Raw genomic sequence first — 72,089 nt, forward strand, 5'->3', positions numbered from 1 at the left:
CGCGAGTGACGAAGAGGAATAGCGATCGGCGGGAAAGAGGCGCCAAGAAAGTGACTTTCTCCTCTCGCGGCTTCGCCCGTGGATTTCTCGCTCTCAGCTACGCCGAGCGCGTTTGTGCTCCAACGTGAGCCTGTTCACAGGCTACAAAGAATTATCGAAACATCTAAAGGCATTATTCGATTTCCCGATTTTAAAAGTTCTGCATTTTCTTCATGCAGCAATTTCTTGGCTTAAAATTTACCTGTTACCTCGGCCTTTGAGTAGTTGTTGTCGTTGTCGTTGTCGTTGTCGTTGTTCCTGTTGCAGTGTGAGCTGCCGAATTGTTGAGTGAATAAGAACTACATAATAGATATTTGAAGAGTGATTCTCGCTTAAACTCAATTAACCAAAATAGGGGGGGGGAGCCTCCCCTAGATCCGCCACTGCTGAATTTCAGGCTGCATACGTACCTGAGCAAGGGCAGCATTAACTGTCTCACTTATAGCGCGAGAAAAAGCCTCCGAAATCGATCGGGCAAGAGACGCTGGGTCAGTCATTCATACTTTTATTATTTCTAAATAATGAATTTACATACTCAGTGAAGTTCATTATTTCTAATTATTATATGGCTGCGTCTCACAAACACTAGGAACTACCGAATTCACGAATATTATTGGCTGAAATCGATATTGACCGCGGTCTAGATTTTCCCATCTAGACCGGCATCTAACTAGACCGGTTTCATTTTGCGTTGACAAAGTAGCAAACTAAAATACAAAAATGTTCACCATTTTCTTTTATTTTCTTCTCAATCATTTATGGCACTGCCAAAAAGCCTGATGACAAAACAAACAAGTAAGGAGAACGAGCAAATTTCGGCAGGTTTAAGTTAAGCTCATCGCCGTTCGCAAGCAAACTGTCGGCAAACCAGTTACATTAAACGAATTAAAGTTTTCTTCTTTGCCATATAATAAACATCTTATTAACCGAGCTAAGTCGGTCTGTATGGGAGAATCTTGACCTCGGTCGTGTGTACAGACCTCACTGCGTTCGGTCTGTACTCACGACCTCGGTCAAGATTCTCCCATACAGACCTCCAGCTCGGTTAATAAGAGCTAAGTAATAAATTTACATTCGGCGAGATGAAACTTCATTATTTCTAAATAATTAATTTCTAAATAATGAATTTACACACACGGTTAAATTCATTATTTCTAAATAATAAATTTACATTCGGCGAGATGAAACTTCATTATTTCTAAATAATGAATTTCTAAATAATGAATTTACACACACGGTTAAATTCATTATTTCTAAATAATAAATTTACAGTCGGCGAAATGAAACTTCATTATTTCTAAATAATGAATTTACACACTCAATGAAGTTCATTATTTATAAACAATAAATTTACACTCGGCGAGGAGAAATTCATCATTTCTAAATAATGAATTTACACACTCAGTGAAGTTCATTATTTATAAATAATAAATTTACACACTCAGTGAAGTTCATTATTTATAAATAATAAATTTACACTCGGTGTGGTGAAATTTATTATTTCTAAATAATGAGTTTACACCCCCGGCGAAGTAATTTATTTATAAATAATGGCATTTACAAACTTTATGATATGTAAATAACTATTTTAGAGATGACCTGATTTATAAATAATTGAAGTTGTTTAGTTTATTATTTATATATAATAACTCTATGGTAAAAGATTATTTATAAATCAGAACGTACCTAAAATAATTATTTACATATCAACGGACAAGTTCTTGTGTCTTATTTATAAACAAATTTTGTGGCACTTCCAATTATTTATAAATAAGGGGAAAATGGCATAAATTCGGTCTAAATAATAAATTTACAAACGGCGCCCCATACATCGCCTTGTTTGCATCTGAATTATTCGTGGAGTGAAGCACATATCACGGCTTCGACCCGATCGCCATAAAATGATTAGTGGCACTCGTGTATCCCCTGCACCCGCTTATCAGTTCGACTTTTTGTAAGATATGTTAAGTCTCAAGCTGTATTAACATTGCTATACTGCGACTATTGCTAGCACGTTTCATAATATTCGACGTTTATTCTTCGGCAGTTAGCCTAGATTACGGCTGTCTTCAGGGGATACACATATCACTGCGCCATATAATAATTAGTGATATGTGTATCCCCTGCATGCGGTCGGCGACGGTGTACAACCGAGGTCAGTGAAACTCCAGAAATCCCAAGCTATGAATAAATGCCGGGTGTGAATATTTCTAGCAAGCCAGTTTTGACAATGCAAATGTTATGGGCATTTTTCTTCTTGGGTAGAAAGCCAATATAACAGCTGTGTCCATGGGGATACACATATCACCAGTTCATGAAATAATCAGTGATATGTGTATCCCTTATTATCCCGTGCACGCCTGCACGCGTTTTTAGTGGAATTATCGAGTTTCAAACTTCAGTGAACCCAAGCCGTGTAAAAACGTCGGGTGCTAATATTGCCTGCAGTTTTGACAAGGTTGATGCGCTATATTATAACAGTTGTGTTTCTGGGGATACACATATCACTGCGCCATGAAATAATTAGTGATATGTGTATCCCCTGCACGCGATTTCAGTTTAGATATTTAGACATTCGAGTTGCAAACTCCGCAAATCTCAACCTGGGTATAAACGTCGTAGCGAGTAAGCAGCCAGCACGTTTCGGTAATAATTGGCCATTTTCTTCGATCAGGTAGATAGCCAATCTAACGGCTGTGTTTAGGGGATACACACTGAGATCACTGCGCCATGAAATAATTAGTGATATGCGTATCCGCTGTTCGAAGTTTTAGTCAGATATACAATCGAGTCGGTTAGAACTCAACCAAACTCAAGAAATCCTAATCTGCTCCGTTGGGCGCGAAATTCATTTCTGGTTTCTTCTACTCTTTGCAGCGCTCGTCGGAACCTCGCAACCGAGTCGCCATTTTGTTCGTTGAATGCCCAGGCGTCTATCAGTGTTTTGTGTATCCCCACAGGGGATACACATATCACAGTGATATGTGTGCGGGGATACACATATCACGGGGATACACATATCACTGTGACAACGGAAATGCTGAACTTGACGCATGCGCATACGTTTTGCCGCGGTGTTGATCAATCGTGTGATTGCAAATTACCTCACCGGTTGTTTGAATCCAAGTTTCTTCAGGTTTCTTTTCGTTACTTTTTGGTTAAAATGGATGTCGAAAAGTTAAGAAGAGACCTCAAAGAAAGCAATCAAGACCATTTGCTGCAGCACTGGGACTCACTAGATGAAGAAGAACAAGCAAAGTTCTTCAAAGATCTCAGAAACATCGACTATGCCAAAATCAACCGGTCGTTTGACAAGACGATGAACGAAGCTAAATCAAGTGAAAAGAAAGACGAAAACCTACAGCCGGTTCCTCCGGAGAAAGTGGGCAGCGTCATCGGAGCAGAAAACCAAAAGAAAGTCGACAGTTGGAGAGACAGAGGTCTGCAAGTGATCAGCGAAGGCAAAGTCGCCGTGTTGCTTCTTGCTGGTGGACAAGGCACCCGGTTAGGAGTTCCTTATCCGAAGGGAATGTACGATGTCGGTTTACCTTCAGGGAAAACCCTTTATCAACTACAGGCTGAGAGGATCTTAAAGTTACAAGAGCTGGCTTACAAACATGCTGGAAATAAGTCGACGATTCCCTGGTAAGTTGAGATAAATTGCACAAACTTGCTACACTGTGTACACTCCCGAAGCTGTCTATTTGTCATCTGTTCTAATCCAGCCAGGCAAAAACAATTCAATGAAATGGTTACATTGTTTCAAAACGTTCACCGTTTTCTTAGGTTGACGATAATATGTTGTTTTTATGTGCAAATGAATTTTGTCAACTTAAATGTTTGGAGGAAGTAGATTAAAAGCTTATCAAATAATTTTTTTGATAATAATTATAAAATTATCAAATAATTTTTCTTTTACCGGCATTTTAATACTTAGTTACGTAACAACGAGGCATTTTAGTGTTATTAACCTTGGATCAACGCTCAAATTCACTGATAGACGAAAACTCTTTATTATGGCTGTATCCAGGTCTAATAATGAATGTCTAGGCTAGTGAAAAGTTGCAGTTCTGTTCTGTTTATTTACTATCCTCGTGACGATCAAGTGTTTTCCGTTAACCCACAGGCAGCCAACGCTTCGTCTACGATCTGCGTGACATTTTTTCTGTGATAATTAATCTCCTAACTCAGAGAGGGTCAGAAAATATAAAATATTTTCCCAAATAACTCGTTAACTGGCTCCAGCAACACAGACATCTAAAATGTAACACAAGACAAATAAAATAGAAGATAAGTGGCTTATAAATTTCATACATTCTTGGCTGAAAATATATCATAGCACCTTTTGTCAGTAATCATGTATATTCTATACAGCCTGGGCTGCGTTCAGCGAACTTGTCATATTTCTGAGGTCACAAACACAATTATCTTAGTTGCTACCTACAGTGTATCTTACACTTTTTTTAATAATTTATTCTTATTTATAATGTGGATAGGACCCTGCGCATGCTCTGATTGGTCAAAAACCCATGTTTCATCAGAGTATAAAACATAGAAAAAGCGTGTTTTATTGTTTTTTGCTACATCACCTCTATATCATCATAAAGCAATTGAAGAAGCCTAAGCCGTGTATGACACTGTGATAAAACACTCTGGACGTTTGAGAACACTCGAGAAATGTAGAAAATACCCACCTGCAGCTCGTGTTTTCTACATTTCCTTCATGTTCTCAAATACCTGTCGTGTTTTATCACAGTGTAATATACGGCTTAGGCTTCTTTGTTTATTAATTAAAAAATAATACATGTAATACAAGTAGACTGTGTAGCAGACTTTATAATATATACATGTACATAATTCTGTTTTTGTTTGTGTGGCAAATCCAAAAAATGAAATAAAATTAAAAAAATACAGACCTTATTCTCACATGGCATCCTGCAATACCTTTTGTGTTTGGCTAAAAAAAGTCAGAGGTTTTATACAAAGTGATGATATCACATTAAAAAGCACCAGGTAATCTATTGTATTATCTTGAGAAGACTAATCATTTCTCACTGTCCCTGAGGCTTCATATTGTTATCTTCTTCTATTGTTTCTCTTTTTAAGGTACATTATGACCAGTGAGCACACAATGGATGAAACCAAAAGATTCTTTGAGAAACATAATTACTTTGGGTTACACAGAGATGACGTATTATTTTTTGAGCAGCACACCCTCCCATGTCTAACAATGGAGGGAAAAATTATTCTTGATCAACCAGGTAAAGTTGCTCGAGCGCCTGGAGGAAATGGTGGCTTGTACGAAGCTCTAGGTGATGACAACCTTGTTAACATTAGTACCATGAGGAAACGTGGAATTGAGTATGTTCATGTGTACTGTGTGGACAACATTCTGGTCAAGATGGCAGATCCTGTGTTTATAGGATTCTGTATTGATAAAGCAGCAGAATGTGGAGCTAAGGTTGGTAATTTGTTAATTTTTGAAACATAGATACATGTACAGGGGTGTATACATATATCTACAGCAAATATAATTGGCACATGTATACATTCTACAAGTCATGTACATGATGTACAAGTATATTCCCCAAAAACGAATTAAATATACTTTAGAAATCTCTAACTTTAAGATTTGTTAAAACGAATAATGATCATTCACATACATTTTAGTATTCTACTGTATGTCCATGTAGGGGTTTTCTTTCTTGGACAGAAAATACATGTATGGGTATATAATATTTGTCTGTCGATGTGAAAATTAAATTCAAGAGCTGTTGATTTACAGGAAACCCAGGTTACTCTCTTACTCAGTCATATATAACTACTGTAAAGTAAATAAGTGTTGAAAGACTTTCTGAAAGGTCCCAAAATCTGTTTCTGTGATTATATATATTTGTACCCTCTAGCTAGATTGTACAGCTGTAGCTAGACAGTTTGTATTTAAACAACTTTTAAAGTTGTTAACAAATTGCAAATGTATTGTGAAAAGTACTGGATACAACTGCATGTAACTGTGAATGCAGACTTCAAAAACCTCCATTGTCAGTGGATTTACTACTTACAGAAACAATCATTTCCAAGAAGAACATTGCCCGCATTATACTAGAGTTCCTCTCCAGACTGTAGAATTAATAATCATAAATGGTTCTTTGAGGTTATATTTAAAGCAAAGCTTGAAACAAATTGTCAGACTGATATCAACTTTTTGTTTCAGGTTGTAGAGAAAACCTTGCCAGAGGAGAAAGTTGGAGTTGTGGTTAAATGTGATGGCAAATACCAGGTGAGTTTCAATTGATTTATAGGAAGAAGTTATTTTATCCCAATTCATCACCTTCATCATTCTAAATTTTGCAAAACCAAACCTCAGCTGTAAGTCATCGCATGTATAACATGTTTTGTACATTTTACTTTATAATTCGTTGCACATAAGTATGCCTGCCAACACTTCAGATTTCTAAATTTCCCATTTTTCTAGATGGGCTGTCAATTGCTAATCAGCATGATCCAAAGTGTTGAATTTTGGGTGGTTTGGGATGTTTAAGTATAATGCCTTTTTGTGGTTGAATCTGTGACTTGAAATGTTCATACTGGGGTTTGGCAATAGGCACCTTTACATTTATGTTGGCATCTGCAGTTTCTAGTTGACCTCTTGGCATAATGTGTCATTTGTTTATATCTCTGAAGGACCACTTTGTACATGAAAATTTTCTTAATTTCTTAAATGCACTATTTTTATGACTTTTTAAAATTCATCAGCAAATGTCTGAATTTTTGCTTAGGTATAGAGGTTAATCCTTGGTTTTATTGACCAATCTTTACAATTTTGATGATTACCTGTAATCATGCAAAATGTTTTCACATTATCAATTAAGTTTGGTGATAAATCAAAATGTTTTTCCACCAAATCACTGTACCTATGTGCCAATGAAAAAAATAAATTTTTGTGCAGCTGTTCAGATGGAATCATTAAACAAACATGCATGTAATATTATTCATTCGCATGAAAAACAAGGTTCAATTTAGAAATTCAGTGGTGCAGATAACTGGACAAGATTATCTTTGTCACAGATCAGATAACACCCAGTCCAAACACTGCTCCACTCATGTGCCAAACCAAACTTGATTAAGTTCGACTTTAGAGTGACTTTGGAGCGACGGCTGAATCAGACAGTGTACTTGCGTCGAACTTAATTTGGGAAGCCGGTGGTAACAATTTTCGATGAGAAAATACGCATTCTGAATTCAAGAACTCTGTCCAAATAGAAAAGCTGTGACTAACATTTCGCTGTTATAGCAAATTTAGGGAAGCAAATTCAAACTCAAGGTTCAGTGTTTGTATTTAGACAGGTTTTCTCCTGGTTAATTCGACTTGTTAAAGGGAAATCGCATAACTTGGGCTATTATCACGAAGAAAAAACAAAAAATGAATTTGCGCGAAAGAAACTCGCTTGTACAGTCCCATTTCTCTTAAATCGAAGACATATTTAATTTCGTTGTGCTTATTTTTAGTGATGACTTCGAGCTTCATGCATGACTGGTCATGCCACTCAATTTTGAGCCAATCACGAGTCCCGTTACAGGGCTTGAAATTGCGACTCACTGGTTGCCAATGTGACCAAAAATTGAGCACTGGCGACTAAATTTTAAGAATAGGTCGCCAGCTGGCGACTCGCGTTTTGTCCGATAACTAAAGAAAACCACGACACAACTTAGGAAATCAATCTGATATGGTAGCTAGTATACAACTCACCTTTCCGTCCCCAGTAAAATAATGTCTGAATATTACAAGATAATCGAAAAAAATGTATTTCGTCGATACTACGTTCACGGCGTGCCATATTGTTTCAGCGGCTTCTTCCGAAATTGGGATCGCAGGCGCACTTCAACGCCACGTGCTTTTTATTTGCCGCGAAAATAAATAAAATGGCAGCAGATGGCAGATACCAATCAGTTGAAGGAATATACGTGAGTTTTTACATGCGGGGAATGAAGATTCAAGCATGGCGTTGTTTGTCGGCAGTGAAAGGCGGCGAGGAAAGCAAGTCGAAAATAAAGAACGGCATTTCGAAGAAGTAGCAAAGGGAAAATACGCAAGGACCCGTGTTTGTCTGACAATGAAAACCACGGACTTAAAACGTTTTATGCTTCGCTTCATTTAAAATGACTATGGAGACAACCATCACCTTCGGACCAGAGACATATCACCTGAGAACAACAGTAGCTTTATAACTTTTTTACTCGTGTTGTTTTTAATTGCTCTCGCTCTTCAATTGTGACTTTTCTTGCATGCAAAGTAACGTATAAAATCGTGTTCTTGTGTAAGTTATAATTATATAAAATAAGTTGGTGACCAAAATTTACGATCTGGCGACCAAAATTTTTCCGTTAGTTGCCAGCTGGTTCCCGAACGAAAAAGTTAATTTCGAGCCCTGCGTTATATGAAATATACATTACAGTAATTTATGCATTAGGTTCGACCCATGAGGAGAACGCCGTATGAATCAGCTGCCACTCCAATGTCACGTAGTGCGACAGACCCTGCCAAATTTAAATATAATTAAATAAAATTTAACATAGTTAACGACTAGGAGCTAGTCTGGTCAGTAGCGTTTTTATAGGAGGTTGTTAGTGTCTTGGCCATCTGTGAGTGTTTGGTTAGCGTTTGGTGTGTTCTGTAGCGTTTGATATAGTTCAATTAAATTTTACATAGTTTATGACCAGGAGCGAGTCTGGTCAGTAGCATTTTTGTAGGCGTTTGTTTATAGTGCCTTGGCCATCTGTTAGCGTTTGTTTAGTGTTTGGTGCATTCTGTAGCGTTTACAACAGTCATATGGTCATGAGAGCCCTGGGGCTGACATTGTCCAGCGGTATTTTTGGTTAGTACATGTGTTGTTGTCCCATGTGCTCGCAGTGTGTTCATGGCTCTGTTAGTGTGGTGTTGTGGATTGAATTATAGTTTAGCGGTTCTGGGCATTCTCTCCCTATCCCCCCCCCCCCCCTCTTTTCAGCATTTCTTTTTCTTTTTTTTTTTCCACCAATGCCATCTGGCTTGAGTGTGACGGGTGCCTGTAGGGGGCTTGGCGTGGGGGGCTCGTGGCTTGGTTGCGGGTTGGGCAGGCCAGTCGGGTGTTGTAGCGCCTTGGGGATGTGACTGCAGTTGTAGCTCCCGGGCTTCGTAGGCACCTTCCCTCCACTAGCGACTTGGGCATTAATATTGTTTGCCACGCCAAACCTAACCTGCCGAACCAAACTGATGCAAACGCGGCTCTTCTGCCGTACTTAACTCATCAGTTAGGTTTGGCGCATGAATAGAGCGGTGTTTGGAATGGGCCTAACTCTGTTCCTACAGTAAGTCTGGTAATAAATGCCACACAGTCTTTTTGAGAACTGCCTGATTGTACATATAACTGGGATTCTCAAGATTAGAATAGAGATCATGTGTGAGCAACAGCCAGTCGACCTCCATTAAGAAAGCCTAACTTGATATACAAAAACCATATGTTGATGACAAGAAATATTTCCACTTGGCAAAGGTCTAGTCAAGATGCAAAGAAGTTAATTCATGTGTAAACTTTTCACAGCTGCACATCTAACAAATTGAATTTTTGATTAATATTAAATTCTCAGCCTTGGCTGAATAATATTACATTTCTTGCACTCATTCATAGACTTGTCCAGTACATTCTCAACTTAATTTGTTTCTGATATAATACATGTAATTCTACAATTTTTGACAACTTACCAATACAGTATATTGCTCTTGTATAAATTTCTGAACAAAAAAAAACAATATGTATATGAGGTCAGACTCTGACTGCTCCCTTTATCATAATGAGATTTCTTTAAGCAGGCCTGTTAAATATTTTTTGACTAACATCTAGCTTAAATATTTTCCTTTGGTTGAAGTTAGCCTACACATAATTCAACACACAATCTTCTTCAGTCTGCTATGAATATTCCCATGAAAATGAAACTTGCTGAAACTTGCATGCACAGCACATCACATCATCTGCTGAAGCCGTAACTATTGGACAGGTGTGTTAGAAATCAGAGTCCCATTAACGCACAGGTGTGCATCTTATACGTGCAAAAAAATTAAATGGACACCCAGTTTTTTGGCAGAGTGCATCCTTGGGATGCAGGAAAAAAGTTCTGACATGTTAGGAAACTGGGTCTGGCGGGCCCTAATCAAAAATCTCTGTGATCATCATGGCACATCTTTTGAGCCACCATTTTGTCACTCGTTGGGTCTTGCCCACACAAAACCTTCAACATTGAGGAAACCTGAAAGTGACACAGATCGGGGGGATGATACCCAGATGAAGAAATGCAAATTTCGTTCTGAATGGCTGGAGGAGTTTCAATGGTTAAAATATGATTCGACCGATCGAAAAACAAATGAAGTGCAAAGTTTGTCTTGATGCACATGGCTGTAAACCTAAACCATTGCAAACAATAAAACTAAATTTTAGTAATAGGCAAATTAAAGGACCCCTGGAAAGCAAAAGAACTCCCAGCTCTCTTTATAACTGGGGGTCCCAAGCTAGGACCCTTTAGTTAACTATCAAAACTAGTGGGTACTCTGGAAATTCTCCAGTTGTGCTCCTTGTATGCAATTTAAGGTGTTAAATGTGTACAAACTTAAAGGAATTTCTGTAGAATCATGTACTGCAGATGCTGGCTGGCTGACCCAGATGTTTCCAGTCTACTTCAGACCAGATTGTACTCTATAACCATCAGTGAGAGCTTATTCTGGTTTGGTGGCCAGCCATAGCATTAGAACGAAATTGTATTTCTACATGCTACAGTCCCTTGCAAGGTTTCTGGCCAGCTTTAAAACTGCCGATACCCATTTATACACCTGCAGGTGTTGAAGAAAGGTGCTTTGAGAGCAAAACATCTTGCCTGAACTCACTTCACTCACTCAATCCACTTTGTGCCCTTGGGCACATAATTGAGACTATAAGCTCATCTTACATGGCAATGATCACACCGGCCAGGGTTCAGACCCAGACATTGTGATCCAAACTGCAGTATGTGCCTCAGCTCCCTAAGTAAACAAGATGGTGACTACATTTATGCAGTGAATAAGCAATGGTTTTGATGTGCAAAGCCCATTAGGGCAATGTTTGTAATATTAAATAAGTATTTTTAATCAGGTTGCTGAGTACAGTGAGGTATCAAAAGAACTTCAGGCGATGAAAGACCCACTCAGCAATGATAAGCTCTTATTTAGAGCTGGAAACATATGCAATCATTTCTTCACAGTGGACTTCTTGGAGAAAATTGTAACGTAAGTGGTAAATATGAATGCAAGATGGTGAGCTTGTTATAATCTCCTTTTTGTAATTCTCTTGATGCAATTATGGCAAATTATTTGCATGTACATGTAATAAGTAAGTTATTGTCAAACAGATAATATCATTGAAAAGAGAAAAAAATGACGTGTACATGTACGGTTAACAAATTGAAGGTTCTGGTCACTATTTGTCATCAGAGCTGAAATTGTTAAAAAATGTCAGTCAGCAGCATGTCTTAACATGTCTCTGCCATTTGGATGCTGGTTTGGACTTGCTCTACACAATTTTTCTTGCCACCAGCTTTATGCAATATTATTTTAACAAATATATTTGGCTATCAACTGATAAAGATAAGATAAGATGACTTTATTTATACACGGTTTTTCCATTGGTCAACAAAGTTACTGGACTATCAACCTAACTGCCTAACTACAATAAAAAAAAATCTTAAAAGACATCTCTAAGACTGCTTTGTAAGAAGTGCAGGTTTACTGATGTAAGCACCTTTCTCACTGGCAGCTGCCAATCTCTAGTTGCCTGTTTTTTCAAGTCCTGCTTCATCTCACCACTGCTCAGTTTAGTCCATACTCACCTCCTGAGGGATCATGCTGATACATGGGGAAGAAATCCTCAATAAACTACTAAAATGTTCTCAGAGTCAAGAAATATTTAATATTAGTAACTAGTTTGCCAGCTGGGCTGCAGATTAAAATACCGTACAGTGAGAGGCATACAGATCAGAACACTATTTGCTCTTAGAGAAGGTTTACTACCAGAAATTCCCAATTGAGCTATCTGCTCTGACTTAATTAGGACAGAACAGGACACAGTCATTGAAATAATTTCTTTCACTCCAAATGACAGAACCAGCTTGGAGGACCTAGATTTACTAAAACTGAAAACGGAGCCAGTTACATGTATCTGTTGATGAATGCATACACAAACCTTAGACTGCTCGCAGGCCTACACCTGTACTTGTATATGCCTTTCAGCTTTCTTTGATATGTTTGGAGCAGAATATGTTTCTGCTTTAAATAACACCAGCATGCTCTCTGTCGGATCAGGGCAAATTGATAAATCTGATCAGATTTACAGTATTTTGTTCTTTTCACCAGTTCGGGCCTTCTGGCTGAAGTTTAGCTATGTTGTATGGAGAACCTCTAAGGAGAGATTCACCTCAATTTCAAATACATGTTATACATATGTAGTAGTGTTTTTCTGTACTTATAAGTCTAATAATTTTATTTATGAACATGCCCAGTTGCCCATCATATTTTGCCACAATCAAACAAATCCATCTGGAATAATTTTACACCAAACAGTTTCTTTTTTTTGTAATTATTATTTTACAATAACTGCCTAATTTCTCACGCGCTGATTGACTCATTTTTATCATAAATAAGAGCACAGACGGATAAAATTTTAATTTATGCAAGCTTTCAAGTTCAACTTTCAGCTTTCAAACAGTCAATTTTTTAACCAATGAGATTTTATGGACTTTTTAAGTAGCCAATCAAAAAGCGAGAAAAGCTATTGACAATGTTCGCATCATTTTGAATAGAATTCACTTCTCTTTGTTTATGGCAAGTTTACGGCGTCTTTTGCCCTCATTTGCTCCCTGCATTTGACCATTTTGGGGTCTTGGTATAAAAAAAACAATTGACGTCAGATTTTCATGTGTCTGTCCTCTTATTGATGATAAATTTTGTCATTATATTGTCAAATTTTACTGTGGAACCACTTGCCTGCAGCTCATGGTTCCACAGCCACTTTGACAATGTTATGACACAATTTATCATCAGTACGAGGACAGACGCATAAAAAAACTGACGTCAATTTGTTAAATTGATTATTCTAGGGCCCACTCTGTATGTTCTGTGTTCTCTAAGATTTTGAGCCAGGGAGGCCATTTACTTGTAAAGTAATAGCGTTAAATCACATTGGCCATAGTACATAGAATGCCATTTTTTTTAAGTCTGATCTCACAAGAATGGCATATGAAATAGTTTGTGTATTTCTAAGTCACACCAGGGGTCAAATTTTCATGGCATCATCAGAGTACGGTCATGGTATTTGCTACTGTGTTTCACTGGGTACATATTTCTTTCCTCTTTCAAGGTTATAGATTCATTTTGTCCTCTTTGCTTCAATTTGAAGAAGAGTGTTATTCTTCTTGCTTAGCATTTGCTGGATTCAGAGTAATCTGTTATAATTCTCTGGTTGAGAATTATAATTATTTTTGCAGCTGGCAAGTCAACAAAGTAAATGTAAACAACCAATGAATTGCAGTCACTTTTATGGCTAAACTTACGTTTACATGTTACAAAAACACTTCATGCAAACATAGACCATTTTGTTGCTAACCTACATGAATGTGTGTGTTGTGGCCATTAAGAAAGATTTTTGTGGGTCCTTTATGCTGGAATGAATTTAAAAATAGAACTGTCCTGTTGACTTTTTGGTTTCTTTATTTTTCACTCTTTAATAGGGAGCATGAAAGTTCACTGAGGTTCCATATTGCCAAAAAGAAGATCCCATTTGTTGATGAAAGTGGGAAGAGGTGAGAACAAAATATCAGCTTTGCAAATTTGTCTTTCTACTAAGGTTCCTGATAGCAGAAGGTCTGCCATGAATGACTGCAAAACAAACACACAACAAGGTGTAAATCCTCAAAAGCACCTGTTGTGAACAATTTCAACTTTATTTGTTTCCCATCGGAATCTCACATATCTCATAAGTGGGATTCAGCTGTTCAATACAAAAAATTAATTAATCTAACAATGAAAGCACAAGCTCGCAGTGTTAACGAATGACACAACATTTTTTATCAAGGTTGCTTTCAATAATATATTGTAACAAATGATGAGCACTTTCTCAAAATGTGGGTTCACACAGTTGCCATTCCTACAATTAGATATGACAGCTGTGATGGAATATTGGAAAACATACTGACAAGTCAGCATAATTAATGAGCAAGTTAAGACCTGTAGTTTCCCATTTACTATTTGAGCATTCATGTTTGTTGTTCAGAATAGTTTGTTGTTCAGTGCTCAGAATACTCCTTGCCGAGAATGAATCTCGTGGCCCTTGCACTGAATTTTCATTTCAGAATCATCCCAACAGCACCCAATGGAATTACGTTGGAGAAGTTTGTCTTTGATGTGTTAAGATGTATTCTGTTTTAAGATGTCCTCAAATTCACTGGATTGACTTGTTCAATGTAATGTAATTTGGAATTTGGATTAAAGATTAAAAGAAAGATTAAAGATTCAGTCTTGGTATAGTGTGTCTATGCCCCGAGACAAAGCCCTTGAAAAAAGTTGGGTTATAATTTCATTCAGAAGGTATCTTAAACATGGAGGTCATTAAATAAGCCTACATGTAGTGTGAAACGTGTTAAGTCTTTATAATTATAGTGGTTTTGGATTCATTTTTAAGAGCACTAGGCATGTATCTTGTATTGAAGTCAACACCCCTACAGCCCACCTGCACAGAGCAGTTTAAATGGTTAATTTTCAGATTTTGGGGTCTATAAGAAGTCAGTACACTGTTATGTTATTGTTTCATTTCAGAATCATCCCAACAGCACCCAATGGAATTAAGTTGGAGAAGTTTGTCTTTGATGTGTTTGAGTTTTCAGAGTAAGTTCCCATTAATCTATAGTGTAACAGTTAAGATTGTGGCAGTTGCCTCATCTGAAATATACTAAAATTTATAATGAGAAAAAAAAAAAAATGTTGTTGCATTTTGAAGTATAATCCATGTTGTTACAGCCACCCTTCCCTCCCTGAATGAAAAAGGTTCATTGGAATATCTAAGATTAATTACTAACAACAATTTTAATATTTTGGGTGTTTCATATTCTATGGTTTGTATAATATAATAATTTTTATTAGTAAATTGGTACTCATTTCATCATTAAGTTGTGTTTACCTGTAAATAACTAGTTGTTATCATTTGTATTTTCGGTTGTATATAACCTTTAAACAGAAGCATGTGAATTCTTTGTATCTTTTTTATGGTCAATAAAAATGCAACTAAAAATTAAAATATAAATAAATTATTTATTTGCAATAAGTAAACATGTGCACGTCGTAATGTCTCATTGAATTTTCTGCCATGAATTCTACATTTAGAAAATTAGCTGTTTTGGAAGTTGCCCGAGAAGATGATTTTTCCCCACTCAAAAATGCCAGAGGTTCGCCATCTGAAAGTCCAGAAACAGCACAAAGGGATTTGATGAATTTACATTATAGATACATAATCAAAGCTGGTGGTAAATTCATAAACACCAATGGGTAAGTTCTTTGATTTCTACAAGGAAACAATTCTTAATTCAAATTTAAATTACACCTTGTGCATGTGAGCCCCCACCCCTCTTCCAAAAACCAAACCCTCCTGTAAGTAAGCCTCCCTCCCCCATCTCAGGGGCAAAGATACATGTATTAAGATGGATTCCACCCAAAGTTCAAGCAATAAGTAAAAGAATTGTTTACTAAAAATCTACTCATAGCAGGGTAACTTTTGGAATACTAACTAAAACAACTCAATTAAGTTCATTTCTTTAAGTGACCCCCGCAGTTAAATTCCACAGCATTCTTGAGAAACTTAATGTCAAACATCGTAAGAATGCTTGAAGTGTGTGTTATTGTGTTTTTAACTAAAGCGAAATGTCTGTTTTAAGTGAAATATGGATAACTTCAAGTTCAGTTTTCTCTTGCGGGGTCAGCTTGAGAGTTTAAGTCTCGATAAGTTCTTCTTAACTGTATTCAAAATAATACCATGCCATGAGGTTTTTTTTGGTAACTTAATTTTTGCCATTTGTCCCTTGCTGTGGAAGCTTAATTATCCCAGTTTCTGTAAGCGCAGCTTGGAGTAGTGGTTTGACTTCCCCCTTGATGGGATGCTAGACCAAACATTTAGAACAGATTTTAAATCCCAATATTCATAGTTTGTGGCTTATCAAAGACATTTTACAGTTCCTTGGTGTACTTGACATGTGCTACAGTTCAGTTGTACATGAATGTTGTAACACACAGATGAATCTGAGATTTGTCTGAAGATGGCTGCCAGTTCAACCATAAACACATGTTATTTCAAATTGCACTCTGACATTGACTGCATATATTAGTATTGTTTACTCCAACATCTTGTTATGCTTGTGAAAAACAGTGTTCTTAACAAAAAGAAAGCGTTTTATTTGCTGTGCTCTTATTAATTGAAATCCTCTAGATACACAGACCCAGTATGAGCTGTTGACGTAATGATTGCAAAAGCAAAAAGAATTAACATTTTGATATTCAAGAGATATTCCTTTCTCATTTACTTGCGAGAACTCTTAACAATTATGGAAACAATTGCCTGCAGCTCATGTTCACAAAGCATTTCTCATTTTCCCCAAACTTCCACTCAGTTTTCTGGTAAAAATTTAATTATTTTGATAGAAACATGGCAAAAGTTCTTTAATTCTTACTACTATTAATAAATGTTTAATTAATGTTTTGGTAGTAGCTAAGATTCATTGAATTAACTTTGTCTTTTTTGCCTTGCCCTCAGGAGGACCTCTGTAGTTTGTGAAATTTCCCCTCTACTTTCCTATGCTGGAGAGGTACGTATTTCGTACTTCACTTTTTATACACCAAGCCTAGTCAAATCGCGTTGAAACACATGCAAAAACGTACAAATGATTGTAACATTACTAGATACATGCAAAGTGTTTTGTTAACATTACGTGAGCAAGGATGGGGAGGGACAAAATGTGTGAAAAAGTAGTATTTCAACAAACATGACCTGAGGCTTGAAGCTTCAACCATTTGATTAAGGACGTTCGCGCGAAAATTTTCCAACATTGATTTTTTTTTTGTTTGAGACTTTTACCACTGAAAGATGATGAGTTAGTTATGTCAGAAATGTAAAAAAAATGGGGGGTCACCTACTTCATTTTGGAGAGAACATGCCCGGAAGAACGCCCTAAATCTGAAAAAAATCGGGCTTCGTTAGCTTTCGTTTTTTGTATTACTTGCAAACTGCCCTGATAGGATATTGCAAGTTAGGAATGTGGATATAGACGTAGCCTCAATTGCAAGCTAGTTCCAGTCCAAAAGCCAAGAAATACGAATATGGTCTTTTGAAGGTTATCAAAATGTCAGTTATTTGTTTTAGGGATTAGAAGATGAGGTCAAAGGCAAGGAGTTTTCAGCCACAGAGAAGATTTATCTTATGGCTGACGAAGAAGAGAAAAATACTGAACCAGCTCATAAGAAAAGCAGAGAGTGCTGATTGCAGTCTTGGTGATGAAGTAATTAGAGTCAGAATCTATTGATACAGACACTAGCTTATGCAAGTACATGATGATTAATCTATTTTGTATGTTGCACTCTCAAGCATGAAAATATAGGACGATACAAGAACTGAAAAAAAAATAATAATAAGCTGCTGGTGTGGGTTACTCAAAAGGTGGATAATGCTATCCAGCGGATAAATCACAATCCAGCAGATAGTGTGACCAATTAGAGCTCACTGTCCCAAAATGATCCCAGAGGACCTGGTGTTGTCAAGGCTAATGTTCAGAACCTAGAGTGTGGATTTTGAATTGTTTTCTCATTATTGTGTCATAATCAATTGCTTTAGGTAGTTCATGAGATTAAAGGTTTTGATCACTTGTTAGCGCAGTCAAAGTCTCTATGTAATACAAAATTATCCCAAAAGGTATTGAAAATTGTATGGAATGCAGTGGGGGAATTTTTGTGTTGCTTACGGGAACAAGATGCAACTCAGGTCTCTATACTGTACATGTAAAATTGCATTTGTTGATGAGAAAAACGTTTACTTGTGAACAGTCCAAGTTAGGTTTGTAGCCTCATACCTGTTTCCTGCCAACAATAGTTTGACTGTTCTTAATTAATCAAGTTTTGCTTTTCATTTTTTATAGTGATGTGATTAGTTAATTAATAAAGTAGATGTAGATAAGAAAGATTAAAAGTATTGTTAACCGGCGGTTATCAATACTTTTAATCTTTCTTGTCAAGTGCTTTAATAAGCATCTCATTATTCGATCTCTTAGATGTAGATAACCTTTGTAGCAGTCTTTTCCATCTCAAGCGTGCGAGAAACAAAAGGGAGGCAATTGTCCAATGCAAATAGGAAAGGGGGGGGCAAGGAAGGGCCCTCCCCTCCCCTTATGTCTTTTTTGTTACGCCTTTGCGTGCTTCTCAAGCTTTGGTTCACCTCGTGCGCTTGGGAAGGAAATCACTGGCATGCAGACTAAGATAAAGTTGAATTAAGTAGTGAAAGAACAAATATAGAGTAATAATGGAAAAGCTAAAAGCAAAGTGGATGAAAGTTTTATGATAGGAATGATAATTTACTAGGAATAGTAATAACACCATTTACTAGGAATGATAATGATAATGATTTGGCGAATGATACTGATAATATATCTTAAACAAATAACTTTCCTCAGCAAATGAATATACAGTCGTTACAAGGACGGTAAAGCGGTTTTCACATTGGTGTCCATTTGATGCTACGCTAAGAGATTGGGTTAAAAAGTCGTCACCATTTTGTCATCCAATTAGAAGGAAAACCAAAACCAATTGTGACTAATTTGCACATGTTTTCCCGAGCTGTGCGTCAGCTACATGCATTTGCTCGGAGTTTTGATCGGTTGAACAGGTTGTGTGTGTCCTTTGTGATTGGCAAGGACAATCGCTTTTGGTTTTGGTTTTGCGACACTCAGTTGAAAAGCCCTCTAATAGGCAAGGCAATTTCTCTGGGTTTGGTTTTGGCTTTACTGCAGTCTGAGATTGGCTGAGTATTCCAATTGGTAAGTAATTGGTTTGGTTTTGGTTTTACGCCACTCGATAGAAAAACGCTCTCGAGCTCGGTTTTCATTTGAGTGTCGAAAAGTAAGAGGTTTTTATTTACTACGCTACATGCTTGAAGTAAAAAAACTCACGCCACTTTTTCATCCAATCAGAAGTAAAACCAAAACCACTTATGACTTGCTCCTACTCGTTTTCACGCGTTTTGCGTCAGCTGCATTTATATTATCTCGAGTTTTGATTGCTTTATTATATTTTCTGTGTCTTTTGGTATTGGCAAGAGTGATTACTTTGGTTTTGGTTTTGCGACACTCAGTTGAAAACAGCTCTATCACCAAGCACTGGGAATCTAATTTAATTTAACTTAATTTAATGTATTCTTAGACTAATCATAGATATAGTTTTGAAACTCTCGACTCTCGCATGATTAGGTTTTACATTTGAACGAGTGATATTTTGTAAAGAATGAATGTTAGAAATTTCGATTAGATTAGTAATAGATATTAGTGACAAGCTTTTTTCAAATAAGGTAATTTATTGTTTGGATTGCTGTACGAATAGGATAGGTAGGTTTATCTTATTAGGACTCGAAATCCTGTTCGTTGCTTGTGCGAATAGACATTTGTGTTTTCTTACCGGTAATAAAAAGGCAAAATTTGGCTTTCTTCTTTTGTACTTCTTTTGTCTCCCTCTCTTGTCTTACCGGTGTCCGGACAAAAGTAATTTCGTAAAAAGACGTTTCAGACGGCCCAGGAAGTCGAAAAAACACCACACATGAGTCGATTAACATTTCATTTACATTACTTTTAATGGGATATTCAGACCGAGATGTAATTTAGATATGCAATTTTCAGAGCTTTATTCATAACTCTCATAGATTCATAGTCATTTATAACAACGAACACATAGAGTGGTCTGCCTGGGGCTTTATGCGTAGATGGATTATTTTGAGCAGGCTGTTCCCAGATATTTGCCGGTTGAGTTCAAAGACCTTCAAACACTACTTTCGAATAACTTTCTCTCGGGAAATCGGACCGTTCTTACATGTAACAGCCGAAACATACACTGCGTCATACAGCTGCGTAACTTTTGTTACTGCACATGAGTCCTAAGTTACGAGTCACTTGGTTGGACTTGGCTGTCACTTGGTTCAGCGGAACCAAGTGCCAGCTGGAAATACGTCTACAATCGCTGCAATGATAAGTGTTCTCCTCCATGTTGAACATGGAAAGTGGGTCGGAAAGGTCAAATAGAATGGTCCATTTCGATCAGACCGGTCTAACCGAAAGGTGGACCGGCTTTTTCGAAACTTCTCCGGTTGAACCGAGCCGATACATTCAGTGTTTAGCCTGCAGTACACGCGGATTAGCGGGTTCTAGCGCGATACACGAGCGCGCGCGAAGCGCAAGGCGAGAAAAACCTCGCCTCGCGCTTCGCGCGCGCTCGTGTATCGCGTTAGAGCCCGCTAATCCGCCTGTAATGCGGGCTATTCAGTGTTATAACCCACGCTTAAATTTCGCGCAATTTTATTGGCTACTTTACATCACGTGGTGCAAAATTACTGGGTAGTTTACACAATAACCTCCGCCTGCGTCGATAATTGCCCTGCGACTGTTTCTGTTGAAAAGAAACAAAGCTAAAAAGAATAAATCCAGTTCTAGAATTTCACCTTTTCATTTTCATTATTTTCATGGAAGAAAAACACTCTTTTCGTTGAATCCGCTGATAATGACATTAAAAAAAAAAAAAACTGATCGCCAAGCTGTTCCGATAAGTGCAAAAAAGTCGACAAAATATGCAGAAAATTAATGGGAGGGTTATAAAATAAAACCCTTTCTGGCTCGCTGCAATGTTGGCTGAGAGATTGTCCTCAAAATTTCACATTTGCCCTCGAAGCTTCGCTTCTTGGCCAAATATTCATTTTTCGGACGATATCTCAGCGAGGGTCCACAATAGGGTTCTCAATTCCCACTTTCCCGCCCATTTTTTCCTGTTCATCCCGCCATCCCGCCCTTTTTTGCCAGGAAATCCCAATCCCGCCCACTTTTTAAAGACGTTTCTGCGTTAATTAATAATTTGTTAAATTAATAATTGATTTACTTATAAACACAAAAACTTTTTAAAAATGAAAATCATATAAAAGATTACAAAAAAATTCAATGGGTAGCAGTTTCTTTCAGTAAACGGTTTACTGTTTTTGTTTTCTTTTGTCCACGTATCAGTGAAAGAAAAAGATTGTTCATTCCCATATTTAAGAGATGGCCCGTAAATACAATTGACAGTTTCTTTCAAAGCTTTCAGCGGCTTCATTTTCCTTGAGATCTGGGCTCAGAACTTTTCTTTCCAAAAGAAGGCAGTCCTGCTCGCACACCCTTTCGTAAAATATGGCGACGCAATTCGTAATTCTCATACTTCGTACGGTAAATCACTATCACCGCCATCCGGAGTGGTCATCCTGGCCAAAACAAACCAAGCGCTCTGGAAAAGGTCGAAAGACTAGAAAAACTAGAAAGGATCGGGGGGAGGGGGGGCAAGATTACAGACGCACGCGTCGAAAATGTCGGAAATGGACAATAGCGCCCTGGATGTCATTGATTTCAAAGGTCAACACAAATGATCGCAATCAGTAGAAATAGGACTCAAAGACCTCATACAGTCTCATGGTACTAACGCAGTCAAGCGATAATGGATACGTTTGACAGAACCTGACAGGGTGCAGAGCTGTTGCTATTCGTTACTTGAAACCTGACACAGCTATACGCACGTTTCTGCCAGCTTGTGGTTTTTGTGCTGGTCAATAACAATTTTTATTATATGGCTAGCTCCGTGAGCGGGCAAGATGAATCAAATCCTGCGCTGTGATTAGCTACCCGACTCGCGGGCAAGATGGAGCTATCTTGCCCGCTCGGGACTACCCGCCGTGTCCCGCAAAAAAATTTCCCAGAAAGCCTTATAATAAATCCTTTATTGACCAAGCTTGTTCGGTCAAGATGGCTGGATATTGGCCTTGTTCTTTTTTTGCGAGTTTATGGACCGAGACGGAGTCTTCTTACATGAGGTCATGTAAGAATTGAAATCCCGTTTCCCGCTCTGTTCCCCTTACGAATCCCGCATCCCAACCCTATAAAAACGCGAAATCCCGCTCCCGCTGGTAATTGTAATTCCCGCTTCCCGCCCCTGTTTTCAGCTCAAATCCCAAATATCACGGCGAAAAAAAAGCTAAATCCCGCATCCCGCCAAACCTATTGGGGACCCTCCTCACTCCTCAGCCACGGACACTACCAGCCGACATACTGGGCGCGAGAAGGGGTTTATTTACAATTTCCGGAAGATCGCGCCATTCCTTGCAAACCAAAACGAGGCAAGACGTCGTGGAGATCTGGGTCCTAACGTAAACAGCCGATAAAAACATGGCGGTATAAATCAGCGGAATCATAAAATTCATAAAATTCGGGCTCATGTAAACAACGAACGGACATGGAATTATGGTTTGAGTGGGAAGGAAACAACGAGGAGCATCTTTCCTTCGATGACAGTGATCGTTTTGAGGAGGATTCGTTATGTTCTTGGGTTTCAGAGCCCGAGAGCATTTGTGGAAATTGGCGAGGTTGGAAGAGGAATTCTCAAAATGGTGTTCAATTTGATGGGGACTTCAGTGAAGAAAAAGTGGAAACCCTAATTGAAATATGCGCTAGAGCAGTAGCTAAACACCTTCCTTTTGAAACAGTAGAAAGGACATGTCCTGAAATTCCCGAACAACTCCAGTTAAGAATTGCGTTTTGGTCATTCCCTCCTTTCGAAGAAGACATTCGACTATATTCTTGTTTAGCCAATGGTTCCCCGGACAAATTTCTTGAAGGCGAGCAACTTCTCAAAGTGCAGGCGGTGAAGGACGCCCTACAGATTGGTAAGTATAAGCAACACGGTTTGATTCGTCTTCAGTCAGTACTGTGGGACGATTAGCCTGCTATGATATACAAAGAAGTTTAATAAAATTACATGGAAGCTTAAAATCATTCCAGACTTTCTTATACTAACAGCAAAATCACCCAGTGACAAAATAAGAGTATTAATTGTTAAGATCTAGGGCCTGGTATCTGAAAGCCTCATAAAGCTAATCCTGGGTCAGTATGAATTTTGATTTCATATTTAGATCTACAATGTAATTGAATGGGGCTCTTAACCCTTTAATAAAATAGAGGGCAAAATTACTGAATGCTGATTGGTTAATGAAGAGGGTATTTTTTTATTAATTTTGCTTGTGAAGAGGGCAAAATTACTTGTTCATGATTGACAAAAACACCAGGAAAAGCATGGAGTACTGGAAGAACATTTTCAAAAAGTGGGTGAATGAAAGAAACTTCCGAGCAAATTTAGAAGAGTACAAGAGCGATGTCCTCGACCAAAAACTGTCGCAGTTTTATGCTGAGTTACGAAAAGAAAATGGGGACGACTACGAGCCCGACTGCCTGAAAGTAATGCAGTCATCACTGGAGAGATATCTAAAATCAAAAGCCTATCCAAAGTCCATCCTCCGAGATAGGGAGTTTCTTAACTCCAGAAAAGTCCTGGAAGGGAAGGCCAGGAAACTGCAAGAGCAGGGAGAGCAGGGCAAAGGAAAGCGACCAAACCGATCCAGAAGTTTGACTAAAGAAGAGGAATAAGTCCTCTGGCAGTACAGCCAGCTTGGAGGAGGAACTCCATGAACTCTACTTAACACCATGCTCACTCAGCACTTTGGCCTAGAACACCACAAGAACACCACCAAATGAAAGTTGAAGATTTCACTTTACAATGCGACGATGAAGGAAACAAATTTCTAACTTTTGCGGAAGGTCCAACTAAGACGAGACAGGGACGACTTAGGGTGAAAACCAGACTAATCATCCCCAAAATGTTTGCCACAGGGAATGAGGAAAGGTGTCCCGTGATGTTGTTCAAACGATATCTGGGAAAGCAACCAAGCGAAATGAAGAAAAGCGGTCCGTTTTACCTCACTGTCATCGACAAGTCGGTTTCAAGCGTTTGGTACAAGAAAACCCCAATAGGAAAGAACACCATAAACACAATCAGGAAAAACATGAAAAAGAACTCACTGCTTAAGGATCTGTGTCCTGAGAAGAATTTGACCAACCATAGTGCACGAAAAACCGTGGTAAAGAAACTGAAAAGTTCTGGTATCCCGAAGTGTGAAATAACGAATATCACAGGCCACACGTCTGACAACGGGCTTGACGATTATGGCTTGACGAACGAGAGCAGCAGATTATTTCACGAGCCATTGACAACACTGGGCCTGGTCCTTCAAGAGATGCTTTAAGTCAACTTTATCCTGCAAATTCCACTGCATCTTTGTGTGCTCCCAGCCATGTTTACAATTTCAGTCACTGCATCGTCACTTTGAACGTCGCCAGGAATGATGCCGTTCAGAAGAGCACAAGTGATATAAGGCGAGGATACAAAATTAATGTTTCTTCGTCAAAGAATCAGATTCTGAGTGATCTGAAAGCGTCTTGAACATTTTAACTTTGTTTAAAAAAGCACTAACTTTATATTTTCAAAATTGAAAGTTTGTTAGCAGGCCTGGTAGTCAATGTCCTGGTATCTTTGTGCAAAAATAAAATTTCATTCAGCTCATTCCTGTGTTTTTAAATGGCTTCCTGACCGATTACTCAAGAGCGCATTCAGAAATTCAGTAATTTTTCCCTCTGTTTCATTGACAAGTAATTGCAATGTGTCCTTGTAAAATTAAGGATTAATATCACTTGTGTTTTCAGCAACTTCTGAAAACACACGTGATATTAATCCTTAATTTTACTCTGCCCCATGCGATTACCTATACTAATTTCATGCTTGATTTTGCTTCAAAAAAGCGGTATTTTTTACTGTCAAATGGTTTTTTGACATGCAGTGTTGTTAAATTGTACAAACTTTTGCTAGAAATGCAACATTTTACATTTCATCTAGATTTTCAACTAGTTTCTGTAGTTTAATGAGCAATGTTTTACTTTAGCGCATGCACATAAGCCAAAATTTGGCCTTTTTTTTTTTCGCTGATGCATTGCGACTTTTGTCCTGCCTTTTCCTTTACTTTTTTTTCTCTCTCTTTCTTTCCTCGCTATCTTGTACTCTTTACATCCTTTCTATCAGCTGCAAAAGTTTTGGTACTGACTGTTCAAAAGACTGACAAAAGAGACATTGATCAATTATGGGGGTAATGGCCAATTTTACCAGCAATTTTGCATCAATAATTGAACATTTGTTTTTCCATTACAGTAGCTCTGTCAGCATTTAGTAAATTTTCAAAATGGACACACCTATGGAAAGCTCTGTCTCTCCTGGGGTAGTTGTTTATCAGAACAATCTGCTGACATAGGAAGTGATGACATCACAATTAGTTCTTTGTCTACCCCTCCAAACTGTGTCTGGGTTTTTAAAAAATCTCTATGTTTTCAGTCCTCCAGTTTCAGAAAACACTTTCATCAAGAGTAATTAAACCCTTTATCATCTTTTATAATCCTGGGTTACCATTTATCCAACTTCAAACAACCCGGCCCAGGGGGATACTGCTAAAATAATTATCTGTTATTTTTCATTTTCAATTGGCATTTTAGTGATTTCATGATAACATTGGACTATACATTCCTTTTAATTGTCAGTACAAAGGACTTCTCAGACTGTTTTCTGGTGTAGCGGATGTAGGTTTTAAAGAGGTCTTTCTTTGGAATATCCCCCCACCCCACCCCCTTACCCGACTGAAAAAGAGGGAACCAAAAAACATCCTCAAGAACTACAGTTTCTGTTAGGTAGACCCGTTTTCAAAGTTGCCCTCATCACTGCCTCTCACATTTATAGTGGAAACAAAGCAGTATTCTTTACTTGTCACAAGTGTGTTTTTGAAGCATGAGAAAGATCTTGTTACCAACCTTTAATGTACAATAAACAAATGAGCAACTTGTATTTCGCTCACTTGACATTATCCTGATTGCCTTTGTAACATTTGTGCAAGGTACAGAGAGTTACAGTATATTTACATGTAAAGTTTCTTAGTGTTTTACCCTGGTATTTCCTCAAAATATCTACCCACAACTTGAAACAACCAAATTACAGTACATGTACTTCAGAAAACACTTGAGAAAAATCAGAAGTAAGTAACATCCTGAATGGTTTATCAGGCAGATGGGCCATACACAATAGTGTGGTGTGTTTTACAAGACAAGGTGGTACACGTAACTTACTTTTGAGTGGTATTGTTCACAGCATCTCTTTTCACTTGCAGGTTTTCATCTAAGTGCCGCAGTCCACCAACCTCATGGTATTTGCCAAAGCAAAGGAACCTTTAATGTTGCTGTCACTTTTGACAGAGGACGCATCACATCTTGTAACTGTACCTGTGATCAAACTGTGACATGGTGTTCCCACGTAATTGCTTTATGCCTCTTCAGAATACACTTTCCACACCTGGTGTGTCTTAGAGCTCCCCTGTCAGAATATCTGTCACGTCTAAGGCGAGATCAGCTACAGAAGTTTGCTCAGTATCTTATCAGTGAACTGCCTCAGCAGGTAAGGATGCTCATGGTCAGTCATTACACGTATAAGATCCTACTTGTGGACACAGTGTGACTGAGTGGTTGAGGGCGCTGGATTTGAAATCTGGAGGTCCCTGGTTCAAATCCTCCACCCTACCACTATCTGGATTGTTCTCGGTATCCCCAAGTACAACACCTCGACCGCGTTGTGTAAATAGCCAACTGGTCAGCCTCCAACCAGTTGGGATTCTTGATAGTTTAATATGTTATATTTGAAATATTTGTTTATTTATTTACAGTGTCCCCAATTAGCACATTTAATAGTGCTAAATACATTTGACAAGTAAAAACAAACGATATAATCTCCCGACGTTTCGGCGATTGTCTTGTCAACGAGATGCTTTACATCAAACAATTAACACCGAGTTTGAATGTGCAAACGGATTCTATCCGTGCTAAAGTATTTGTGTAGCCACCTCCGCTATGTAAATTTGTTATAACATTTGACACTTAAATAAAGGTACTATTTATTTATTATTGTATGTAGGCTGACTTGAAAAAAATGTTGGTTCCTATTTGTGGCTAGTTACTGTTTACTTAGTACTATCTATTTCTTTTGCATCCTTAAGTTGGATACATCAGTTGCAAATGTTATAATTTCTGTTTTCAAACACTGATAAATATGGCAGTATACGACATATACGTAGTAGATAATTTGAGTGATCTAATCATTGATTAATTGTCAAGTTGGCATTTCAAGCATCAGCCCTTTCTCATAGCAAATCATTGATGAAAATGTCAGTTTTACAAACTCACTATGGCAGTTAATGTCAAGACCACAGTTAATGTCTTAATAATTGATTAGTGTTTTTCTTTCCACCAATGCAGAAAAAAGGTTTTTTAAGACTAATTTACTTTTCTTAAATGCCTTGTGTGTTTGAAACTGGTATCCACTGTTAGAGAATACTGAGGAAAAATGCTTTATTTTTTTATGCTTAAAGAAACATTGCCAGGAAGGAGTTTTCAGTAGAATTATAGTTGTAGTGGACAAAAAAGCCTTTAATAGTTTTGGTTTTGCTTCATTTAATTACATATAGCTTCTTCCTACTGCACAAAGACTCCTAGATGAGTTACTATCATCACAAGAATCTGCTATCAACTCTGTATCAGGAGCTCCAGGTGAGAGCTTGTCATAGTAACAACTGCATGACCCTACTTCCGTTTCAGAGCCAGTTTATTTACAGGCTGACATACATTTCAAACAATGTCTTCAGAAAATTTGTTACAGATTACTGTACAATTTGCTGTGTTTCATTAGATCCAACTGCAGGACCATCAGCTGCTGATCACTCAAAATGGTGCCTGGATGAAAGTGCACTCCATGAAAATATCAAGAAGATGCTAGTGAGATTTTGTGGTCCAAGTCCTTTAGTGTTTAGTGATGTGAATGCTCTGTATTTAGCTAACACTGCTCCTCCTACAGCAGCTGAATGGTAAGACCGTTAAACACATGTACCAACGTAATTTACAGATTTCAAAGAAAGTAGTACATTTGCACCCAAGCTACTGTCAGAAAGGCTTTTTAAGTGGTAACTGGTGTTTATCAAAAGACTGAGAAGTGATCTGATTCTGTTGTATCCCACTCATTATCTAGGTTATAAATACATATTTTGGTAGCCTTTATAAATAGAAATAACCAAAAATACAAGGCTACTAGAAAATATAAACTGATTCCTCTATACAGATTGGTATTGCCTTCTTTTTGAACTTTAGATTTGAAAATTTTTGTTTTTGTAATTATCCATTTAACCAGTATCTACAAGGTGATGAACTAGTCCTCATGTTTTCTTAAATGCACCAGTTTTTTAAATTCTTGATCAAGTCTGTCATCACATGCAGGTCAAATCATCTCAGGCCTTTACGAGGTCGGGAACCAGAAGGAATGTGGAACCTGCTGTCCATAGTCCGTGAACTGTTCCGTAGAGGTGATATGAATGCCGTGAACCTTCTAACCATTATCACTGAAGAATGTCTGGCCAACGATCAGGTGTTGATTTGGTGGTTTGACAGTCGCAGTCAAGCCGCCGGCAATTCATCATCTCATAGCCATGGCAATAGTTACAGGGGTAATACTAATGCTGCAAGCACAGAAGCCACTAAGCATGCTTGTGCTGGATTCTGTGATGAGCTTGTGACCTTGTGGAGACTGGCAGCACTCAATCCCAAACTGACAGATGAGGAGCGAGAGGAGATTAAGAGTCAGTTGCAAGAGTGGCACCAAAAAGCGGTAGACAAAGGCAGGACAGGTGTGAACTAGAATAAAACATAATTATCTACCGACCACTTCATAGTGATTTGAAACATTTGTGCATTATGCATTGGGGACTGAATCAACTGCTACTGGGCAGGTAGCCACATTAATCAACCAGCCTGTTTTTAACACTCCAAAATCAGGTGGAGACATCTCCTAGCCTGACTGCACTACAATTTGCATGGAGGAGTAAATTTTAGCAATCATGACTTTTCAATGTGTTACTAAATATCTTTCCAATCTGTCAGGCTGCTGAAGCATATTGACTCCTAATTATTAACTCACCTGAGTGCGATATTTTTCCCCTTCAGTCTGGAAACGTCTTTCAAATTTTAATTGGTCAACTTATTCATTGATTCATTACGGTTGATTTCTATGTTCATTTTATTATTTGATCACTTAATCATTATTTTGTCCGTCTCTTTGTCCACCTGTCTGTCAATCCATCCATCCCTGAATTCCATTCAGTGTACTCATTCTGTATACCTTCCACTTGCCAGGAAGAGGCACCAGTCATGTGATTCCATCAACAGCAATGTCATGCTTCCCTGGTTTCTGCCCTGCCATAGAGGCTTGTTCACTTGACTGGAAAAATCTTCAGCCAGGGATAGTTCTAGAAGAGAATACATCAAGCGCAGACTCTCCAGAGACTGTGCTTGTTGAAAACAGCATGGGACCTCTTGAAAGGTTTGTGTAGCTTCCTTGTCTTCTCATTATTTTGTTTACTATATGACTGATAAAATACATTTATTGTGATTGATATAAATGTTAAGAATTAAAGTGTTGAACAGCAGTGGTTTCATTAACTTAAAGGTTTTCAGCAGGTGGGCAACTGGTTTTCACAGGCGGGCAAGACTTTTTAAACTGAACTTCTTGATAAGAAAAAACTTTCCACTAGATGGTCAAACCAGGCAGGCAAACTTGTCCTCACAGATGGTCAATTTGCCAGGTGCCTGGCCCTTAATGAAACCCTTGGTGTAAATGATAATTAAGGAATTTACACTACTTGTGATATTAGAAAATTCTTTTAAATAGCACTCACCTGGAGGCCAGTGCAGTTTTGGTGGAATTTTTAAATATCACATGTAGTGTATATGATTGCTTATGCAAATCATATTTGAATATTATTGAGTGGTGCATACAATAAATATATATACAGATTGAGAAATTGAACTGTATTGGATTTTTACATGTAGATTTAAAAGGGAACCTGGTCATGAGTTCTCGGTTCAGTTTTGTGCAACAGTAATACTTGTATCGATGGTGAATAAAATTGAGATACTAAGGTTTATAGAGGTACGTTTGATAGTTGTTTTTGTGATTTAAGGTATTTCAGCCAGTATAAAATGAAGTAAGGGTTTGTTAATTTTTCTGTAGCGTGGGAGGCAGCCAAGGTGTAAGTGAAGAAAACACTAGCAGCACTTTAGAATCCTCTCCCATCCCTGCACACGACGTCGATGAAGATTTGGAGGTGCTTTGTGCTCGAACTGAGGCTCTACATCTTCATGGGTACCACACCATTGCCGGCAAACTAGCCATGAAACTCGCAGAGAAGATTCTAAGTGATGGGAGTAACTTGAACATTTCAGCACATTCTGATGGTACAAAAAACAGTAACAGAGGTCCAGGCCCAAGTTCATTCACAAGTACTATTTTGTTAAAAGCTGCTTTTCTCTGTAATGTGCTCACAGAGGACCTGCACTGCCATCACTTGGCTTTTAGAGTCGGTATGCTGGGTCTGGAGATGCCAAGGCAGCCGGCCAGGAGTAAGGCGTTGGAGGTAATAATCAGAATGGGAAGCAGGGGTTGGGCTAGGCACTGGACAAATTCACCGGCTGTGAGGATGACTTTGCCCACCTGGTTTGACCATCTAGAGGAAAGGTTTTCTTTCCATAAGCTTTACCTCCTGTGAAAAACAGTTGCCGTCCTGCTAAAAATGTTAATTGAACCCCTGATGGGAAGACTGTTCTTTTTTGCATTGAAATTTTGTGATGATTACCAGGTTGGACTTCAGACCAGGGTCGATCCATGGTTAGAGTCATAGTGTTGTGTTCTTGGGCAAGGTATTGTACTCTCTCAGTGCCTCCCTCCACCAGGGAAGGAGTATCAAATGCTGCCAGTGTCTGTCAGGGCTTCTGTAACTTGCGATGGACTAAAATGCCATCTGGGTTGAATAATAATACTCCACGCTACCTCATGCAAGTCAAACATTAATAATTAAGCTCAACCCATAGATAGATAGAAACTTTATTAAGAATGTCATCAACCACCTAGCTGGGGAAAAACTCCCCTACTAATACGGGGACATAACAAAAACGAGTTAAATTAGAAGAAAATACTAAAAAAAAACCTATAGTTATTTACAATAGTAAAATTTAAATCCAGGTTGTTTGAGCTCAAGGGGAACTTAACTTCAGTCGAGGTCACATTGAAGACAAGAGAGCAAATTTCCACTGAAGAATGATGCTAGCACTGCAGTGACAGTGAACTTGGAAATCTTTGGTTGGCCGACCTTATGTTGATAAGCGTGTGTGGAATAAAAGACTTTCATATAAACAGTCATTCCATCACATAGCAGTCAGTCTGACAAGTATCTTATATGCAATGTTGCAGGTAAAACTTTCAAATCAAGAATCAGATCTGGTTAGCTTGCTTAAGAAACTTCCTCTTGGCCCAGCTGAACTAGCAGTTGTTAGGGAGAAAGCTGAGCTCCTGTATCGTGGGCAACTGAAGCGGGGTGAAGCTGTACTGCCTATCATGTTAGCCACATTCATCTTTGATGTGCTGTGCCCAAGTAATGGTGGAACACAAACCAAGCGACAGGTGACAGGGAAACTTTGCACCATCACTAAAGAGGACGAGGAGCTAGGATTCCAAGCTGCTCTCCATGCTATAGGTGCAGTATTGTAAATAAGAGAAATGATTAATTGGGAGTTTGTGATTTATGATGAAGATTTGTGAGTTTGCACTCGTTGTACTACTCATAGTAAGGAAATGGAATAGTCAAGGAGATACGAGCGTCGTAAGGGACGTTTGAGTTTCATAACTGTGACATGTTATTTACGATGTAGGTTGATTTCAAGGCATATTTGCACGAGCGATTTTTGATACCGTTTTTGTCCCGATCTCCACTACGAATTTCGCGCCAGTGTTGGACCTCCAGATCGCGCATGTAAACCAGCTGTGGTTTCCAACTTACGACGAAAATACACTTCTTGTTGATAAGACGTTTATAGACGCTCTGATATAAAATTTATGTTCATTTTATCACGTTCCATAGACACTCTAGCAATATCGTGTTCAAATCGCGCTGAAATTGCAGTTGGTTGCAACACGAGTGAGCGCGAGTGCCAAAAACATCACGGTGGAAATTACGGTATGACAAAAATTGCACCAAAAATCGTCTGTGTAAATGGACGTTGCTGCGGAATTGAGATTTAAAACCGAGTAAAAACCCAGCAAAGTCACTACAATACACCGATCTGTGTAAACCTACATCATTCAAAGAAGCTCAAAGAGAAGGGCATCAAGTTTGTTACAAGAGATATTCAGGCTCTCTTAGAAACTCGTTGCAGTTAATCATCAACTTTATTTACCCTCGAATTTACAGAGTAGCATTGCTTCTAATATTTCTTCGAGCTACTTAATGTTAGAAATTCGAACTAATGAAAGAAAAGTTATAATAAAGTTGCTATATAAATTTGTGCAATACAGTGAAACCTCCATTAAGCGGACCCCCAATTAAGCTGACACCCCCTATCAAGCGGACACTTTGCCTGGTCCCGAAATTAACGTCTTATGTTTCCCCTTATAACAAACCCCTATTCAACGGACACCTCCATTAAGCGGACGCAGAAACTAAAATAAATTGTATTTGGCTAATTTCTATTGTTAAAAACCTCTATTAAACGGACACCGAACTGAATTCTCAATGTGGCATTGGATTACGTCCTTGAAACAGTCGATTTCATAGACGATTAAATGTATCCGTATTATCGTTGCTGTATTGAAAGGGCATTATTACAAATAAATTAAAGTTGGTAATGAAAGCTGATGAACTTGAACTCTGGAGAGCTTAGTTAACAACCTGAAACTCTATTACAGTACAGAGGAACCGTTGAATGTTAATTGTTAACAAACATTGCGCAATTGTTATAAACCTTTATTAAGGGGACACCCTCTATTAAGCGGGTACTTGGGAAGGTCCGCTTAATAGAAGTTTCACTGTATCACAGGACAAAATTAATTTGCGGAAGGTGTTCCAGGATTTGGCCTCCTGGTCCGGGTTGTTCGAAAGGTGGATAGCGCTATCCACCGAGTAAATCACTATCCAGTGGATAGCGTGGTTTGTTATGTTAAAATTTATCTACTGGATAGTGATTTATCCGGTCGATAGCAGTATCCATCCTTCGAACAAACAGGGACTGGTAACTTAAAGAATTTAGGCCATTAGTAGTTGTAAATATTTTAGGTAGGTATTTTAGGTAATCATCACAAGAGTTACAACAATGTGCTAAATTCCTTGGTTATTAACTGAGTCTTCGGCAAACGCCTTTCTTCACCAGGGATGAAAGGAAATGTTTTAGAGAACCAGTACCCCATGTTGTGTGAGGGTACAAGAAAACAGAGAGGAGACTTGGCACTAGCACTTCTCCTTCACTGCAGAGATGATACCTCCAGGATTCGCCAAGTCATGGATGTTCTGTTGGACAAGAACCGATATAACTTACCAAACAGTACTGGAGTGAAGCAAGACAAGAAGAAAGTCGAAAGGTCTGATTCACAGGAGAACAAGAGTGAGGAAAGCGAGGCGTCCAGCAACGGCGGTGCTGTGAAGACCAGAGCTAGCTTAGGGCTACCCAGCCGCAGAGCAAGGTAGACGTATTGCTGGTGTAGTTGGGTATTGACATTTTATTTGCATATTCATGAGAAATACTGCCTGTTTCAGGGTTTGGATAGTGACATTTCCGGAATATCTGAAACCTTTGAAAGCACAACGCAGAGCTTTAAATTGATAACGCGTTCTTGTGTCTTGTTGCCGTTCATGATGATTGTAGTTTGGTGGCTGTCTACTGGCTGGTTCTTGTGGCATTGGTTAAAATATACAGCGAATGAAGAAATAAAGAATAAAGTCCTAGGAACGTGTTTCAGTTGTCACAGTTGTTCACCTTGAGGTCTCTTTGCTTTGTTTGTTTTTTGCTTACTTCGATAATCTCAAGTTTGCTTATCATAAAGCTTTCTGAGAAGCCTAGTGAACCAATCCAAGTAACAGCTAGCGATGATAATGCTTAAATTACATATACTCTACTTATTGTGTTGAGTATTTCCTAATTGCTTTTTCTTCTTGTTGTTATTGTTCTCCAGCAATGGCCAAAATTCCTCCAGTACTAGTGACAGTGGCACAGACAGCAGCAGCAAAGACAGTAGTTCAGTAGTAGACAGATGTAAAGCACGTGGAGGGAATGCCAGACCTCCGCCTCAAAGACTGGCTGCAGATGTTGTATCGATGGATGATGAAAGCGGAAGTTCAAGCGGAGTAGACACAGATTCAGTTCCAATTCCCGTCCGGGTGGTGGATGGTCATCAAACCGATCTTGTGAAAGGCATGCGTACTGCTGTTCCGTATGTTCACGCTCTTCAACTAAATGACCCTGCTGAAGGTAAAACTGCTGTTCCTGACCCGAGGCAGGATTTGCCTAATGTGATTGTCCCGAATGACTTATTAATGTCCGTCCCAAAACAAGATGCCGCCAATGCCAGTGATGCAGAGCCTGTCCAAGGTGACATTGGTGTGAAGGTATGCACTCGGGATAACCGATCTAGCATGTTAGATAAGGAACCACACATTACTGCAGTTGTTGATCGTGTCCTACGTGCTACTGGTACAGTCGAGAGTGTACCACCAGTATGTGGTCCGGCTGGAGATGTTCCACAAGTCCGTGACCCAATTGAAAATGTTCCACAAGGCTGTTCTCCAGCTGGAGATGTCCCTCTCGTCTGTGGCGATCTTCCGCCATTAGTCCTGACAGAAAGCATTCGTCCAAATCTCCAATCCCCTACTGCGGCTGGATTAATTGCTAACGTACCACGTTTGAATGAAACTTCAGATTGTAGCAACAAGATAACAAGAAACACCTTACCAGGTACCTCGGAGACCGTGAACGTTACTTGCGCTTCTGGCGACAGGCCAGTTCTTATCACTGGCAAAATCCCTGCCGGTCAGGATCTCTCATCTGAAGGAGATGTGTCGGATATTGAAGCTGACTTCGAGGATTCTCAACAGGAGATGGCTAATTCTTCAGGGACGGCAAATACTTCGGTGGATTCAGGCGAAACGCATGATGTTCATATTTCACCTTCAGTTGCTGCTGATGATGAAGGGATGTCAGGTTCCCTGAATGTGGTCGTTGAAAGTGGCAGTTCAGCATCTGTCTCCCCTGGCCGTGATGATCAACATTACAATGAAGGAGAAGCAGCTGATGCTGCAGCAGCACCATTAGAGGCAATAGAAGAACAATCCAGTGAATCAGGAGCCAGAGGAAGCACCAGCGCAAGTGCTGATGATACTGACAGAAGCCGCCGCCGTAACAGGACACGTGGACGAAGGAAGAAGAGAGGCGGCAAGTCTGCTCTTTATCAGGCTACCGAGGCTGAGGCGCATTTCATGTTCGAGCTTGCCAAGACTGTGCTGAGTAAAGCTGGGGGGAGCAACAGCACATCCGTGTTTACCCAGACAGCAAGCAGCGACACTCAAGCTGGACCTCATAGAGTACTGCAGTTGTGTGCATTTGAAATTGGCCTCTTTGCCTTGGGACTCCACAATCGAACATCCCCCAACTGGCTGTCACGAACGTACTCATCGCATGTTTCCTGGATCTCAGGTCAAGCCATGGAGATTGGTCATCAGGCAATAGCCCTTCTCCTGGAACACTGGGAAGGGAACCTAACGCCTTCTGAAGTGGCATCTATCGCTGATCGAGCTTCTAGGTCAAATGACCGTGCCATGGTGCGTGCTGCAGCTGAGCTTGGCCTGTCATGTCTTCACATGGCTACCACTTTAAATCCGGGCGAAATTCAGCGTGTTCTGTCTCAGTGTCGCGAGGAGGATCCGCAGTTGTTGGACCAAGCTTGCCAGGCCGTTGAAAGCGCCGCTCGGGGTGGTGGTGTGTACCCCGAAGTTCTCTTTGATGTTGCCAAACATTGGTTCCACCTTCACGAAAGAAACCAGACCAACAGTGGCACAGCCGCAAGGCCAGCTAAAAGCGAATCAAGAAACAGAAGTGTGTTGAGTAGATCGTCTCAACCTTCAGCCTCTTCGAGCCAGTCTCCTCCACTCAGCCCCTTCGTGCCTCAGATACCACAGTTCACCATACCTTGCAGTTACTCATCAATACCTCCCCCCCTGTACACCACGCCCGAGCAATATGTTCAGCAGCAAATGCACCAGCAAGTCCATCAGATGATGGGGCACTATCCGGCTTATTTATCAGGGGGGTCCTCAAGCTACCGGTCCGGTTCACAGTCGCATTATTCATACCCTTTCTCGCGATCCTTGCCAGGGACTCAATTTTCATTATCGGGAGCGTATGCCGGCCTCACTCCACCCCCGTATCAAACCACAAGTGCGAGTTCAAGTTCTAACCAGCATTTAAATCGCATCACACCAGCGCAGCAAGGAACACAAGTCTCGTACTATCTGAACAGTGCATACAGAGTTGGTATGTTGGCACTGGAGTTCTTATCCAGGCGCACTTCAGATGACCGCCCAAGCGTGAAGTTTTCCCGTAATCCCAGCTGCAGTGAAGACATTAGATGGTTGTGCAGCCTGTCTGCCAAACTCGGTACTTCGCATCTTCAGAGGTTTTGCGTAGCCGCGTTAAATGCAGTAGTTAGCCCATTCGTTCTGCACGACCTTGCGCTGGAGGCCGCCAGACACATGGCTCGCTCCAACCCAGCTCAGCTCGCCGCGAATCTGCGTTCACCAACTATTAGTCCCTTAGTACAGAAGAGTCTAACAATGTACGCACAGTGTATCCATTATAACTTGATAAACATTTCCCAGAGCGAGTATGATGAGTTTGTGGAACTCCTGAGACACGCACGGGGAGCCTTTTGCATGGCACCGGGCGGAATGACACAGTTTAATGAACTCTTGCAGAGTATTCGATGGGGTCATTCTAAGAAGAAAGAACTTTGGCAAATGATCATGTCCGGACTGGCGAAGGCGTAGTGTATTGCTACGAAGATGATTGAATACTTCTCGGAATTTGCTCGGCAACGAAGTCAAAGCTTGGCACTGGTGGAGGACATAAACAAAAGAATAAATTAACTTTGGATAATGAGAAATTTCGAAGACCAAGCGTAATGGCCCTTGGACAATCACGAGTAACACGATATCTATACTAACCCTCGCTCTGTTTTATTCTCATTGTCAGGGAGACTGTAACGGGTTGTTAGCTTTACAATGCCTTCGATTTTCGTAGCGCAGTCAACTGAACTTAGACTAAATCTCTTATGTGAAGAGTGTTCATTGTTGTCTTTGTTATTGTTGACATTTTGTCTTGTGTGAAATAAAGTGGAAACCGGAATTGCGGGTTGAGCTTTGTTTTATTATTAGGTATAGCCCCTTTGGCCGTTCGTGTTATTTTTGTGATAACCCACTTTTGGAGGATACCTAGGGCAGGTAATGGAGGCGAGGCACAGGCGAATTGGCGAGGAAAAAATCTAGACGTCGAAAAGTAGGCGAAAAAGCGAAGACCCCGAAGAACGGCAATTGGGCGCAAAGTGGTTCGAGATTTGGAAAAAAAACAGTCAGTTTATTTATTTCTCGTTTCGCACGCCCTTTTTCTTGACAGATAAACATTTCACACAAAACTGTTTTACACGTAAACATTTAATTTCAATCAAAGAAGTACATCTTAATGATAAATACGAAAGCTTCAATCTCTCCTTATAGAGTCTAAATAGACGGATATCTTCTAAACTTAAATAAATTCATGTCGCTTTCAGTTGTGTGCATGCCGCTAGGTGTTGATGATTCTGAAACGATAAGTTGTACTATTCTCCCTAGCAACATTCGCGATGTAATACTTCTGGCTGCATATGGCGTGCTTTATATGGAATAGTTTAAACTGTGTAAATGAATTCTTCGAACTAAAAAGTGCTGCCTTTTCTCGGGGGAAAACGAGCGGCTGGACGCAAGAAATAATTAATGCACACAGGATGAATTTCAACTGGCAAGCATCCGGACGGATGCTTGCTCGATTTCCAGCCGTTGTTGATCCTCTTCCCAACGTGTGGGTTGTAATTTTTTAATCTTAATTAAATTTTTCTTAGTAATCTTTTTAAATTATGTACATATTTTATTATATATTTTTAAGGTTTTTTACCCCCACCCCCCACCCTGCTTTTTATTTTTTTTTATTTAATGTCTTGCAGTGATGGGGGCATGCCTCCATTTGCAAGACCCCCATAATGTAGATGTAGATGTGGGGGGCAAGGAACGCCGGATCACAAAACGGCTAGCCTGCGAGCAGGCTAACGTTGTGGAGCACAAGCGCGCGCGGCGTAGCTGCGAGTGCGAAATCGAGCGGCGACGCCGCGAGATGAGAAAATGACTTTCTTGGCACCTCTTCACCAGACTCCTTCCCTCCGGATCGCTTTGCTCTTCGCCGCTCGCGCGTGCGACTCAAAGGTGAGCCTGCTCGCAGGCTACAAAACGGCTGGAGAGCGAGCTTTTTGCCAGAAAACAAATTGCATTGATGCTGAAGGTCAAGAGTGAACTCTTGAGACAGAAAACCAAAAGCTGAGCATTGATATGCTTGAGATACTTCGCCCGCCATTACTGTTTTTTGTTTGTTTGTTTGTTTTGTTTTGTTTTGTTTTGTTTTGCGCGCGCGCGCGCGCGTCCTCGTGACCTCACGCTCGATAGGGAGGCTGAAACTGGCATCTAATTTCGGAAATTCTATCAAAGAAGGTGCACCGCAAACGTATTCCTTGATTTCCGAAACTTTTTCCTGAACGTTTCTCGTTCCACTCAATTTCTATTATTAATTTCTAATATCTTTCGAGTTTGTAAAATTTTAAATTTTGTGTATAGTAGGTCCACTTCAGCCCTTCGACTGCCAGTTCCCTTTCAACCTACTTATCAAATAAAATTTACCTCACTTAAGGCGGGGGTATACCTGAAAAAATGCAACTTTTTTGAACTCTTATACCAGTCAGGATATAATTCCAAACCACAGACAACTATATATCATTGGAAAGCTATTTAATCAAAGATTATAAAATTTGCTGTTTTAGTGACACCCCTTGCATGTATCACGTGACACGGGCTGGTCAAACTGCCGCCTGCTGTGCATGACTGATGTGTAGTTGAGCAAAGATATCTCATTCTGGGCTACAGAAAACTGTGTGTTTTTCATATTATCTTACAGAATACATACTGTTAGTGGTAATAAGCGATGGGATTTGCTCAGTTGTAAATTTGCACAAAAAAGCAATAGTATCAAGTTACAAGATCCAAATTAGGTAAAATTTGAATTTTTGATGCTCAACAATTTCTTTACTTTAACTCTTACCACAAAATCCATCGCTTATTACCATCAACACACTAAGAAGTATTTACCTTGAAAATTTCAGCTCAATATCTCAAATCCATCTTGAGATATCTTTGCTCAAAGGCGGAATATCGACATTTTAAGAAATAGTGCTTTAAAATCAATAAACACAAATAAAAGACAGTATCAATCGAACTGTGTTCCCAATAAGTGTCAAACAGTACATGTTCTCATTATTTGAGTCTGAGGAAGTAAATTAAAAGCCGCCGGCCTCATAAGTGATGCCCTCCATCTCACGGAGGGCTTCTTCCCGCCTTGTGCGAACAAGTGATAGGCCCTGGCGACGCTTCTTCTCTTTTGTTGTTGCCTGGCTATCAGCCTTACAAAGTCTCTTCTTGTCCTTGATGTGTATTAAGCTGCTTGTATAGGACCCATGTGGAATAGAAAGTCTTTCCATAATTTTCTTTCTGCTTTCTGCTCCTTTATGGAAGTGACATACTGCAGATGCAGCTGCACAGCACACCACTTTGGCTCCATGGTGCTTATGTTTCGGGCACCTGACCCAAACCATTGAGTTAATGCACTCACTGGGGTTTTGGGTTGTTCCCCTTACACATCTCTCAAGAAGCTTGGAGTCACTGAGAGTAAGAAATGTTGGTTTCAACAGTTCCAAAAACACCACTGGCAAACAGTCATCCCCTTTGTATGTTTTTGTGCCTGTTGCCACTTGCACCATGAGTTCTCTCCCACTGGACAGAATCTATGTTGCTTTGTAGGATTGTCTGATTTGACACTGTGATGTAGTATGGCAACAATGTTCTTTTTCATTGCATACACAGCAACATCTACTTCCCTTTCTGAGGGATTTGCCTTTGAGAGTGTTTTGACGGATAGCCAAGCCATAATACTTTTGAAGTTGTTTTATCTTGCCTTCAGTCAGCCGGCCATGACCACCAATGGGCTTTCCATCCTCAAGTTTTCCTTTTGTTCGAGATTTTAGGTTCAGGAGGTGTTTTCCCATCCTCTTTTGGACATGGCCTACACAGTCAAGCTTTACAACTTTGCAATCACTGCTGTACAAATTCTCAACAGCACTGAACGCTTTACTGTCCCCATCTGATACCATCCATTTGTACCGAATGTTATGCAGCTCTATGGATCTCTTCCACAGAATTTCAGCTCCCTCAGCTTCCATTGCTGGTGAACTCCCTTTAAAATTTATATCGCATTCCCCGGATGCCAAATCTTCTCTTCTCCACTCTTCAAATCGCTCATTGTCGTCTTCACACTGACTTTTCTTCAATGCACACTTTTGACATGCTTTTGACAAAACATGGTAATCTAGTACCTCACCTGTGTCCACTGAAACCACAAAAACCACACCTGTCAATGAGGTGAAGCCCCTTTTGGCCCACGTGCCATCAAAACTTACTGCCGCATCTATAACATTTCCAGTATCAGACTCTCCATTCTCCTCCGTGATAAGCTTTCGAAGCTTCTGGCCTGCACTCAAGAGTTCTTCTTTGGTCACACTTTCTAAGACATCTAAAATAGTCTCCACCTGCTTGTAATAGGCCCTCTTAGACAGGCATGGCATGTTCATAATACTGCAGAATGATGCAAGTCCTTCGTAACCACAACCAGTCTCAATTGAGTGGTAGACAGCCCTTCTGTTTACGTCAAATGACTTTCCTCTTTTGGAGATGTTGACTGAGGTGTGTAATGTGGTGTCTTCATCACAACCATCACAGCATATGGAAAGATCAGACATCAGCCCTGCACGCCTACCAGTGTTCTCTTCAATAGTCAGATTCCCTAAAACCAATTATAGTGTATTTGAAAAACAGATACATTCTTCAAAAATGTAAAAGCAACCAAAAATTTTATTGTCATATACCCCCTATACCCACTGCTCCCACAATACTAATGCACAATAATTTTTAAAATATATAAAATTTGCTTACATACATTTATATTTATAATTTCAATTTCAAACACATTTGGTTAAATAAACTGTCCTACAAGTTTCATGTTGCTTTACTCACCTTCCTCGCATCTGTGCACATTGGAAAGGACTGAAGATAAGTTCTTCAAATGGACCAGTCTGTAACCATCCTCTGCCTCCACTAAGTTAGTTTTCTTAGTTTCTGTTTCGCTTTCTGAGCTTTCAGAACTGTCATCTTCGGAGTTGTACAGCTTCATCTTCTTTCTAGATGCACTCTCCGGTTGATCAAGCTCCGTGTCTGAGCCTTCCATGTCACTTGTTTCCAATAACTCCTCGTGACTCTCGTGGGGCATCTCCGGTTTTGAGCGAGCAATTTCATCCTCTTCCAACACTGGTTTTTCCACCGATTTTGCGTACGAAGGAACCCCACTAAACCCTTTTCCTTTCCGTGTTTTTCTGAAACGACTTCTATGCCTTTTCCCAGCCATATTCAACCAAAAATATTCCTATATGTCTATACTCCGACCTCCAATGCTCCCACAGCTAAAATTCTATACCATAATGCAATTGGCAATACCCCACTTCATGTAAGAGGTAACAGAGAATGCCCTATTTGACAGTGGTTCGATTTTCGCGCTTTCCTGGGGATTCAAGAGGTAGTAAACAAGAGAAAAACAAAAGTTATCATTCCCGTTGCCATGGTAACGCGATTTTTATACATCACCTCGTCCAATAAAGTGCCTCGCTGACGTTAAATTATTAAAAATAGTCAAAAAATTCATTTGTCAATGGAAAGGTAAATAGTAAAAGATGTGTATTCCAACGAAAAATTTTTTTCCATTTTTCCACCAAATTTCAGGTAGACCCCCGCCTTAAGAATCTCGAAACTTTTGGCTGAATGGAAAGCGCTTTTGGACAACCGCACAACCAGTACTGGGGGATCCAAGACTTGGATCCCCCAGTACTGGTTCTGCGGTTGTCCCGACGCCGAACACTCATCACTCGTGCCAGACCCCTGAAGGCCTCTAACCTGTTGTAACGTAAGGGTCGCCAAGTTAGTTGGGCATATAGGTATATCTCCTCATCCATCTTTCAGTTTACTTTGCCGACAAAGCAGTAGCTTGCCCTTTTTATTACGTTGAAAATTTGATCAAGTTAAGCTTATTCAGCACATTGCTCGAAACTTTTGTTGGCTCGAGAGCGGTGGAACCATCCAACATGGACAGAATTTGGAAGTCGAGCTTCTTTCTGCTTACAATCGCCTTCTTCGATATTTTAGCAGGTAAGCTTTTGGTATCTTAGTGTGGCTTTTAATAGCACTGAAGTAAATTTAATGTTGACCTTTACCCTAAGAAACTCAGCAGAACGTGCAGGTTACTCGAAAATAGCTCCAAATTGATACCTGCCGATACGCGACAAAATATCGACGGTGCAGGACGGCTATTTTTAAGCTTATGGTTCGATTGTGCTTCCAGTTGCTTGTGTTTTGAACGACGTTTTAAAAATATGACAAACGAAAAAACCTTTATCGATGGTGTAAGCAAATTCTATATAGAGCGTACACCCGGTATGTGGTCGTGTATGTTTATGTGCTCAAAACTGGATAAGTCTTGTAGCATTTGAAAACGATAGGGCAAGCGTATTAATTACAATTGTGTGGTCGCTATGGGACCTACATCCCGCGCACGAAATGAAATTTGCTGATTTTTAGCCTTATTTATCACATTTTAATTTCACGCGTGTCTGTGCTTATAGTACACAACACTAATTACGTCGTAAAGTTCGTTGAGCTTCTGCCTCGGAGAGTACAGAATGTTCAATTTTGATGTTGAATAAGCAATGTAGAAAGCTTAATTTATGAATTTGAATGTCCTGTATGTAGATGAGGGCACTGTTCCAATAAAAGCCATTAATAAAGCGTAATAAAGTTATTTTGTTCAGGTAAAATTCAGTGTACAGATTTTTGATAATAACGGATTTTGTTCCCTTCCATTTTCTTTACATGTGCCCTCTATATCATAGAAAGCTTAACATTTTTCTTTTTGTTGTAACAGTATTTAAAATGTCTAACTTGTAAACGATGCCAGTTTCAGCAGTTGACAGACTTCCCACAGTAGATAAAGCGAAATATAAAACTTATTTACGAAAGTTTGCGAGCAATCGGAATCACTATAAAGCTGATGCTAGGCAGAACTTGGAAAATGCAACACAGTATGTCAAGGAGAAGTTTGAGAGTGCCGGACTCACAGTCAGTTTGCAGAATTTCACCACAAGTGTTACAACAACTGGGCAGGTTTGTTCCTAAACTATAGTTGCTTTATCACAGAAAATATTGAAATTACAGTCAAACCTCTCTAATATGGACACTGAAGGGACAGAGCAAATTGTCTGTATTAGAGAGGTGTGCATATTGGAGTGGTCACTATGATGACGTCACTTTTAAGTCTCCACTGACAGTTTAGAGTGTTGAGTAACTACAATCAGGCCCAAAAGTGAGTGTCTTGTGAATTTCTCAATCTAATTACTGATTAACTTTATTTGTGCTTCTCAGTTACAGTGTACATGCTGTACATACGAAGTTTGGAACAGAACGAAATACTGCAAGTAGGAACTTACCACACCGTATTATAAAAGTACAATTTTAATAAATGTGTCGCAATAGTTTACAGGTGCAGTGAACAGTAACTGGAGTAACATGTAAAATGTAGTAATTCTACATGTAGTAATTTACCGCAAATTATCGACACCTGGTCCTCAGAGTGTCCGTAATAAAGAGATTACATTTGTATGAATTTGCTTCCTAGGGTGGAGATTTAGTGTCTGTTGTCCGTTTTAGAGAGGGTCTGTATTATAGAGGTTTTTTGTGGAGGAAATGTATAAGAATTTTGTTGGTAGATAGGAAACTGTCTGTATCAGAGAGGTGTTTGTATTAGAGAGGTGTCCATATGGAGAGGTTTGACTGTAAATGCAAAGCATTATATGCAAGGATGCAGGTGGCAAGTAAGCTAAAGAATTAACAAAAGCTTATTTATTTAATAATTTACTTCTAAGATAACCTGTGAGAAAATTGTTTAAAGTTGTACTGAAGATATCATAGATGTCTACAGCTGCTGGTCAGGAGTAATTTTATTGAATAAATTATTACCATATTTTATCAGGGGGATTTTTCCCGGAGAACGCACCACAGAGAAAGTTACCTGCTAAAGATTCCCTTGGAAATTTTTGTTTTAAGGTGCCCAGAAATGTATGCCAGTATGCCCCTGGTTACCACACGAAATATTAAAGTGCCTATGAAGAAAAAAATAATTCCTGCTCATTTGAAAGGCTTTTTAAAGTAAAGAAGAATGACGTTTTCCTTTTTGGAGTATCTTTTTTTGTTTTAGAGATATTCACGTTTTTGTATTATGCAAATGAGGAAAGTGATGACATCATAGGTGGTTACTCTAAAACAGCACAACACTCAATTGAGAATGACTCTAGAAATATTAAAGCAGTGTTCTTCAAACTTGGCACCAGAAATGTACATCACAAAAGAAACAGAATTATATCTACTATGTTGTTGCCATGGCAACACTCTTGGCTCCATTCTCTTTCTGTGAAAAACCAAATATCCCCATTTGCAACCTTTTAAAGTGGGACAGAGGGTCTTGCACGGAACACACATGTTTCCCATATTGTCTTAACTCTCCCGATTAGATTGGTGGGAGTGGATGATGTTTAAGATAAAATCTCTCTGAGTTTTAGTCTTAATTAAAACAGACCAGTGGTATAACTGTCGCCATGGCAATGGCACGAAGGGTGTCACTATATTTTTTTTGTGATGTACATTTCTGGTGCCAAGTTTAAAGAACACTGCTTTAATATTTCTAGAGTTATTTTCGATTGAGTGTTGTGCTGTTTTAGTGGAACCACCTATGACATCATCACTTTCCTTTCAAAAAGGTAAATATCTCTCAAACGAAAAAATATATTCCAAGAAGGAAAAGGCCATTCTTCTTTACTTAAAATGCCTTTCAAACAAGCAGGAATTATTTTTTACTTCATAGGCACTTTAGATAAAAACAAAAAGCAAGGAAGTATTTGACAGTATAAGATGCAGACTGTGCCAGGAAGACTGACAAAGTTGTCAAGGGCTTCCTCGTCACATGTATAATTACAGTTAATTGATAATTTATGCACGATATAACATCTAAGAAAATTGGTTAAAGATATCATAGACGGCTTCAGAGGAGAAATAGAGAATTTTTGGCAAGTCAAATTGTTGTTTCAGAAAAAAAAAGATCCAACTCAAAAACAGTGCAATAAACAACAAACATCTTGTGAAAGGTTTTGGGGAGCAATGTACATAACATGATCATTTAGTACATGTTTCAAGGGAACAAGGTATATTTGTGGATTAATCTGAGGGAACAAGAAGATCACTACTGGTAACAGATACTTTGAAGAAAAATTTTAGGGAACAACAGAATTTTTGAAACTATATAATTATGGAAAAAGGACTATAATAGGGAACGTGCATCCCTGCTACGTATACACGGGAGACATTCTGTGGGAGCTGCTTTCTCATAAAGAAATCCTCATTGTAAAGAGCAGAAATTCCAGAAGTACAGAATTAAAGGGAAAGAAGACCATCATAAAGTGTGTTAAATTTTCTATACTAGAGTGGTATGCTGAGTGATGTAATATAACACTGTTTAATTTTGGGGCAAAATAATGCTTCAAGAGTGAATTTTCACATAATATATAATGGAGCCTTGTTATAATTAAATCCCATTCATTGTAATGATCCTGTTATCCCACTCCCTAATATGATGTACATAGATATCCTGTTTTTAATGATTCTTTGGACAATAAATATTCATGTTCACAGCTGGATCCTCATAACTCTCATAGATGTCTTGCATGTACACTACAAAATAATACGTTTATTGCATACAGCAACTTAGAAATTGCAATCTCCTTTTTTTCACCAAATTAAGGCTCTGCTGATTAAGGCAATATTATTGATACTTTTTCATCAGAGAGGCATGTACATACCTTTATTTTTGAGCTTTTTTCTGTTATTATTTTTTGCGGAAGGGGGGGGGGAGGGGGGCTTTGGAGGAGGAGTGGATGAGAAAATGTTATCGCAAATTGGTTGTTTACCATTTGGGTATTTCATTTCTGCCTCTGAGACTACCAGCAAAGGCTACCTTAGATAAGATTCTGACATTCAAGTCAAGTCATCTTTATTTAGGCAGGGTAGCCCCATCAGCCGTAGGCTGGTATCAAAAGGGGCCCTGCGTAAAATTAAGACTACGTGATAAAAAATTATTCAGATTTTAAAAATTACCACAAAGTTATGTACAAGGAGTTTAAAAATTGAATAAAAAGGAAATTACCTATCTATGAAGTACAATTTTTTTAGATCAATACAATAAAAGAGAACAATCAAAGTATATGTAAGTAAGTATTATATTACATTACCGTTATATTACATATATTGCATTACATTCTCTGAATTTAATTAATTTGTTTGATTTGAAATGTTAAAGTCTTTTCTTTATCTGGCAAAGCATTGATCTGACTGATGTTCTTTTCTTGCAGAGTGTCAGTGGTACCAATGTAATTGGAATACTAAAAGGTCAGTTCTTTAACACAGCAAATGATGAAGTCATTGTCCTTGGGGCACACCTTGATACAAGAGGAATTTTACATGAAGGAGTAAATAATGATGGGTCTGGTCTAGCTGCATTGATATCCTTAGCTGAGGATCTCACTGGTAAGTATTACATGTATGTGCAGGGTAAAAATGCCAGTATATAGGATAAATACTTAGTTACACCTGTAATTAAAAAGCCTGTATCAGGCCAGAGGCCCATACCAGCAGAGATTGCCCCAGTTTCTGTTGCATGAAGCATCCAGTGGTATTTCTACTCCCTCCTGGATAGAAATGCTAGTCCATTGCAGGGTTACCCCAGCATATTTGCAAGTACTCACTTATACACATGAACAGGTAGAGAGAGTCATGATTGTGAAACTAAAGGACCTTGTCCAAAGCTGGGCCCATAACCAGGGAGTTTATAACTTGGCAACGTGAAAACTGTTATTAATTAATGGATTTAAACTATTGAAATGAATTATTCTCAACTGAACTAAACTTACATGTTTGTTGGTCAGCTGGCCACTAAAATTCTGTGAAAAAAGCTTGTATTGCACTGTATTGTTCACAATGTATTTTTACTATGAACAGCATTAATACATTGTATGATGATCATGTGTCTGCAACTCACTTTCCAGGATAATTATGACTTTGTAATTTATCACCTGCAGGAAAGGACAGATGTGTGCAGAACCACAGCATTCTGTTTGTTGCATTTGATCGTTCAGAAACCTTTGATGTGCAGCAAGGGCATGCTGTATGTAACAAGAGCTGTGGAAGCACAGCTTTTGTCAGCGATATAAACGCTGTAATTCCACATGGATCAGTCAAGACTGCCATTATTATGGATTGTATATCAAACTTTAACCTTGATGCCAATAGCCAGAAAATTTATGAGAAACCCATCAAGGATTACTTCAGTACCTTTTTTCTTGATCAAGGGGACCTCTACTTGAATAAAGGAAGCTATCTTGCAGTGGTTGGCAGAGAAGATGAAAAGGACCTCTTGACCAAATATGTTGATCAATTTAATGAAGTGAAGAAGACAACGTATGATCAATACCGTGTGTTTGATTTCATGTGGAACTTCAGGGGGAAACCAACTGGCATAAATTTGACAAATGTAGAAACTGCATTTGAAAAGTCTGATACATTAAGGTGAGCATCACTAACAATATGAAGGACAGTTCATACATGTATTAACTGTTGAAGTTGCTTAGGACTTTTACATTGTACATTAACATGGTTACCGTTTACATAATCCACATATACATAATCAGTATATGGTATACATAATCCGCATAGCTATTCAAGCACAAACTCAGACCTTCACTCTTGAGACAGAGATCATCTCTGCTTGGAGAAGGGTTGATATCTTTACAGTCAACATCATTATATTGCTTGGGTCACACTTCTCACCAGGGCTTCAAAAAAGCATGAATTCCAGCTTGCCTTTCAGACAAGCAGCTTGCAAAATTTGGTTGCCTTGCACAAGTTTTAGTTTACTCTTTTAAGTTTAATTGGCAGACAACATACCTGGACCCTTCCCTATAGGCAAGTGGGAATGAAAAGTTACTTGCGCAGCAGGAAAATCTACTTGTCCAAGACGACTGCACAACACTTTTTTCAAGGTCCAACATATGTTCATTCTTGATAGAGTAAAACCCTTGATTTGTTACTGATCAAGTTGCTCAATTCAACATTGAAATCTGAGAGAGGTTCCGGAAACTGTACTGTTCAGCACTGCTGAACAACAACTGGCAACAAGTTTTGAAATTTTCACATCTTTCTTTTGTAGTAAATTACCATGGGTCTGTTAAATATTATTTTTATTTATTAAGTTAAACATGACTTGTAATAATGAGTTTTTGTAAATATTGAAACTCATGTTTGTTCAATTTTGTGGGCTTGAAAGTTGATTTATTTTATTGATTTTAAAAGGAGCTTTAATTTCTTTCAACAGTTTTTGGGATGCCAACATCAAGTCTATACTACTGACAGATACCTGCTATCAACGCGACCCACTATTTAGCTGCCAATCTAGTTCTAATTGTGATAACTATTTGACAGCTTCAAGGGATGATAATCTTGGCTTCATGTACAATACTGTGACTGCAGCAAAAAACCTCACCAAGTTTTTAGTTTGCTCTGACTCAGGTAATGAACTATGTGTAATTATTGTATAATAATGAATACAGCTCTGTCAAATAGAATGGGAATTTGTCCTAAATACTATAATAAGCTTTCTTCTTTTAATCAAAGCATGTACAAATATAGATGCATGTTAAAAGAAAATACTAGGTACACTCCTGGGGGGGGGGGGGGGGGCACTGCCATATATGGGCTATATAGGTATGTGCCACTGTGAAGGGTATGGTTTTCAAGTAGTTTACTCTAGGATAGGGTATGTAAATCAGAGCATTTGGGTCTAGAATAGGGTATCATTTTTCACAAAACTGACTAGTTGGTTGAAGATTTTATCTAGACTAAGGAAACCAGGGATTGCCACTCAAAAATATAAAAAAATCAAATCGGCAAGTTTAAATTTATGCAAATCAGCCTCAACAGTGTCAAAAGATTGGGGGATTTGGGGAAATTACTCTGACTAGTATAGGGTAGCAAAATTCAGCTGAACTAGCTCTGGTATAGGCTAAGGGTTCCAGGGTCCCAGCTGCACATCCCCACCCAGAAATTCCCAAAGTACCCCCCCCCCCTTCCCCCCGGGGGTACACTGTATATTAACTGCCTTGAATGACTTGATATTAACTGATTGGTACTAACGGTTCCCTTTGTAAGGATACCTGATTTAAAAAAACACATTAAGCGACAACCTGGCAAACAAATTAACATACAGTTATGTATGTATGAGAAGATCTAGAGATGTGGGAGAAAAGTATGGACAGGAGCGGTAGAAGAGCATTCGTTGGATAAATAATGCGCAGGGAGAGTGGTATAAGCACCAGGGGTGCAAGACATGCAGGCTTTTAGCCAGATGGCTGCCAGCTGTCCTGTGGATGGCCACTTTTCAAAGAAAATTGTTTTATTTTTCATATGTTGCTTTATAAATTGTTCATTTGAGCAGGCCCTATAGTGCATTTTGGATGCAGGGCTTGACAATAACGGTAGCCAACTAGCCACAGACTAGTAGAAATTTAGTTTTGGCTAGTAGGTTTTCAATTTCCACCAGCCACTTTGGCTAGTCAACAAAATGAAATTGGCTGAACTAGTTTCTGTCTTCCTCAAGAGAGACAAACACAAAGTTTACACTTTTCTCGGAAACAAGGTCAGAATTTCATTGTGGACATTATCATGCTAACGGGCATGTGGTGTTCGGCATGTATGCAAATTTAAGTTTGTCTACTTTTCGCTGGGTGGTATGTAAACTAGGAACTGAACATTTTAATTTTGTTGAAAGAAATATTTGACAAACAAGACAGCATTTTCTGAAAGCACAAATCAAAAATGCAATGCTCTTTTTAGTTTCGCAATTTTTTTCATGCACAAAATAGTACAGAACTGTAAAGGGATAACCTTTCATTTAGCGTAACAATACATGGGTGATTTGTCATTGTATGCATACTTACAAACTTACCATTACAGAAATAATTAGATGAGAAAGATTTATTTCCTTTGACATTCAAATCAGCCGTTTTTAGCAGTCAAATTTCACCAACAACAGTTTACAGTACTGTTCAGATAGTTGTTTTGCTTTTGAAACATTTCTATGGTGCCTGTCTGTGAAGAAGTCAAGTTGACAGTTTTTACAGTGATGTTTTGGGGGTCTCGATGTTTTTCCAAGGAAGTCTCAAAGAAAAACAGAGTCCTGAAAGTCTTTTTGGGAACTGGAACTTTTTTGAAAAGAGTTAAAGTGCAGTAAAACTACCAACATTGTGTACTAAAGAGAGTCACTTGCGTTTTGCTTTCCAGTCTTGCTAGTAATTCTGCTGTTATTGGACCTACCTGAAATTTTCACAAGGCGTTAATTTTGCAAATTTCGCAATTTAAAAAAAATCGCGAAATTAAAGTGACGTGAACAAGTAAGTATCAGGAACATAACACATTATGTTACTGTTGACATGTAGTACCACCATTGCATTTTTGTTACATTTGACATTATTGTACCTGATAAAGTCAGTTTACTAAATTCAAAGACATGTTTCAGTAACATTGCCAAGGAAATAAATGTTGTGTTACTCAAAAACGCAAGTTAAAGTGATTCAAAATACAAAATTTTTGCAAAATTGCTGAATTTAAGTGTCGCGAAATATGCGCACACCCAAATTTGAAATAAAGGTGTCGCAAAAATTTCATGTAATGAGGTGGCCAACCACAACGCTTGGCTAGTAAGAAACAGTTTTGGCTAGTAACATCTAAGTTATCACTAGCCACTAGACTAGTGAGTTGGAAAGTTAGTGTCAAGCCCTGTGGATGCCCACTTTTCGAATCCTAGCTAAAAGCCTGAAAACATGTAGGTTTTCAGTAGGTTTTCAGTAGGTTTTTAAACTCGTGGATACGCGAAGTGTAGAAACGTGTTTGTTGCGGGGACTCCGATATGCAAATCTGTCACTCACTCACTCACTCACTCACTCAGGTGTAGACGCTGCTCGTAATTAGTCAGCCCAAACGAGAGCACCCGAGTCCGATGCCATGTTGGAATAGTAACCAAGCCCAACGCCATATTGGAATAGCAACCATGCAGTCAGTGCGAGCCTACTACTCAATGTGTGCATCATTCCAGCCCGAATATTGATGACTTTGTAGCTTTTACACAACCATTAATATTAGGTGTTTCGCTAAATTGAAGTGGAGTTGACTTTGAATGTTCGAACTAGTACTATGGCCAACTTGAAGGCTGAATTTCAGGAGCATTTGAGTCGTCCAGGCATTCAAAATGACCAGGAGATGTGTATTTGTTTGCTGGAAAGTGACCTGAAAAGCTAATGTGGTAAGCTTTGATGAGAATGTGTCTTATTCCTCGACCTTAATAAGCTTATATGAGCAAAACGAACAACTTTTAATGAACGAAACAGCCATTGAATACAAGACAAACATCGGCACCATTGTATAATACTGTAATTTCATTTTTATAATTTAGTAACATCTAAACCTGAGGCCAGCCGAAATATTGTTTTAACTCTACAACGTTGTGTCAACCTTGCAGTAGTGACGTATTATTGTTTTACTTATCAAGTTTGGCTGAATAGATCTGCTGTGAGATCCAACATTCGATCAAGCAGGACCTTCATTCACCGCTTTGCAGTTTAAACACTTACATTTTTCATATTGAGTTGTCCATGTTCAACCGGCATCGAGTTAAGTTTAGATTAAAGTTGTGTTCTCTATACTTGTCTTGTTTATTTTAGTACATTGATCTGAACTCTAAGTGGGATGTGAAATGCACATAAACTTGGAAAGAAACTCCCAAATACTTGATTTTGATAAGCTTCAATGATTTTTACCCTGTCTTTTGTTTACACTTTTGCTTCCTGATTGAAAAGATAACAAAGGGAAAGAAACCCCCTGTGAGCTTGTCCCCAATCATTAGTTAATACTAAATACATTGGCACTTTAATAAAGCTGTTATTATTATTGTTGGAACACATATTTATGGTCAACAGATTTGTCAGATCAACACTGAAAATGCTTGCAAAAGAGTCTATTTATTTTGATGTATTTTATGTGCAATATATATAGAGACAAGCGGTTCCACATTGGAAAAGAAGTGCTGTCTCATAAGAAACCTTACCTATAACCTAGAATGAAATGCAATGAAAAACGTTTGTGAGCTTGTACGACTTGAGTACATGCCAATTTTTCCAGGAGGCAGATCAACATCAAGATCTGGGTGTGAGGGAAGAGGGGGGGGGGGGGGAGGGGGAAGAGTACTCTATGATTTGTTGGACAGGAGTGTCCTCTGTGACCCAAGAACCCTTAGCCTTTACCACTCCATGTTCTGCTGCAATTTTGCCACCCTAGCTATTCTGGACGTATGTCTGTGATATGTGTGCAAAAAAAGCCTACATTTTGTGAGTTGAGTGCGACCTTGCACGATACAAACCCAGCTTGTTTTAACAGCATTTAATAATACACCAGTAATTGCAAGTTCACCAATATGTGTCATCTCTAGATTACCTAATCCATGAGTTTGGCCATAGGTCTCCTTTGATTAATGATATTTACACATCATTCTATAATTAAATTTCCTAACAACTAGTTGTTTTGTTTGTACATGTAGATATCAATGAATGTACACAAGGAACTGCCAAGTGCTCAAAAAATGCAACTTGTACTAATACATTTGGTTCATACAAGTGCAGCTGCAAGAATGGTTACAGTGGAAATGGCTTCACTTGTGATGGTTAGCAATTATTTTGCCCCAACCCTTAGTTTGATTTCTGATTATTTCATCAGTAAAGTGTTCACTAGAGGCAGTGTTTCATTCTCTGGCTTATTAATAAATAGCTTTCATTTGAATTGTCAACCGTGCCAAAGATTAAGAGACCAGCATTTCTGGAGACTGACTACTGATTACTGTAGGTGCAAGATGTACATGTACATGTAAATCAAGCCTGTAAAAAAGAGATAACCACTGATCATCGCTTAGGAAAAGACCCCAAGTAGCAGGCCAATAGCAAAGTGTTGTGGACAGTAAAGACTGCAACTGCTAACCCTTACTCGAACTGCTTGGAGAGAAACATCAATTACTAACTCCCTGTTCATCAGCAATGCCCTCATCCCATACTCAACTTTGTTAAGTTGCCTTTAAACAACTTAAATTTGGACTCACAGTGAAGCTGGGGTTCAAAGACATTGATTACATGTATATTTTCTCTTTTTAAAATCAAGATATTGATGAATGTGCACAAGGAGATGCCAAGTGTTCGAAGGAGGCATATTGCGTTAATTTACCGGGTTCCTACAGTTGCAACTGCAAGGAAGGGTTTAGTGGAGATGGCTTCAACTGTGTTGGTTAGTTTCCTTTTTGACTAATTGTTTTATTAGTGTACTTTGGTTTACAAAATTGAGAATTCCAGTACCAAAATATGTATAAGGGTCCAAGATTAATATTTAAAAAAATTGATGCGTATTTATTATTATTATTATTATTATTATTATTATTATCGTCATCATCATTATTATTATTATTATTATTATTATTATTTTTCATTGTTCACAGCATCTGGGACTACAACTGTTGCTGCCATATTCTGTCATGTTGTGATGCTTGTAGCCGTTGGTTTGCTGGAATTCACAGTGTAGATGTGATCATGTTTTTACGGGGAAATCTCAAGTGGAATTTCGATAGTTTCTATATTAAATGGCAGCAGAACTTCTCATCCAGCAACCTACAGTATCAATCTTTGAAAACTTCACAACTGCCATTTAAATTTCCATTTTCCATTTCTGACATTGGCATTTCTTTTTAAATGTACTGTTGACTTGTGCAACTGGCAAATTCAAGCACTGGGTGTAAATCACTCAAAGTCGAGACCGGTTCTTGTTGGGCACTTTCCATTTGACCTACAAGCATGCTAGTTTGATTTTCCAGACCTTTCCAGTGGCAAATGGAAAAGCATATTCTGGAATTTCCGGAAAAGAGAAATACATGTACCCAAATTAATTTTAGAAATTTTCGGCTTTTCTGGAAATCTTTCAGGGAAATTTACATAACCATCACATGCTCCTGTTTCAAAAGTTCCAGAATTCTTGGTTGAACGGAAAGTGTCTATTGTTTACCTTCAAACGAATTTATGAATCGGAGTTTGTTGTTGTAATGATATTATTTTACTAATAGGCCTCATTAAATCAAGAAAAAGTATAGCAATTGATTAGTAAGAATCACACCAGGAGGGGTTACTACCAGAAAAACTGGGTGGGGATGTGCGGCTGGCTTCCCAAAATCCTTACCCTATTGATGACGAAAATCTGCAATTGTGTTCAGACCAATGTTAAATTGCCGTAAGCATAATTTGTCATGGGCTTTCATTGATGGTCTTATCGATAATGATGAAAAAGTAGCTTCTAATGTTGAAAACATACTGATATCAAGGCTAGAGTGCAAAAAACCATACCCTATTCAAAATGGCCAGAATCGATACCCTGATACCAAAACTGCTGAAAAACCGTACCCTTTGGGGCCACACATACCTGTATATCCCATATAAGGGGGTACCCCTCCCCTCTCCCTGGTATCATGCTACATCTGTACTTGGTTTTCACACAGAGGTATTTATTAGAATTTTTACTTGGCATAAAGTTCTTTATTGCACAGTTTTTACGACCAATAATATTAGTATATTTGTAGAATTATATCACTTGAAATCACAAAAGTGATATTTTGATGACTGAATTGAAAACATTTTTAGTTGAAATATTAGTACTGTAGTTCAGGTTTTAAGTTTTAGAATTAGTACTAGCAATGTGGCATCTGAATCAAATGATTATCATTTTCAATTTTTTTTTACATCTAAAGTGATTAGTATCTGATTGCTTGCCATGATATACCTGGTAGTTTTAAAATAACTGAAGCCAACATGGTTCAGAATAAGTAATTGAATGATAACAGGGTGATCAGGGCTTTCCACAGTTCTCGTCAAATTTGTCCAATACACATCATCACATATTGTACAATCAATGATTGATTGACTGTAAATCAATTGAGTGATCAATTAATTAGTAAGGCAGTGAGTAAGTCAGTCAGTCAGTTATTATGGTATTGCGATTTTCTAGCACTCGACATTTTAATGTCAATTAGTCAGTAGTCTACATGACTCGGTAGAGAACGATTTATTTAAATTAGTTAGTAAATCTACCAGGCAATGAATCTTGTATAATTGAGTCTGAAGATGGTATAGAATAAATCCGAAATGTAATATCACTAATTCTCCTTGCATCTGCTGTCTTTATTAATGCAGTTACTCGGATTAACCTTTATCCTTTATGTAAATAACAAGGTCCTGCATATTAGAACGTTAAGAGGCCCTTTATTTCAAGGGAGTTTCCCGTTCGGAAATAGAACACTCCAAACTCGTCCCGAGGGTGCTTTTTCCTTTAAAGTTTCGGAAGGGCGGGAAAAGCCAAGGAGAAAAAAATGGTAAATGCAAACAAACAAACAAAGAAATAAAATAAAACGAATACAATTTCCTCAAATAATTTTGAGCAGATTTCGTTTGGGGGGTTGACGTCGCCGACATTTTCCCCATCGAAATTTATTCTTCCTGAATTACTTTATTTGGATCATATTATCAAGGGACCAATGGTCACTTCGCCCCATGGTCATTTCGCCCCCAGTCACTTCGCCCCATAATCGAAGTCACTTCGCCCCATACAGAAGTTACTTCGCTCCATGATATAATTAAAGTGTATATATGCTTACAATATTGTCTCTCTTTGCCTAACTGATGTTATAGTCGTTCCATTTATAAATGCGATGTTGATGACATGTTTGTAATAGCTAGTTTCACTCGCCCCAATCTCTCTTTGTCCCCCACGCAATGCCGATGTTGTTAATGCACTCGTTGGTAATTCGCGCTCGTTGATCGATGGCCGATCGAATTTCAAAAACTGTAACCCTGTAGAGTATAAATTGCATATAAAAACCTTCTATTAAACATGTTCGTAGTTAAAGGACTTAAAAAGCGAGCGAGATCTTGGCGTAGTTATAGTGCGATTGTGTCCAAATATCTTTGTTTGATTACGCGCGTTGTTTAGTGTTCACTTGTAGCACTTCCATAGCAACAAGTCAAACAAAGTCCGTTGATCGATCGATGGCCGATCGTATTTGAAAAACTTTGAAAACCATCCACGGCTTTACGCGCGTTGTTTAATAAACTGCCCTCAAAACCTTTTTTATTGAGTCTAAATGTATTTGATTTATTGCGCGTGTAGTTGTACAGAACTTCTGTTAATGAAGACTATTGTTGTTTCCTTGCCACACGTACCCACGTACCCACGCGTAATGTGTGAACTTATGCCAATTCAAGACTTTTCAATTCGAGGCTTTTTTTTGGCACAACGCGCCGACCTTTCAAAGACTTGTTTATTTGAAAATTCGGAACACGACCTTAGCCAGAATCAGTACGAGCACGTCAGCAAGGCCTCCAATGTGATGGTTGTTTTCGTTGCCAACATCGTACTTGTGGAACGGGAATCTCCCAGTGTGGTTACCGTTTTGCTGTGCAAACTGGTGCTTCCATCGACTGGCGCTGTGCTACCTGCCTGTCCATACGCAGGGAGGCCAAACTTACTGCCCTGCAGATCCGCCTTGTTTCTGACAGGAAACTCAAAAGAATCCAGCAACGAAAGTACCGCGACCTCCAGACCAAACTGTTCGACTTGTGGGACGAATACAAGGCCAACGAACGGTCAGCCAAGCGGTTGCTGAAACCCTGCTCTTACCTGAATGCACCGAGGGACTAGGCCGATAAACCAAACAAACAAAAACTCAAACGGCTCCTTTAGGAGCCACCAAATAAAATAAAAGCAATGATCAACAATGCAGTACATAGAATACATAGAATACAGATCCCGGGGGTGGGGCATTTACCCTCTTTCTTCGTCCCCACCCCGGGGCATTTAGACAGCTTATGTGTCCCCACCCCGGGGAATTTGCCCATTTTTAGTGCAGAGTGCACTATTGGGATGGTTATGGGGGTTGCCTGCCGCTAAGGAACTAAGGCGCTATGGCGCTATGGCGCTATGGCGCTATGGCACTATGGCACTATGGCACTATGGCCCTATGGCGCTAAGGTGTAAACTTTAATGTTTGTTTAATTAATTAATTTCAATTAATTAATTAGTCTAGAGGCAAGGAAGTAGTGGGAGTAGGGTGGGAAAGGTACATGTGTACTCTACGTAAAACACATTCCATCGCCGTAGCTTAACTTTGAACATCGCAAAGCTATATATTTGTTTCAGGTAACCCCTCGCTCTCCTTGTGGTACCATTCTCCTTAGAACAAAACTAATTTGCCCTTAACGCATGCGTAGATTAGTTAGGGTTCGTGGCTTCTATATTAGGTGAAGGATACATTGCATACGGAATCACGCACAAATGTTGAGTGGTTTTCCTTATGGTAGAGCTCAACATGTAAGACGCATGCGTTCTAGCATTGTTAGTGTTATACACTATCTTTACACGCAGTATTTTATATATCGTGTCATGTGACCAAGGACGGCAGTTATTTTTCAGGTAGCGCCAGTTGTCCCTTTTTTTTTTTTGCAAAAGTGAAACGTTACTGTGGCTGCGTAGCTTTTAGAATTACAAACAGGTCGGTTCAACAAATATCATCTGCTGTTTTCAATCTACAATAGTGTGCTTGTCAGGGTTCAAATATATTGCTTCTCCTTAGCGACTTGTTTATTTCTTGCCTTAATTGTGTCTGTAAGAGAGACCAAAAAGTTCTCAAGTTAGTGGCTTTAATACTCCGCAAATTGTAAATTTGTAACAAAAGAAACCAGCAAAATGCTCAAATATTGCTGCAGACGCCGTGGCACCTAATGAAAGTTCAAATTAATTTAATCAGTCTTTGAGGAGACTCATTCATATCGGCCCGAGTAGCGCTGTTTATCTTCAATACTTTTCGTTGAAAAGCTTCTCAGCCATCAATATCGTTGTGTGTTAATTTTGAATTGTTTTATTGTTAACAACAAAGGTGGCAACAGAAAAAGAAAGTGGTATTTCGTGACCATCTGATAATTAAATTAGTTCTTGTTCATCGGTAAAAATTTGCATTTTTAGTAAAACATCGTCTCTGTTCCGTTTCTTCATCACTACATCAGATATTTAACTTTCTTTCATTTATCTCCAAAAAACACGGACATCTTCCGTATGTTTTGGAGAAAACAGGGGTTTCATATTACATGGCTTTGCGAGGAAAACAAAAGTATCAAGTTACAACGTTGGCGTGAAGAGCTAAATTGTCACGTTTGCTGCTTCAGCGTATTGTTGAATTTAAAATGAACGAAAATCAACTTAAAGCACCAGTAGTAATTAATTTGTGCGTAATGTTTGGACCTTGAATAAAAATACAACCTTGAAACATACACACTACAAAGGGGAAAAGCCGTAGCAGACTACCAAGGTAGACACAAACCGGAAGTGAACAGAGCAGGGGTGAGTACTTATGGGACTACTGTATCAGAGCTATCAATTGCGCTCTGCACTATCTGAGATTGTCTCACTAGTTAAAAAAAAAATGCTTATGCCCAGGGGTTAGCCCGGGGGGGGGGGGGGGGGAGATGGGCACTGCTGGAATTGACTGATGCATTAAAAACATGACAATTCTTTTGATAAAAATATAATATGCTAGAAAAAGCCGAATAACTCATGCAAGCTTATCTTTATTGAAACTCGTAATCTTTTCCAAAAGCTCCCTTTTCTAAAATTATTGTTTAAAGTAAAAGAATAAGAACAAAGTAAAAGATTAGCGGTGCTTCATCGCTGTAAATTAAAGTCCTGAAATTTGAAGCGTACGTCATTGCTGCGTTGTCATGGCAAGTTTTCAACGAATCACGCGCGGTAAAAGAGAGACGACATTCACCGAATGTCGTCTCTCGAGTAAGCAAAACTATGAGGCCGATAACGATAAGAACTAACCAGGGCACTTTAAGTATTGACCCCGTGCATTAACGGGTTTTTGAGGGATTACAACGTATAAGAATTCGTGTTGAGGAAAGTAATCGACCGAAATTATATTTTAGTGTTACCAAGCGAATTTAAGCGAACTCGACTGGAAGCTGCATTAGTTAATAATCTGAACTAACATAAGTCTTAAGTTCAAAATCAGTCCAACTCCAACATCAAAACGAAAAGTTCACGACAAATTTCACTAATTTCTTACTTGGAGCGAAGTAACTTCTGTATGGGGCGAAGTGACTTTTGTATGGGGCGAAGTGACTTCGATTATGGGGCGAAGTGACCGTAATTCGACCAATTAGATAACAGAACGTACGGGCCAACTCCAGGGTCTGCCCTTCCACTTTCGAAGGGAAAAGCGTCCTAGGTTGAATGATGTTGTAATACATTTTAAATGATAATATGAAAATTTCATAGATGTTTAAAAGCATACTTAGTGCTACATAACATATTAGATTATGATAAAGATAAATAAAAGTATCAATTATGCTACGAATTGACTTTCTCTCTGTTTGGATTTTTTATTTAAAAATTATTAGCGAACCGAATTTTTTTTTTCGACAACAACTGCAATTCAGACGCGCGCCTTAACCCCACAGTCATCTCCTTTAGTGACTCAAACCTCTTTACACTATTATAGACGACATTTCAAATCCACTAGAAGTTGAAAACGCCTGATGAACGAAATACTCAACAATGGATTTATGTTCTATTGTGAATAATCGATGTACCTACCTACCTACCTACCTACCTACCTACCTACCTACCTACCTACCTACCTACCTACCTACCTACCTACCTACCTATATACATACATACTTTATTTGCAACTCCCCAAAGGGGCTTTTCAGTTACAAAAGGAATAAAAAAGATAAAAATACGTCAATTAAAATGAAGCTGGGAGAGCAAGAAATAAGCATGAGGAATAGCCGTAAAAATCGGGTTATGAGATCCTCCTGTCTATGAAACCCCCACTTGCAGGCCGATCTACACCTAAACAATAACATCACGCGGAGGGGGGTTCTCCCTATATATAAGGGGTACCTTTGGAGGTCTTCACGTTTCTGACAGGGTAGGGATTTCTCAGGTTGAGGTATATGAAACGAAAAGTAAATCTGTCAATTAGATATAACAGGAACTGAAACCTGCCTTTTTGGTTAACATTTCTCCTGGTAATGCTTGATGTTCTCCTGTAGTATCGTTCATTAACTTCATTCCAAGGGTTTAGAAAACGGATGCAGTGTTCTTAAGTAGGTACGTGAAAAGGGGTACATTTTTTGAAATAAAAGGTATACGAAAGGGGTACTTTCTCTGTCAAAAGGGTAGCTGGCTGGACCTCGGGGTGCAGCCCCCCTCCCTCCCCCCCCCCCCCGCACAAAATGTTTTAAAGACTACCCTCCCACCCGGCAATAACAACAAATTATTCGGTGATACGCCCTTCCTCTCCCTCTTAGATATGAGCCTTCCTCTACTTTGCTTGTCATCCGTCTCAAGGAGCAAGTAGAGTTTGGAACAATATACTTCAAATAATTACTCTTTAGTGTTTTAATTGTTTAACAGCCTTATTAAAATTCGACGTTCAAAGTAACTCTTAAACAGGCTTCAACTTTTAAGGAGGCCTCACATAATGACCGCTGTGCTTCACGTATTCGTTTCCTTACCTGTGCTTGTAAGAGGTTAAAACCGCTAAATGGAAAACATCGCCAGTTATCTTTCATCAGTTCAGTCAGAAACAATTTTTTCATAACGGTATAAGCCCACTCCGAATGTGAGCTCTCCGTTTGTAAGCGCGCTCAAAACTGCTTAGAAGTTGCACGAGGCTTAGGCTTATAAACGGAATTTTACATTAGCTCCTACGCTAGCTCCCCAATTGGGATTCCGTTCACAGGCTAAGAGATTCCCCATTTTAGAGATTTCACGTACTCTTTCTTCGTTGCCAGTTGCTCGTTGCCCGTTACTCGTTGCCCTTTTCTCGTTCCTCGTTCATCGATTGTCTAGTCTCGCCGTACTCGGAAATAAAGGCGCACATGATTAAGTCTGGGCACACGTAAACGCAGATAGTTTCGCCTGATTTAGTGCACCGAAATATATGTATCTCTACGGTCCCATTTCTTGGATATTTTCAGTTTTGCTCTGGTTTGAAAAAAAAAGTACTTTGTAAGGCACGCCACCTTAAAAACCTAAAGCGTAAAGAACATTTCGACTTTTGTAATGTTGATGAGCCGATCTCGCCTAATTTCGAAATACTAGTCAAGCACGTATAAGGTTTTACTTAAATAGTAAGTGTCAATTAGAATTGCTCATTTACTATATTCTTTTAAAACGTTCGAAGGACGATGGGATATTTGTTGGTTCATTTCACTGAAAAAATTAAACTGGTGACATAAAAACTGATCAGTTGGGTTAATTAACTATTTTTCATCTCCCTGGCATGACATATGTCGAACCATTTACGTGAGACTGTCTATCTCAAATGAAAATCTCCTATCCTATCTGCTATCTTATCAGATGTTTTCAGCTGGTTTATCCGCATTTATATTAAGAAAAACTGTAAAGCTTGAAATAAGCATCACCCTAACTGCTGCAACACCTTTCGTTGACAAAAGACATCTCCTAGATCAGCTAAGGTTAGTCAAATATTAGGATTAAACGATGGTATAAACTGTAGTAATGAACCGCATTACTATCGTAGGTCTTGCCCCTAAGATATATGGGTGCAAAATTCCAGGACTTTAAGGTTACAGTATACCTTCAGGGGTGTCTCGCGCGCAAGCGATGTAGCGCGTGCAGTTTAAGCTATAGATACCTAAACCCCTATATCAAATTAAAGCTTATGGAGCTGGCTATCAAGCTATACCAAGAATTTTGAAAGAAAATGAATTGTCGAATTTTTCACGACCACTAAATGCGAGCGCCCGAATCACCTTTCGAAAGCTACAAGTCAAAGCGAATTTCGTTTTTCGCCAATTTAATTTTTTCCTCGGTTTCAGGGCCCAAAGCGTTTAAAAAACGTGTCTGCGTTTTGGCATATTCAATTGCAGTAAAAAGTTACAGAACATTTTCGAAATAGGATTAAAAAAATGTGAAGTGATCGTACAAAAGTCGCTCTCGAAGAAAAAGTATTTCGAAATTAACAATTTCCAGACACGCTTTTGTAGTTTATATGTTAAACTAGCCAGTGTCCAAATTTAAGAGCAATTGAACAAATTCCCTTTGAGTTATAACTCTTTAAAGTGTCTGCTTCAAGTGAAAAAATTTATTCGAGAAAACAGCGCTGAGAAAAATTTCTGCTTCGCAAACAAACTCCGCCCACAAACGCCTTCAACTGGGTTCTCAGATAACTAAGCCAATCAGTGCAGGGAAAGTTTACTACCGTTAACCTCCTGGTGAAATTTACGCGCGAATCTCTAAAAAACTCTTGTGTTTCGCAGTGCGCTCAAGGAACCGAAGGCAGAGAGATAATTTTTCTGTAGCTCGGTTTTTCTTGAAGCTGGTCTGGCAAAATGGGGAAGACTACAAACGATACGAACGCTAGAGTGGCTGAGCGAAGGAAACAAACAAAAGACAGCGCGGAGAGCAACTGTGTGTGGGCAACTATGCATGGATAATATTTCAAATGGTCTCAGTGAGTCCGACGATTCGTCGATATCGGACTCATCAGAAGAGTCTCTGTCAGCATCCCTGTTATTGCTGTCAAGCTCCGAAATTTTTACAGAACCTTTCTTTTCTCTTCCCACGAATATTTGCGCACCTTATACGATAACTATAGCTTCATCCGCGTGGCGAACTTTCGCTTCTTCACTCATTGATGTATTTTCATTCGTTCTTCGCTGTTTTAATTCGCTTATTCGAACCGGTCCATGGTTTACACGTGGTCTATGTTTACTTATAACTTAATAGAGATACGCCTAATATCAAAAATGCTGGGTAGTCAGAACAACAATGCTGATCAACTGAGTAGTCAATTCGTGACATCCATATAGGTAATTCCCGCGAAAATCGTCTCGGTTGATTGCATACGCGCCATAGGGCTGTCAATCAAGAGGTAAACTTTTACTTCCGGTGAAAACGTAAAACCGCCATTTTCTCCGCCAATATTTAGCCTTTTTCAAAATTTTTTTTCAGAAATTAGAGATTATTCTTCGACCACTATTTTGACCCAAAAATCCAAATTTGAAGAAAATTGCCGACCCGAAGGTATACTGTAACCTTAACTAAAAACGCCTAATGTTAACTTGCTTTAAAATCTGCTTAAAGGAGGCGGCCGAAAAGCAACATACCATTATTCAGGCTTGCTCCGGTAATATGGGGTATTTTCTCTTTTCATTACACATTTTTGGCTTTAATGGGTGTTTTGCAGTTGTAACTCAGTAGAAAACATTTTATTTGCCGAAAGTGAAAGATCCACACGACAGAAAACTACAAAGGATGAATACAAGCCACGACCATAATGAGGATAATAGAATTGGGTTTTGACAGACTTTTAGTATCGAGGTTGTATGATAGTTTTGGGAAAACAAAATTACTGTTTTGAAAACAGCTGAAAGGAAGTGATAGGAAACAAGGCAACTTCCGACTGCTGCGTTTTTTCAAAGTTCATAAACAGCTGATTTCAGCGGACGCTAACTTTGAAGATAAAAAACCAAACGTGCATTTTGCTGAAATAGCGAACTGATGTTGGCGTAGTTAACGGCATAAGTATCATACTTTGAATCGAAGAAAGAAGATAATTTGGCAGCGTTTAGTATTATTTTTGAGTAAAGAAGCATGCCACAGTTTTGTTAATATTGGATCAAATACCGGTTTAATTTAAGAACAGGAATAAAATATCGAGCTCCTTTTCCTTGTTGTCCAGAAAAAATACGCAACGAGGTTTTCAAGGTAGAGGACTCGGAAATTAGGGTTTTACTTCCTTCGCTATGCCAAAAAGTAAAAATCGATAAAGCGGGTGTCTCAGTTTTTCAAGCCTGTTTCACAGCCCCGCACCCCAAAAGAAGAAATTGGAGAGAGCGGCGTCCTCCTTTTTTTTTCTTTCGGGGCGTTTGTGCGATTAATTGACTCGCATCTAATTAAACCAGGGCTGAAAAGTTTGTAACGTCCGGTCCTTCGACGCTACGGCATTTTAATTTCAAACTCAACATCAATTTGCTTTCAAATGATTTAATTTGACAATAATACAAACACGGAATATTTGAGAGGTAGTCAGTAGAGGTAGTCATATTTGAGAGGTTTATTACTATACAGCTCATCATAAACCTCATTTCCATAGCAGATGACATTGACAAAGAAATTAAACCACATATTTGGAATTTGATTCCAGAGAAGTGACAAATCTAATTTATTCTGAAAGCAATAAGCCCCAAATTTCACTGCAATTAATTAGGGTACATGCATTGCTGCCAAACCTATCTCCAATTGGGGATGGGAAATGCTTGTTGGGAAAGTGAAAATGCAGAGGCAATTTGACTGGACAGGGTATCACCAAGTTGCTTGTGGAACTTGCAACATTAGCAGCAGCAGTGCCACTTATATTCAAAACCACATCCCTATAACCCTTTTCAGAATTTCTATTCTGTATCATGTCCTTTCTATCGATCAGTTTCCCAAGAGAAGGAAAATAGGATAGGGCAGACAAATTCCCTCCACTGGAAAACTTGAGGATGCTATAAATTGACTCAATAGCACTTCCATTTATGCGGAGTGGACTGATAAAATATTTGCCATTGGGAGCAACATTGTCAAAAAACCAGTCACAGAATGACAGAAAGCCATTGATTCCGCCGGCAACGGGAATAAATCACTATCCACTATATTACATCGACCGCACTTCACAAAAATAACCTGCATTCGAAGGGGTGGAAGCCCGGGAGGTTAGTGTGGAATTATCTTGAGCCTTCGAAGCAAGCTCCTTGTTTTGTTGGGCTTGTTTCTGTGTAATCCTGCAGCGTAAAATGTCCTTTACGGAAGTCGAGCTGGTCGAGGATGAAGACTCGTTCACATCTTGCTTGCGTGGCTCCTTGTTTTGACATTCTCGATCATGATCATCGCTTGAATTGTGCCGCTTCATCATTATCAACCACTTTTTACGGCATTACAAAACACAGGAACAACATCCGAAAAGGGATAAAGTTTGACCAATAAGAAAACTACGAAATAGACACTTCGACTTTTCCCGACTTTCGCTGACGATGAGTCACTACGATCGATAATTTTTTCCCTTTGCAAGTTGAAAGTGTAATACATATGGCAAAGGATTGTGGAAGACTGAACGTGAAGAAAGTAAGGAATGGAACAGGAAAATGGGGAGAGAATTGGCGCATTCGGCGTATTTTATTATGTCGGCATGTCCACCTGGGGCCGCCATTGTGCATTTACCGATGCGCGCTGACGTAGACCGGAAGTGACCTATTTCGCGGGAAGAGAAGCCTAAAAATGGATCGGTCTGTAAAAATGCCGTGACATAGGCTAAGTATGGGAGTTGCACGCCCCAAGTGATGGGCTCCTGTCCTTGTTTAAGATAAAATCTCGTAATGTTAGTTTTAATTAAAACAGGACCAGGGGCAAAACTGTTGTCATGGCGACGGCACGACGGGTGTCATTTTGTTTCTTTTGTGATATACATTTCTGGTGACAAGTTTAAAGAACACTGCTTTAATATTTCCAGAGATATTCTTGATTGACTGTTGAACTGCCTTAGTGGAACCACCTATGACGTCATCACTCATAATACAAAAACGTGAATATCTCTAAAACGAAAAAAGATGTTCCAAAAAGGAAAACGCCATTCTTCTTTCCTTTGAAAAGCCTTTCAAATCAGCAGCAATTATTTTTTACTTCATAGGCACTTTAAAGCTTAACCTTTTTTACTTAAATCTTATGCCCTTCTCAAATAAAACATGTTTTAGCGCCCAAGTTGCTGTCGCTTTGCTGTGATGAAATAGCTGTTATTACAGTTGAGCCCACGTTTCAGCGGTGTTACTTTGAGTGCGCGCGAAAGCGAGGCTTTCGGGTCAAACGAAAATACCTCAACAAAGGATCGTCTGTCCTTTTGACCTGTGGACTGTTCTCTTCGGTTGTGTCTGCGGATCTGGTCGTTCATCTGGCCTGATTCTGTTGTGAAAAACATTGTAAGGCGCTGCATTGCTTATGGATGTGTTAACAGAAGTAACAAGCCCGAATGTTCAAAACTGTCGTGGCATTCTTTACCTATAAACAATGCTAAGCTTCTTCGAACTTGGTTGCATAAAATGAAGAGAAAAGACCCTCCCGTGTCGAAACATTCTTACCTCTGCAATGAGCACTTTTCTGAAGATTGTTTTATGCGGTGTGTGGGAGGAAAAAGGTATCTGAAAAGTGGATCTGTTCCTACAAGATTCAGTTTTTCACCGGAGGAAAAGTCAAGGCGGAAAGCTCCTGTTTATCGCTCTCTGCACGTGAGACAACAAAGCACGAAGTTATACTGAACGAAAAGTTATACTGAACGAAAGACGAAGTTATACTGAACTCTCAGTCTAACCCTGTCGATAATTTAGTTGAATTAGAATCTGTTAATATTCCATGTCAAGAATGTGGATTTCCTAGTGTCACTGCTGATAAAGCTGAGGCGGTTAAAAGCAAAGGAGAACTTTTAATGGAGCAGCTTAAAGAAAAGGAAGAAGAAGTGAGGCGCTTAAATGAATGTTTAGAGGCTCAGAGGAAGGAACTCGAAGAAGAACTTATTGAAAAAATGAAACAACTTGAAGTAGAACGAGAGCTTAGGAAAGAGTTGGAAAGCATGTTCCAACAAAGTCTCTTTAACATTGATAATATTAAGAGTAATTCAAAGTTGTTGAGATTCTATACTGGGTTTCCAAACTATGGAGTTTTCAGCATAGTTCTTAGCTTTTTAGGTAGGAATGCAGCCTCTAAACTTGTGTACAGCAACACTGAACAAAATGATGCTCAAAAAAGAGAGAAGGCAGGCCCAAAAGGGACCTTGTCAGTGGAGGAGGAATTTTTTCCTTGTATTATGTCGCTACAAAGTTTGACTACTTGAGGAGGATTTATCTCCAAGTAACAATTATTGTTACTTGGACAAAGCTTATGTACTACAGATTCAAAGAATTAGACATCTTCCCTGACAGACAAATAATTGAGTTACACAAGCCTGCATGCTTCAAAAACAAGTACAAGGGAACAACAGTAATCATTGATGCAACTGAAATGTACATAGAAAAACCTAGTAACCCAGAAGCACAACAGCTCACATTTTCAACTTACAAGAACACTAATACCCTCAAGGCATTAGTCGGTATTACTCCAAGTGGCAGTGTTTGTTTTATTTCAGATCTCTATGGTGGCTGTATTTCTTATAAGGAAATAACCAGTAAATCTGGTTTTATTGACAAATTACAGCGAGGAGATGAGGTCATGGCAGATCGGGGGTTCAGTATTCAAGAAATGTTAGCCTTGAAAGGTGTCAAGGTGAATGTTCCTCCCTTCATGAATCATTCAGGACAGTTTACTACACAGGAAATGCTGGCAACCCGAAGGATTGGAACCCTCAGAATTCCTGTCAAACATGCAATTGAATGTATAAAGAACTACCATATTTTAGACTTTATTCCAACAACTCTACACAAGAGTGGCCTCACTGACATGATTTTCTTTGTGTGTGCGATGTTCACTAATTTTTTGCCACCTCTTGTAAAGTAAAAGTCTGCCTTTAGATAGTTTTTCCCCTATTATATCTAGTGCCCTAGGGTTTGGTTCAGGCCTCTAGGCCCTTGGTGAGGTATCTTACTAGAAGGGGGCTTTGTAGAGTTAAGAAGCTTACAAACACAGTTGCATTGCATGTTTCATAAATAGATTGTTGTAATTAGCATATTTACTTAAAAAAGTACCTTCCCTGATTAAGATGTGGCAAATGAGCTCTGCCTTCAAATATGTAATAGTAAAATACAGAATAACTGCATTGAACACATGGGACAAGGCTACATGCTACATGTCATTGTTTTTAATCACACAAGATCCTCTTTTTGTTAGCATTAACCTAAGCTACCAGTTCCAGTAGGGAAGGGGTGGGGTGAAAGGGGTGTGCCCTCAAGTCTTGTGTTGGCAGATTTTCAGCTTATTTACACATCACCATGATCAATGGACAACTACATGTATTTTTCTCTTCTTCATTTCAGTTATATCAAATAATAACCTGTTTACTCTTTTCCTAACATAACAGGCTTACATTGGTGCATTTTTTTCAGTTTAAGTATTACATTACTGTATTACTGTATACAATAACAACTTTCAGTGGAGTACAATCTTGAAAAAGCTGCATCTCTGGGATGTTACAAAACTAGATCCTGACCGCAGCAGGCATAGGTGATCTCACCAGCTTGCTCTCTGGAATTGATCATGGTAACATTGAGCTTGTACTTTATATGGATCACGTCTCCATTTTCAGTAGTGGCAACTTCGATATTTTGTACATGACCATGTCTGAATAGTCCAAATGCCTTACTATTTAAATTTAAATTCTTGTAGTCTTTATTGCCTTCATTATCTCCTGATTTTCTCTTAATGAAGTGACTCATCATGTTCTTAATTGTGAACGGTGGAAATTCAGCCCTCTGGATGGAACATCAGTTTGCAGCCTGTGGGAACTCGTGTAGAGTGTTCGGAAAACTCGTGCTCGACGAGGAAACAACTTTATTTTTCGCATCAGATGCAAAGTGTTTCCAACTTTCAGTGAAATTGTTTTCCCATCCATTTTTTATGTAAGTCACAACTCTACAAAAAATAAAATGTTATATACGTTCGAGAGGGCAAAAAACTGTTATTCCTGCACGAAAATAGGGTAGGGAGAAAGATCTTACATCCCACTGCTCACCTGTGCATTAGTTCACGTTTGCAGGCGTCACTCGAAGCACTGCCATCTTTTGCTGTTTCTACACGGTATGAAAGCCACGATCTCAGCCTAGGCTTTGTCAAATGACGAGGGCAGTTTCCGCTGAGTAATTGTAGCCTCTCTTCTTGTGAGAAAAATGCAAAATCCGGAGAGGAACCCAAAATTATTATTATTTTTCTCGAAGTTTTCTCATATGGCGCTTGTATTCCCCTGGAATGTTGACCCGAAAGCCTCGCTTTCGCGCACTCTGCAACTAATACCGCTGTACCGTGGGCTCAACTGTAATAACAGCTATTGGCTCACGCTGTTAGCTCTGAGTATATCGAATTTTATTATATAAACACCAGTGAAATGCCGGGATTTTTCCTTTTCCTAAAAAATCATATCTTCATCGCGCTCAGTGAAGATACTATTTTTATCTTTCACACTGTGAAGATATTCCTTTTTGATAACGTTTGTTGATGTATGATCGAAACATCTTCGGAACTTCTTCGGTCGTCTTCGGCAATCTTCGGTAATCTTTGGAAAGTGTTCGGAAATGTTCGGAAAATGTTCGGAAACGTTCGTCTGGCCATCGGAACAATTTAGGAAAATCTTCAGAAATCTTCGGAAAATCGTCAAAAACGTCGTCATTAGTATGTTTATATAATAAACAGAACATTGCATGCCCGCTCGTGGATACGGAATTTTATCTTCGAGTGTTCAACACGAGAAGATAAAATTCGTATCCACGCGCGGGCATGTAATATCCTCTATATAGATGCACCTGAAAAGCGGCAATATTGCTTGGAAAATTGGGGAAATATAAATCTACAAGAACTGTGAATTTTTGGACTTAAAATATTTATACAAATCCAACATCGTTCTAAAACAGAAAGTTTAACTCTGAAAAGACCAAATTTCAGGGAAAAGGTCTCTGAAAATATGGCTACTGTTAAATTCCAAGTCACGTGACCAAACAATTGCGACGCCAAAATGATCCCTGAGAAACTGTTGAAAAAGCCAGGAGGTTTGATCTGCATAGCTTAGGCCTTAGGCCTTCATTAATACACGGTAAATGTTTAAAGCATGGAGTTCTTTGGTCGTGTATAAAATAAAAAGAGAACAAAAGAAACCGAGAAGACAATTCACCTGGACTATTGAGAGGATCTGGGCAGACGTCATTGATACTGAAAAAAACACAAATTCTTATAACGTTAAAAACCACAAAATCATGACAAAAAAGAAGGCACCGGCCTTTCATAAACAAAGTAAAATAAGTCTGCTAAAACATAGATCAATGTTATAGGACTGAACTTTGTTATTTTTTTTTCTATTTCGTTCCCTGCAAGTAAGCTCAGCCAATAATTATTCAACAGCATAGCATATTGACATATTGTTTACACGAAGATATTTACTTCAGAATTAATGCAGTTTTACTGTTCTCCCGTTTTGGGGTTTGGATAAACTTCCCGACAACGAGTTTTTTTTTTAGCAACGCAGTTTTGAGAGTCTTTCATGACATATTTCCTAATACATATTTCCTAATACTTTTTTTACCATAGATATCGCTTCATGCATATGTAGTGCAAAGTTCTTACACGGAAAATTCATCTTGAAGCGTGATGTTAGTCTTTTTGTTCTAGACAGCTGAAAAGCGAAACGGAAAAATATTCAACTAATTACTATTTAAGGCCAGGGCATTTTTTACATATTGTTTACATTTAATTCCTCTACTTAATTATGCAATATGAGTTTTCTTATAGTTTGTAGTAACTGTTCTTCATTAGCACTGAAACCTAAGACGTTTCTTCTTGACAAGGTAGGCTTCATGACTTTATAAACTTTTCTGCTGATTCTTTTTATTACACTGTGATAGTCAAACCGTTTGGCCCAGTCAGTTAGGATGGTTGCTGTTAAAAACATCGTATTAAATTCAACTAGAAACCGAGGAAACGTTTTGCGCTCATTTTTGAGTTAACTCGTTTCCACTCTTTCTTTTTCCTATCATTACTATTAAATTAAGCAGACTCTAGCAATGAACCTGTGAAAATAGAGTCTGATGACTTAAAAGCGGCCCATGTTAAAAAACATTACACTTAGTGGAACGCGTATCCTCTGCGTTACAGTTATTTTACTGTTTTAGAGAAAACCTTTTTATATCGCGTTTAACTGTCCGAAATTGAAAACACAACAGAATTCGATGTCAACTCTCCTGTGATCTGTTGGTAAGGGTAAGTATTTTATGCAGTTCTTTACAAAAAAAAAAAACAGACAAAAAATGAAAAACAGCTGATCTTCTCGATTAATAGCACTGTTTCAAGCTGCTACAAAATTGAGCATGGTATGGCGGGCGTTCCAATAATAACAAATTCTAAACTTTTAAGTTTTAAATGAAAATTTATATCCATTTTGCTTTGGCTGTAGACCAAAATATTATAAAG

General features: G+C 38.8%; 4 protein-coding genes and 1 pseudogene across 5 annotated transcripts; 4 read left to right on the top strand and 1 right to left on the bottom strand.

The window, feature by feature from the left end:
- Positions 1–3,114: 3,114 nt before the first annotated feature.
- On the top strand, positions 3,115–18,458 carry LOC145499426 (UDP-N-acetylhexosamine pyrophosphorylase-like). The gene is made up of 9 exons (XM_081478939.1): positions 3,115–3,684; positions 5,146–5,500; positions 6,254–6,319; positions 11,199–11,332; positions 13,828–13,899; positions 14,912–14,980; positions 15,476–15,637; positions 16,896–16,947; positions 17,502–18,458. Exons 1-9 carry the CDS (start codon positions 3,203–3,205, stop codon positions 17,616–17,618), a joined length of 1,509 nt encoding a protein of 502 aa, XP_081335065.1. The 5' UTR covers positions 3,115–3,202; the 3' UTR covers positions 17,619–18,458.
- Positions 18,459–21,352: 2,894 nt separating this feature from the next.
- Positions 21,353–37,590, top strand: LOC145500674 (zinc finger SWIM domain-containing protein 8-like). Its single transcript, XM_081480199.1, has 10 exons — positions 21,353–23,069; positions 26,442–26,725; positions 27,789–27,870; positions 28,010–28,184; positions 28,591–28,997; positions 29,503–29,689; positions 30,380–30,782; positions 31,616–31,898; positions 33,568–33,877; positions 34,367–37,590. Exons 1-10 carry the CDS (start codon positions 22,640–22,642, stop codon positions 37,230–37,232), a joined length of 5,427 nt encoding a protein of 1,808 aa, XP_081336325.1. The 5' UTR covers positions 21,353–22,639; the 3' UTR covers positions 37,233–37,590.
- Positions 37,591–37,684: 94 nt separating this feature from the next.
- On the bottom strand, positions 37,685–41,994 carry LOC145500678 (uncharacterized; annotated as a pseudogene). The gene is made up of 2 exons (XR_014051134.1): positions 41,607–41,994; positions 37,685–41,376 (listed from the first exon to the last, which is right to left on the bottom strand). The product of XR_014051134.1 is annotated as an uncharacterized LOC145500678 (transcript).
- A 662-nt stretch (positions 41,995–42,656) lies between these two features.
- On the top strand, positions 42,657–57,768 carry LOC145500684 (uncharacterized). The gene is made up of 8 exons (XM_081480209.1): positions 42,657–42,788; positions 43,594–43,799; positions 47,093–47,267; positions 47,819–48,305; positions 49,111–49,304; positions 53,383–53,505; positions 53,994–54,116; positions 54,325–57,768. Exons 1-8 carry the CDS (start codon positions 42,725–42,727, stop codon positions 54,405–54,407), a joined length of 1,455 nt encoding a protein of 484 aa, XP_081336335.1. The 5' UTR covers positions 42,657–42,724; the 3' UTR covers positions 54,408–57,768.
- Positions 57,769–67,865: 10,097 nt separating this feature from the next.
- Positions 67,866–68,477, top strand: LOC145501820 (uncharacterized). The gene has a single exon (XM_081481210.1). It carries the CDS (start codon positions 67,866–67,868, stop codon positions 68,475–68,477), a length of 612 nt encoding a protein of 203 aa, XP_081337336.1.
- The last annotated feature ends 3,612 nt before the right edge of the window (positions 68,478–72,089 follow it).

Source organism: Orbicella franksi, chromosome 10, assembly GCF_964199315.1.
Source record: "Orbicella franksi chromosome 10, jaOrbFran1.1, whole genome shotgun sequence".
NCBI classification, from domain to species: Eukaryota; Metazoa; Cnidaria; class Anthozoa; order Scleractinia; family Merulinidae; genus Orbicella; species Orbicella franksi.

Excerpts from the sequence above, each read along its gene's own strand:
- LOC145499426 (XM_081478939.1), top strand. The coding sequence starts at position 3,203 with ATGGATGTCGAAAAGTTAAGAAGAGACCTCAAAGAAAGCAATCAAGAC. Across the intron at positions 5,501-6,253 it reads CAGCAGAATGTGGAGCTAAG|GTTGTAGAGAAAACCTTGCC; the intron begins GTTGGTAATTTG and ends TTTTTGTTTCAG. Across the intron at positions 6,320-11,198 it reads AATGTGATGGCAAATACCAG|GTTGCTGAGTACAGTGAGGT; the intron begins GTGAGTTTCAAT and ends ATTTTTAATCAG.
- LOC145500674 (XM_081480199.1), top strand. The coding sequence starts at position 22,640 with ATGGAATTATGGTTTGAGTGGGAAGGAAACAACGAGGAGCATCTTTCC. Across the intron at positions 28,185-28,590 it reads CCTCCTACAGCAGCTGAATG|GTCAAATCATCTCAGGCCTT; the intron begins GTAAGACCGTTA and ends CATCACATGCAG. Across the intron at positions 28,998-29,502 it reads GGTAGACAAAGGCAGGACAG|GAAGAGGCACCAGTCATGTG; the intron begins GTGTGAACTAGA and ends TCCACTTGCCAG.
- LOC145500684 (XM_081480209.1), top strand. The coding sequence starts at position 42,725 with ATGGACAGAATTTGGAAGTCGAGCTTCTTTCTGCTTACAATCGCCTTC. Across the intron at positions 47,268-47,818 it reads CTTAGCTGAGGATCTCACTG|GAAAGGACAGATGTGTGCAG; the intron begins GTAAGTATTACA and ends TATCACCTGCAG. Across the intron at positions 48,306-49,110 it reads GAAAAGTCTGATACATTAAG|TTTTTGGGATGCCAACATCA; the intron begins GTGAGCATCACT and ends TTCTTTCAACAG.
- LOC145501820 (XM_081481210.1), top strand. The coding sequence starts at position 67,866 with ATGTACTACAGATTCAAAGAATTAGACATCTTCCCTGACAGACAAATA.